This window comes from Elaeis guineensis, chromosome 5 (assembly GCF_000442705.2).
Source record: "Elaeis guineensis isolate ETL-2024a chromosome 5, EG11, whole genome shotgun sequence".
NCBI classification, from domain to species: domain Eukaryota; kingdom Viridiplantae; phylum Streptophyta; class Magnoliopsida; order Arecales; family Arecaceae; genus Elaeis; species Elaeis guineensis.
In genome coordinates, this window is record NC_025997.2 from 2,687,515 (window position 1) to 2,759,603 (window position 72,089).

General features: G+C 40.8%; 3 protein-coding genes and 1 pseudogene across 16 annotated transcripts; 1 reads left to right on the top strand and 3 right to left on the bottom strand.

Moving 5' to 3' along the window:
* LOC105044396 (factor of DNA methylation 5-like) overlaps positions 1–8,877 on the bottom strand; it is an 8,978-nt pseudogene extending 101 nt beyond the window's left edge.
* Positions 8,878–13,150: 4,273 nt separating this feature from the next.
* On the bottom strand, positions 13,151–20,357 carry LOC105044397 (factor of DNA methylation 1-like). Of its 3 annotated transcripts, XR_012141294.1 has the most exons (10): positions 20,114–20,357; positions 19,119–20,018; positions 16,956–17,137; positions 16,300–16,389; positions 15,910–16,188; positions 15,376–15,588; positions 14,685–14,922; positions 14,162–14,305; positions 13,938–13,961; positions 13,151–13,693 (listed from the first exon to the last, which is right to left on the bottom strand). XR_012141294.1 is itself a non-coding variant. In XM_073257133.1 (8 exons), exons 1-7 carry the CDS (start codon positions 20,340–20,342, stop codon positions 14,695–14,697), a joined length of 2,121 nt encoding a protein of 706 aa, XP_073113234.1. In that variant the 5' UTR covers positions 20,343–20,357; the 3' UTR covers positions 14,027–14,305; positions 14,685–14,694. The 3 variants fall into 3 exon arrangements, 1 of the variants encoding a protein (XP_073113234.1); XR_012141293.1 differs by lacking the exon at positions 13,151–13,693 and having other exon boundaries at positions 13,720–13,961; XM_073257133.1 differs by lacking the exons at positions 13,151–13,693; positions 13,938–13,961 and having other exon boundaries at positions 14,027–14,305.
* A 4,112-nt stretch (positions 20,358–24,469) lies between these two features.
* LOC140857878 (uncharacterized) lies at positions 24,470–44,607 on the top strand. 12 transcript variants are annotated; one of them, XM_073257134.1, is made up of 5 exons: positions 24,470–24,798; positions 24,928–25,004; positions 42,764–43,040; positions 43,661–43,768; positions 43,856–44,607. In XM_073257134.1, the coding sequence occupies exons 3-5, from the start codon at positions 42,828–42,830 to the stop codon at positions 44,018–44,020; spliced, it is 486 nt and encodes a 161-aa protein (XP_073113235.1). In that variant the 5' UTR covers positions 24,470–24,798; positions 24,928–25,004; positions 42,764–42,827; the 3' UTR covers positions 44,021–44,607. The 12 variants fall into 12 exon arrangements, 1 of the variants encoding a protein (XP_073113235.1); XR_012141303.1 differs by having other exon boundaries at positions 24,471–24,798; positions 42,764–42,993; positions 43,648–43,768; positions 43,878–44,602; XR_012141302.1 differs by lacking the exon at positions 42,764–43,040 and adding an exon at positions 37,666–37,826 and having other exon boundaries at positions 24,475–24,798; positions 43,648–43,768; positions 43,856–44,599.
* LOC105044548 (uncharacterized) lies at positions 37,166–42,911 on the bottom strand. Its single transcript, XM_010922481.3, has 7 exons — positions 42,747–42,911; positions 42,131–42,554; positions 41,518–41,617; positions 41,379–41,438; positions 38,645–38,728; positions 38,426–38,533; positions 37,166–37,909 (listed from the first exon to the last, which is right to left on the bottom strand). The coding sequence occupies exons 1-7, from the start codon at positions 42,814–42,816 to the stop codon at positions 37,601–37,603; spliced, it is 1,155 nt and encodes a 384-aa protein (XP_010920783.2). The 5' UTR covers positions 42,817–42,911; the 3' UTR covers positions 37,166–37,600.
* Positions 44,608–72,089: the final 27,482 nt, after the last annotated feature.

A 72,089-nucleotide genomic window follows, 5' to 3' on the forward strand; every position in this document is an offset into this window, starting at 1 on the left:
CAGTCACAGAAAAGGAAGGAAATCAGATGAAAATAATAATGATCTCCTGTAAATTTTTATGCCATTCCAACATCATTGATGACTACATAGTTAACCACCTGGTTACCTCTCTACAAGATACAATGAATCATCAAACTGGGTACAGAAGAAAAAGTAACGTCTCATTTGGAAATGATAGCAATTTTCTACCCCCAACGGTAATGCTGATAGCCACCTCCCAGTACGTACAACTAGAAAGAAAAGAAAAGAAGGTTAACAACTCATTGACTTTAATAAAATCTCCATACCGTATTCAAAAACTCCAAATGTACAATATAAAGGAAGATGGCTCCACTATGCTGAACAATTCTTCAGATCAAGAATTTAACATCCAACCAAAAGTATTTTGTAATTCATGCAAATTTTTCATTCTATCATCCATTTCTCGTAGGCCGTAGCAACATCAAGCAATCAAAATACATATGAAACAACTCTACCATGTAAATTATCAAAAAAAAAAAAAGAGAGAGAGAGAGACGTTCACATACATTTTCACATGGAGAAATTCTCTCTTGAGCACCATTTTTTTCACTTTGTTGACTTTCTATTCATTCCCAAGTTTGAGGTACCGAAGCCTGTACGTCATCGTGTACCCAACACAAAATGGCTCGGGCAGGTTAGCCCATCCCCAGTAATGGACTCGCTTCCAAGCTCGTGCCCACATATGTCTAACAAGAATGGGTGGGGGGAGTCACGTGCTTTTGTGTGTGTGTGTGTGTGTGTAAAAGTTTGATATTTTCTGAGATTTCAAAAAACAACTTGAGAAGTACAAACCAACAATTTTAATAATGCACCATAAATATACTCCTCACTACAAATAATACAACTATAATAACATCAGCCTACTGTTACTAAAATTCTAGTGGGTATTCTATAAATTTTGTTTTTATACAGAATACGTTGAACAGGCAAAAGATAAAGAAATAGTATCTTTATATTCTATATTTGTAAACATGGTTTAGCAGACTGGTTGTCTAGATTTTTTAGATAGTTGACCTTTCATCTTTATAATACGGGCAAATCATCTGTCCCTTAAAATTGGGTAATTTCTCACCAAATGAACAAAGGTATGCTTATTCAGATGTTCAGCAGACTCATGAAATGCTAAAATGAAGAGAAACTTAGCAAATGTTTTGGCTTTTAGCTCTTTATAGCGATGGATGACAAAAAGCAATTCTTAAGGCCATCCAAGTTAATTGGATATGACCTGTTAGTCATGAATCTCTACATATTAGGTACAAGGCATTCTTGATATGTGGATATAGTTCTCTAAGCATTAGAACCTTAGAAGTTAGAAAGTATTTGCTTCAGACCTCTTTTGTCCTTTCTTATGTTAACAACAAAAGTTTAAGGGACTTATTGTGGATGGCTTTTGCCTAAAATGGTGTCATATACAGGATAAATAAAGCACCAGCTTCTGTAGAAATATAATTATGAAATCAAATCAGTTGTCAACTTAATGACACAAGCCCATGCAAGTTTATGGCATGGAGAGTACCATGAAAGATGAACATGTACCTCTTCCTTGGGCTTTCACCACTTATGCTTTTGAGCCTTCCATTCATCCAATATGTGTCGCACAACCTCTTCCAGCGTTGCTTTTTGTCCCTCTTTATAATTCCAGAGCTCTTGAATGACATACCTACCATTGGGATTGTACTCATTTATTGCCAACAAGGCAGTTGTAACAGCCTCCTAAGCTTCATTTCCCAGCTGCTCCTTCAAGGCCAATGGTTTCTCATCAACCTCATTTATCACTTCCTACACCAAAACATTGATTTACAAATCAGATCTGATATAATATATCATAAAGGAACAATGGCAATTTTTTTCCCAATTACCAAGTTCAAAAACATGTATGTCAGTATGTAAGTCATAAAATAGGAAGTACAGAACTTCCTGCCGAGTGTTGAGCATGTTCCTAGGTTTGGGCTCATGTGGCTCAGGTTACACTCCCTTGTCCACAGGCTAACAGCTGAAACCAGAAGGTGTGAAAGAAAGGAAGATGCTCTTGCAAAACTGATGGAACACGAGCACCTAGTAAATTTATCATAAACACAGAATAAAGTCATCAAAATCAAATAATTGATGTTGCCTGTTCTATAAACCATCACCACCATCATGCTTAGATACGGTATTTGATGTTGTCCTTTCTATAAACCAGTTTTGGTGTCATCATCATTATTGATTATTATTTTTCCCAAACAACTGATGAATTGATTAAATATGACATAACACCATCTGATTACATCTCTTTGAAAACATCATCATCATCAACATCCTTTATTATTATTACTTTTCAGAAATAACTGATGAATTGATTAAATATGGTGTAAGACCACCTGAATACATCTCTCAGAAAACATCATCTGAAATAAGGTTAGTCATGATCAAAAACACCAGCAATATATGCAGTTTAACGATGAAATGGACAGGAAGAATTAGGAAAAGGGTGCAGATGCAAGAATAAAGTTTTGGGGCATGTTCAGCTTCTCATGAGCGGTCAACAACTGCTTAAACCGGTGTTGCTAAATCTTGCTGTTCCTTTTATCTATTTTGAGGAAGGTAAACCAACATTCACCCCTGAGGAATTACCTTTAGGAATTCCATTAATTTACATCAAACAAGCTTGGTTATATAGAACTACTTTGCTCTAAGTTCCTAACAAGGAAACAAAGCAGCAAAAACTAATGGCCAAGAATAAACTAGACACTCAAAGAGTTGTTTATATGAGTTGAAGCTGCAAAATTGTAGCCCTCACAGTTACATGCAAGTCTAAATAAGTGATGAATAAGAATAACTACTTTTGAAAAATTTTCACTTGTTTACATCAAACAAGCTTGGTTATATAGAATAACCCTGCACTAAGTAGCTAATAAGGAAACCGAGCAGCAAAACTGAAGACTGATAATAAACTAGACAGCCTATGCTAGTTCATATAAGCTGTAAGATTTTATAAGTCAAAAAGCTTCCTAGCATACTATGAAACAATTTTCAATCCTCTAATGAGCTTTAAAAGTCTACCAATTACTCTTTTTGAAACCATCTATGTCTCCATGCTTAAGGAAAAAATCATGCCCTAAGATTTGTCTGCTTGCATATTACCAAACATAAAGGTTAAACTGTCACTCTATGACATTAGGATATTGCATAGTAAAAGCACAATGGCATCATGGTCTTCGACAACTACATTAGCTGATGAGTCAAGCATGAATTCATAATACAACAAAAACATATAAATTAAAGATCTCATACTGCTTAAAAAGTAGTTTTCATCTAAATAAAAATCATCTGTGCAATTATCATATGATGGTTGCATAACGCCAGCATAGGCAGTTCTTGCAGTCTCTGTCTGAGACTTATTAATTGTACCTGAGACTTTGCAGCAATGCTAACAATTTTATAAGGATTTCATACTCGGTCATTCAAGTACTCTTGCCACGCAGAGCAAAACTCTGCAGCTTTTGTATCAGCATCATCTTTTGAAAATTTTTGCTTGCATGCACTTTGAAATGCCTTAACATCAAGTTCACCCATTCTCTTGATTCCAATAGTAGATTTCTTCCCCGATATGTCCCTTAAGCCCTGTATCATGCAAATGCTTTCAGTACATTGAGACAGTTTATGGTACATAAAATAGCTGGCAACTCCTGAGAATTCCACAGAATGGTTACTGATTCAAAAAGAGTCCTTTACACACCACAAATGAGAAAAGTCTATACTTTAATCAATTTGTTCCGAGCTTCCTGTAGCTCGTCATTGCTCATACGTTCTTTGACCACAGGAGTTTGATTAAGAGCTTCAGATCTTCCATTTCTTCGATTTTCTCTTTTAATTCTTCACTCATTTTCTCCATCTTTTTCTTGACTGCTGAGTCATCTTCACCTAACATGTGCTTCATCACCTGTAATTTACATTTCGATTGTTGTATTTCCAATTCCAGTTCTTGTTTTGCATCCAGCTGCTTTTCTAACTGAAGAATTTTCTTGAGAGCAGATCTTTTTCTCTCTGTCCATTTGTTTCATTGTCAGATGACAGATTTCACCAGATATAGACTTGGTAAATGATACCACATAAAGAAAGCATCAGGTTGAGGGCAACAAACCTTCTGTTCTTCAATAAGCCTTAGGACATTTTCATCAGCCTTTTTCTGCTCCATAGATGCCATTTGAAGTGAGCTGTTCTTTATTACATTCTAAAGGAAAAACAAGAAAATTACATTAAGCATCTTCACAAGCTAGTGCAAAGCACTTGCTGAGAGCCTGTGACTGCCATGTATTTAGTTGGTTAGGTGAACAGGAAAAGGAACCTGGCAACCAGTAGCACATATGATATATGTAATTTTTTTTCTTTTCCCTGGCCTCCATTTCAACATCCTTCAGAGTTGTAGGATTATATTCTAACCAATATCAGTCTACATGGCTGCGAAGTCATCTTTATCATGCTTTGACAGATTATCAAAGAAAGATTCTAAGATATACAACAGCTAAAACAAGAAACTATAAAATTGGTCAGGATCATCTAATTCATATAGTTTTGATGCAACAGAAAATCCAAGTTGAACATGATAATTACTATTTCTGCCATCTAGACATAACGTTGTCAAATTAATCTTCAATGTAATCGTGAGCTAACATGTGTGCAAAATTTTTTTAAGACAAGCCAATATTCTTTTCTATGTATGCTTTTTATATGGACACATGGAAATGTAAAATATCTGGACACATGCATGAGTTAATATGTAAGCAATGTGCTTTTATGTGATGATATGGACATTTTTTTGAGAATAGTGGCAGGCAGGGCACCATCTTGTTTGGACTCATGACCTCTCCATTGAAGTGAGGTACCAATCTGCTGAGTTAAGCCCACTATATGAATATATTACCCAACATGAAACGCATGTAAGCTTGCCCTTCATCACTGGGTACTACAGACAACCTGTTCATCAGTTTATGCTAAAAAATAGAACCACTGATCAGTAATACTGCAGCTCTTAAAGAGAAATCAGCCACAAAATTGGAGCATTTCCATGCATCCAGTAAAAGACTTTGACTTTCTTCTAGAAGAGTACAAAATAACAATCAGGAGGATATCCAAATAAGTTCACTCATTTTGCAATGCTAGCCGCAAAGCATCAAGAGAGAGAACCTATTTCTTGAATTTGGCAGAATCAGACTCTGATTTTATTAAGATTTAATACTTGAATGTCACTTGCTACACAAAGCTTATTACAAAGCACAGCGGCGCACTATTTTGCCCAAGTTTGTCATGTAAATACTTAATAACATAAAGTAGAAATCTATCGAAGAAAAATATTATTATATAGCAGCCTTCTAATTCAAATCCATGATATTCATTGAAGGTATGTCTGGCAAACAAGATCAAGTCTCACTAACTTTTGTTTCTCATCATTCTGTTTCATCCTCTCAATGTCATTTTGAGCAACCAGTTTATCTAGTTGACTAGATCTCAAATCAAGCTCTCTTTGTTTAGCACCCAGTAGTGCCTTTAGCGTTGCGTGCTCCTTAAACATCCTGTATGAATGTTCCTGAGCAAGACACTGCATCTTACATATTTCTGATGAAAGGACAAAAAAATTACAAAACCTGTGAGAGCTCCTCATCGATGGATGTTAGGAAATAATAAAAGGATAACACCGGATGAAAGTTTCATCAAGATCACAAGCATCATTATTTTTAAAAGTGCCGCTCCAAACAATGCATCAAAATTTGAAGGGCAAGAGACCCATTCCAGGCTTAAAATTCAGACTTGATTCTAATATTATTTACAACCATCAACCATGCTTAGCCAATATCTTACATAAAAAGTGAGAAAAGAATTTTAGGCAATGTCAGAACCAATTGGGGGCATGGTGCATTTCAGTCTAAAGTTCAAAAAACAACAATTAACTTCTTGCATAAATTGGAAGTTTATATGGCTAAATCTTTTTCTTTTTTCTGGTGGTTTTTTTTATCGGGGGGAGGGGGGGGGTGCATTACAGGGGACGGGCAGAAGCATGCCTAAATCTTCTAATAACAAGATGTTCCGCTAAAGGAAGCAATGTACAGAGGATGCATCTTTACACTAGGATTATATTAGGAACAATTGTAGACACGACCCTATCTGAGTGTAAAACCAAAAGTTCTTTGGCTAATATGATTTCTAAAGCCTAATAAACACAGCAATTTCATAAACAATCAGGAAAGGAATTTACGGAAATGAATGAAAACCTAACCATCATATGTACCTTCATGATAAGATTGAAGTAATCGATCTCTCTCTTTCTTTTATCATCTTAACAAGGAAGCTAGTGCTCTCGTTGTACTTGCATTCCAGTTCTTGTAAATGTTTGTTCTTGACCTCAATCTGGTTTGCCAGATTTGCCACAAGTTTATCTGTTTTGCAAGACTCTTCCTTTGAAAGATGAGTTAGATCTCCATTTTTGCACAAATACTCTCCAACTGGACCCTTTGAACTATGATCATCAGCCCATGCATTGCATCCATAAATATTGCACCTGGGATCCTCCCTTTCATTCCAATCATTTTTACCAAAATGTTTAGCATCCAGATAATTCTCCAATGACATAGCATCCTTCAACCCAGTCAAGTCCTTGCAGAAATTCACAATTGCATTTCCTGTATGACCTCTGTACCATAAAGGAATGACTTTTAATGGATTAAATCTAGATAACTGCTCTTTTAACCTGTCTCCACTCTCACAAACTTGTCTGCCATTTTTCCATTCGGTAGAAACATTGACAAGGATACCCATGCAAGGCCACACAACCTGATCCTCTTCATTGGTCTTCAAAGAAGGGTCCTACTATATTAAAATTAGTTGCTTCGATGGGCCTGCTGTATCAGCATGGTCAGCCTTCAAGAGTTTTGCTAATGCTCAATAATTGGCCTTCACTTTTGCTTCTCAATTAGACACACCCAATCCCGTTGCATGTTGAAGCAGTCCATTGTGACAGCCTTCTTGTTTCTTTCTTCCCACATGGAAAGGAGTCAAAGGACACTTGAAAGTGTTGTCTTCATCTTTTACTTTAAGTTTCCCTGACTTCAGAAGTTGGTATGATTTGGCCTCATGGTCATCTATCTCAGAATCGCTTATCTCAGAAGCCTCATCAGAGCTGTAATACATTGAAATGGAAGCATCTAAAGCCCCGAAAAAAGAAACAAACAAAATAATTTAGTACGATGATGAAACTTTCAGTTGCAGAAGCATAACTATAATACAACATGTATGACAACAAGATATATTTATATCCGAGGCAGGTATTGATGGAAACATGTTATGAGGCAAATTTGCAGAACCTCAGTAACTATAAAGATTAGTTTGTATTTTACATGCCATGTTCCAAGACAGAAGTTATAAGCTGTATAAATGAAATCAACAATCAAATTTCAATCCGTCACTATGAGGAGTGCAAGATACAAAGCAACACAGTCAGGATAATCATTTGGTTCTACATGTTGCAGGTTATTGGTAATTCACAGCAAAAAAAAAGGGGGATTCTTATTAGCAATAGTCAACTCTGTTCACCAATAATTAACCTAGAGTAATTTTTGGACTCATGGACTTGCAAGGATGTAGTGGTAAACCTAAATTTGCACTTGATAAGCTACCAAAACAAAAAGCACAATGATGTGATAGAATCCTGGGGGATCATCAGAGCACTTACAGTAGAATATTAGGACTTTTGTTCATGATATTACCACATAAAGAAGCACATATAAGCGATAATTATACCTACCCATGATGATGATTCTGAAGTTGATCTTTGCATTCCCAGGATACACTCAGGCTGCAAAAGCATATGACTCTCTTAGAATCACTATCTACAGCTATTTCAGTCTACATGCTTATCTTCCACAGCTCTGCTAGGCTCTGAATCTCCAAGAACCACAGGCTAAGGGGTTGCACTGCTGAAAATTCTTGTCCAACAAGCTTTTCTCCTCTCTCTCCCTCTTTCTGATGGAGAAGAAACACCCAATGCCCCTCTTCTGCTCTCTCCTTGTGTGCGTGGTGTCCCCTGGGTTGGATTCTTGGATGCCTAAGAGGAGGGGCATGCCCCCCTATATAGAAGAGGGTGCTGTCCCCTCTTCTCCAGAACCCTATTTGGACTTTAATTAGGATGAGACAAGGATGGAGAGTGTGACATCCTTGGCCGCCTCTCTCCTAAGTCCTCGTAGGACTCAATGTCCAAAGAGAGAAAGGTAAGGATAGTGACCTGATAAGGGTGGCCACCTCCTCCCTTTGAAAATGGTGCCCCTAGACCAGGCAAGGATGCTAGCAAAGCTTGGCCAACTCCTACTTGGGTCTAGTGCGGGTGATCCTGATCAACCTAGTTCAGGTCTTGCTTGACCTAACATAGCCTGATCCTTTTATCCGGACCAATTCTCTAGTCTAATCTCTTATCCAATCAAATCCATACCTTTTTTGATCCAATTAATAAGAGAATCCTTCATTGGAATTCAATTTCAATTGAACTTAGATAGATAGCACATGCTAGATGTGTTATTAGGATAGATCAACTCAGATTCCCACTCATGAAAGATCCACATTTTCAAACTGACCTAGTCATACATCGGCCACATGGTTCAGCATGGGATTTGGAGTCTATTTGGTATTACTAAACCTTTTGATGGATAAGATGAACTGAGTTGGTCTCCCTATTCCTACATAAGCTATATCCTACAATTCAATCTTCCATCATTTCAGTGTCCTCATGCAATCATTGAGCATAGCATTGTCGGACCTTTAGTCATATGATGTTATGGTCCATTAGACCACGGATCATCTTAGACATCCTTATATGAAAACAATTTGCAGGAATCATTTTAAAAATAATTAATTATTTTTCACAAGTAATTTGTAAAATAATTATTTTCAAAATCCTTTCAAATTATTACTTGGTCCATAATTTATATGTTAGACCATGTCTCTATTCTAATATAGACACCACACCATTATAACAGTTTCCATGTTGGACAACCCGACGCTTAGTCATATCTAAATCCAGTAAACATTGCACTCCCTAACAAAGACATAATCCAAAATATCATGGTCGATACACATGTTTGGCAACACATTTACTAATCTCCAGAATTCAATGAGGCATCCTTCTCTTCAAGTCAAGAGATCACTTGCAAGCTTGTGTATTAGGTTCATACCTCTACCCCATACAATGCTTTATGAGTGAATTGCCAATGTCTACACGAGGTCTGACCTCAGTAAAGGAAGAACTCCATGCAGCCACTATCTATCTCGATAGCCTTATAGGTATGATGCCCAACCTCATCTATAGCTATAACTAAATATTGACTACATAGATCTATCCAATCCTCCGAATGAAAAACACCTCATCCACTTGGATAAACTCCCTGACGTACTTATGGACTCTTTTCTGGCCATCTGGCCGATGAATGACATGCATCCTGCACTTTATATGATCATAGAAAGGAAAAAATCATTTATTAATCTAATAAATATTTACAATTACATGCAAATGACTTTAGGGCATACACTATAACATGATGATGGGCTAGTGAATAAGAAAAGACAACTCACTCATTCTTAGCATATTTGTTTGACCATATCAAGTAGCATTTCATGCTCGAACCTGATTTTATGTTTTTAAAGATAAAACAAGCATCTAATACTAATACATCTGCAGATGCAAAATAAGTTAATCTTGGCATGCTGAAGAATTATATGTTGATCCATTACAAATTTCAAGCCTTGGAACCATCTTGCTACGATGTGAACCCTTGGCCGAGACTTGCGAATGACTCGATCCTCACTAATTAGACAATGAGACAAAAACAATAAACTTGAATGAATGATATATCAAATTTTATTATAGTTTGTTTGTGGGGGGATAAAGATTGACTGAAAACATGGTTGTCAAAAACATGTGATGCACATGCAACAACTATGCCAGAGCACACTGCCTGCTGGACAAGGCACAGTCATCAAACATCCAGTCCAGCAATAGTATAAACATGGCTACCAAAATCAGAAACTGCTCCTTCAAAAGGACTATGAGATGTCCTCACAAGAGATGCTGCTTTACGATCATTTTTTTTTTAAAATCAATATATCACAACCAAGTTTAAAACCCCCAGTCACATTGTAAATATGCATCCTATCCATGGTTTGACACTCCAATCCATCAAGCACATGTAGAATTATTAAACTTCTCCTCAACACATGTCAACATTTAATCATCATAAGACCCACTCACGTCGTCATCCATCATTCGTTCAGCAAGAAAGTAGAAATTTCCCCATCACTTGCAACAACTTACATCTTCCATTGAAGAGGACAGAAAGAGGAGTGCTAAGTCTACGTGCATGTAAAAATGAATAGCCTCAGACAAGTGAAGTCATGAACCATATTGCCCCACTCGTTGTGCAACGCACCAGCATTTGATGCAGGGTCTACACAACAAATACTGGCTGTGGTGCGGTTTCATGCAACATGCATAGTTACAGCATTCCTCTTGTAAAATAATCACTTCACAATCTATTAAATTTCTACTCGATGGGAGCTTATTCTATCATCATACTTCCACGAAACTTAAATTCCATGTACTCCTGTTTTTATCCATCAAATCTTTAGATTTAATTATTCCTTTTTTTTGGTTGAGATCTTCTAAAGCAAGTGGTATATATAGCATCTCAAATCAGAGTAGATCTAAAATGCAGAACTAAAACACCATTAAACCACCTCCAAATAAAAGCTAAACATTCTGCAAAACATCTGAAAACCAGAACAGCTCAGAAAGCAACAGGAAATAGAAAGAACGAGGTCAAAACTAAAACCCTAATGTGAAAATTTTGGAGAAAAAAACAATGACCGGTGTAACCACCAATCACTACAAAAGAATCAGAAAGATAGAACAGCCATCGATCAAGCAGAAAAGAGAAAGATTTACAAATTCGACTCTATCATCTTCGATCAAGAGATTTTTGAGGGAAAATTTTGGGAATTTCTTTTCCTTTTACCTGCTACGAATGGTAGCTGGAAACGATAAGCCCACGAAAAGAAGGCACGGACAAGAATGCCGAAAACGGGGAACGAGAAAGCCGGCCAAGTGCTAACCGCCTTTTACAAGAAGAAGGCGGATGAGACGTGCTTCGAATTTTTGGTGGGTCCACACCAGGGCCCGCTAAATATACGCCTTCTAAAACCCGCTCCTCCTCTGGTGAGAACATTGTCATCTAGAGGGGATCCCTCATCTCAAGAGAGAGAGAGAGAGAGCGAGAGAGAGGGCATCGCGGTTTGCCGCAACTCTCTTATTTTTCTAACTTTACAGCTGATGATATTTAATGATTAGGATGGAGGCAGATGTTATTACCCAGATACGTAAAAGGCGATTATAATGGTTGAAAATTGGAAAAGGCAACGATTTGGGGATACGTCGTTAGTGACAACGATTTGACGTGGATACCGTATCAGCATTCATCGTCGGAGAAACAATCATTCGATATCTTTTATATGTCATACATTCATGCTTAATCTGCTATGGTCAATCAAGGAAGAAAATAATGTTTTCTAATTTACCTTAGACCACTGTTTGATTAGATAAGACTCCCAAAGCGTAAGTTGTTACGTATGAGCAGTTCATCTAAAATTTTTTTTAAAAAAAAAAAACAAATAAGAAAGATCCAAACATGAGAAATTTAATGGAAAGCAGATAAATGGCCCATTGTTTTTACTCCACTAGAGATAATGAATTATTTGCTAAATAGATTTTTCATTTGCAAGTGCAAGGATATGGGCTAGCTAGCTTGTTGAGATATTGCATGAGCTTTAGTTGGGCATTAAAACCATAAACTGTTTCCAGTTTCCACCAAGTCCATATCCTGTATGATAAATGATGTGAGTGTTCGAGTTATACGCCATGTGAGGCAATAAACACATATTCGGTGTTGTAACTTCCACTAGTTCGTAATTACAATAAAAAAATATATATAAATATTATATAACACAAACTTATCTCAAATTTTGAATTTTAGAATACATCAATGAATCCCCTCAAAAAGAATACATCAATGAACTAGGATCGCATGCATATTTTGCACTCATCATAAAACACACATCAAGACGCATTTCTTGCAAGAATTTAAGTTGCCACCACTTCATCGACATACACCCAAACATGCCCCAAGTATCAATAACCAAGTACTTCATCAACCAATGGTGCTTAATTCCAATCGGACTATCGTACACAAGACTCAATGATTGTTTACACCAAATTGGCTATATTATAGATGTCAACACGAGTCTTATTCCTGATACATGCAATTATTTTATAGTTGCTTATTCCAATAAATGAGAATCTACAAGCATATTTATTGATATTTTACAGATATTTAGAGTCCTTTTGTATAATCCAACAGGATTATGTTGAATTTCTGACTAGATTTGTAGATTAGATAGCGTATTTAAGCATGACTGATATCAACCCAATGCCTTTTGGTCCAAATTCTATGAGCGAATAAAATAAAAAACGTTATACATTCTCTTGTTTTCTTTCTACAGGTCCATAGAACACAAACTAGAATTTAGGCTGAGATTTAGATCAAATCCGTAAAACATCCGAGCTGAATGGGCTACCAGTTCCGGTTCTTGCAGAATATTTCTATAAACACATGTTTTAGTTTGAAATAAAATATTATGCCTTGATGGTAAAACACTATAGCGCCTGACATGGCAGTGAAAGCCATGCTGGGCTCCCTGTTTGGATGGTAGCCCCTTGCTGGGAAAATATCAGAAGTTCTGGGAGCTTTTCCGGCCACGACAAATTAATGGTCGAACAACCAAGCCTCGAAGTTGGTAGTTCGGACGCATGCTGCACAACCGAGAAGCAGGTGGCAGCCTTCTCAACCGTCAAAGCATGGTCCAAGGCTCCCTTCATCAAGCATTCGTGGCAGCGAAGTGCGACTCTTCCCACACCCTCCGCACAGAGACTTGTCACCTCATATAGAAAGAGACATCTTATAATAGTATGTTTAAGGACGGCTCAGCTGATCATAATATATATATTATAATATATATAGTGGTTTTTCTATTATTTGGCCATCACAATATTTATAAATGCACAAGAAAGGAGGTGGTGTCTGGATTCTAAAACTGGTAATTGAAAATCCTGGTCTGACCGACACCACTACAACACATGAACAACCAAAAATGTATCCCAGAAAGAACTATTTTGCTGCAAGAACGGACCTATGTTAAAACAATACTATGAAGTTATTAAAACCTTACTAGGATTGCTCACATAAGAAAAAAGGTCCTACACAACTGCCCTCACAAGATGATGAGTACTGTTGTCACACTCCTTCGTATAAATATAGCATGCCAACCGGGAGAAATTATTGCATGCACCAGATGCAAGTGAACCAGGGCAAATCGCCAAGCATATGCACGGTGTATGGCGTGCAATCAGGAATTGGTGACATACAAAGGGTAGCGTGACGTGTTATCCTCCGTGGGATTTGACGCAGTCCAATTGCACCTGGTGCATGCCACACGGAGGCGCCTACCGGTGTTTCTCTAGCACCTGGCACCTGAATTCAAGGACTTTGTTCAATTGTTCTACATCTCACCAACCATTTGGAACTTGTCATACCCTCGAAACCTGTTGTGCATAAAACACTGAATGAATGCTCAGTCCAAGAAAAAACCTTTTCCTTTCAAAAACTTAGGTATTGAGTCTCAAAACTATAATTAGACCACATTGGAGACCAATGGAAGCTGCAACTCAGAAACCAGGCGGATCGAAAAAGGATTATTAAGCCCCGCATGTATCACAGAGCCAAATAACAGGACAAGTGAGTCCTGATGAAATTGGGTAACAGCATACATTGGAACATGAATAAAACCTGGAATGCTGCAAAAGTTGATCCCTGTAAAACAAATTTAAGTCCATTAAAGAAGTCACAATCATATGCAGGTATGGTGAAAGTAATCATAGAGAGAATCTATAATATATAATGCATATAAACTATTAGCAATAATCCTGGTACATCTAATAGCATCCACCAAATTGATGTCTTTATGTTTCTCTAGCTTAGCATTACAAAACCATGGAACAAAAAAGGTCCACCTGAATAACTTCCCCAGATATCGTGTCCTATCTAGGAAGTTGGAACAGCTTCCAAAACCTCACCCTTGTTCTGTCTCTGGCACTGCTGCAATACCTGGTTCAGTTAATAAACAAAATCTTTTCCCACTTCACATCCTCGGTCTCCTGCACCAACCAGAGCTTCATCATTGATATATGTTATCAATTAAAGGAAGAATGCTTGCAGAAATGCTCATCTTATAGAAACAGTCTATGAGAACAAAACTGACTGGCAATCACAAAAGCTCCACGCCTCCATGTCTTTGACCGGACAAGAAGCAGTATTTACAGATACTTCCAGTACCTTCATGGTCATGGCAACCACTACTTTGCCAATAGTTTTTAGTACAATACGTTTCAGACAAAAAGCCTAGTGCAATATTCACATCAAATGTAACAATGGCTTGCTAACAAGTGTCTTTCATTCCCACTACAACTTTAGCAAGATATTTGCTATCACAGACACTGTTCTTTAAAATGGAAATCAAAACAAGTAGGAGCTAACCTTTTATATCTCATCTTTTGCGCTTATTATTCTTCCACTGCTTAAATATGTACTGGATGACCTCCTTCATTGTAGCTTTGCGCCCTTCCTTAAAATTCCAGAGCTCTGGTATTACATACCTTCCACTGGGATTGTACTCATTTATCTCAATTAAAGCTGTTTTCACAGCATTGCACACATCATCCCCTAGCTCAATCCACAGATTTTTCAACTTTTCATCATCCTCATCTATAATTTCCTGTACAATCAAAAGTTCAAGTTGTTATAATATGTAAATTAGCATACATGATTGCAAAGAAATTAAGGTTGAATCACAAAGAACATTTGTGTGTGTGTGTGTGTGTGTGTGTGTGTGAGAGAGAGAGAGAGAGAGAGAGAGAGAGAGCATTGATTTGCTCAAGACATGCAAAATCAGCATTCAATATTTATAAGCACCAACCGGGATATTTGAAAGACAAAAGCAGAGATCAAGATCAACACACACACATATGCATACATATAGTATAGGATCTAAAACCTCCCCTTGACTGCAAACAATTCTCATAACATGCAAACACACACAATACATGCATCCAGCATAGCATTTAAAACCTCCCCTTGCCTGCAAGCATTTCACATATGCATAACTAATGCTTCATCATGTAAAGAGATTCATCTTAATATGGGTAACATTTGAATTCAAATTTTGTACCCGAGCCCCTTCATCATCATGAACAATCTTATACGGATGCCATGATGGTTGCTTTAGCTCCTCTTGCCAGCTAGTGCACAATTCTGCAGCTTTGGTATCAGCATCATCAGCCTTATATCTTTTCCTGCAAGCATTGTGGAAGGGCTTTTCATCAAGTTCACCCATTCTTTTGATTCCAATCAGTGTACGGCCGTTCAATAAATCATCCAAACCCTATCACATAAACAACTTCTTAAAGAAGAATTTTAAAAGGAATGTAGTTATTGTGAAAAAGATAAACTAAAGTGTATAACTATCTAAAAAACAGGTTGTTCCAATGCACAAGGCTCTCCCCACTGCAGCGTAATATGGGATTTTTAGGGTGGGTGAGTCAACTGTAAGTAGCCTACCCTCACATGTGGAGAGGCTATTTCCATATTTCAAACCCTTGACACCTAGGTCACAGTTGAGCAACCTTATCATTGTGCCAAAGCCCATCCTCTAAGGAAAAAGAATTTTTGTTTTGGATAACTATAATAGGAAAGAGATCCTCACCACAATCAACTCTTTACGTGCTTCTTGCAACTCATCATTGCTCTTGCGCTCTTTGCTTATAAGAGTTGCATTTAAGGATTCTAGAATATTCTTTTCTTCTTCCAATTTTTCTGTCAACTCTTCCATCTTCTTCTCCATATCTGTATCATCCTCTCCTTTCAAATGTTCCATCACACGTAAGGTCCCTTTCAGCTGTTCTATTTCCAGCTGCAGTTTTTGCTTTTGGTCTAGTTGCTTCTCTAACTGAAGTATTTTAGCAAGAGCAGCCTCCTTTTCCCTCTGAACAAATTTCCATACCCATCAAAAAGATAAGCATGTGCAATCAATCAACAGATGTTAGTAGGTCTGGCAACATAATTAATGACAAACACTATAAATATTGCTACCAACCTTCTGATCTTCGACCAGTCTCAGAACATCCTCATCAGCTTTCTTTTGCTCAATGGATGCCAATTCTAGCGAACTATTTTCCAGTGCAGTCTGAGCAAATTGCAATAGCATCAATAAAGTATAAAGCATTCTACAGACAAAGTTTCCATGTAACTTAAAAGGCTGTGATAAGCAAGATGATATCATCATACAACCAGTTAGTTTGCTAGTTGTTAACCATAAAAACAAGTTATTTACTTATTTATATGCAGCAATTTTCCGCCAATGGCCCTCCGTGCCTTTCAATCCAAAAGTTATTTGATAATTTATCATCGACATGCCTCATTAACATGCTTGACAGCTCATGGAGGATGACTTTATGGCTTTGATTGCAAAAGAGGAGAGGACCAAGCAATAGTTATACCTTATCTGTGATGACAATCTTGCAAAACAGGAATTCTTTATTCGACACTTCAGTACCCATGAAAAGGTGGCACTGGTTGTTTTTAAAAAAAGAGCAATCACAGAATAACCTGATGGTTTTTTTAATAAAACAAACAATGCAGTATAGTAAGCAAATCACTTGATAAAGCAATTAATATTTCATTCTTTAAAAGATAGACACTATCTCACACAATTTACATTGAGTACAGAAAAGATGTATCAGAATAAGATACCTTTTGCTTCTCGTTATCAAGTTTCCTTTTCTCGCTGTCATTCTGGACCTCCAACTTATCAAGTTCTTTGCATCGCAAATCAAGTTCTTTTCTCTTCATGTCCAATTCTGATCTCAATTTTTGATTCTCCTCAAAAATCCTGTGAGCATTTTCACGTGCCATACGCTGCATATTCCTCATTTCTGACAAAAATGTATCATGAGGGAAGGTTGCATCCTTGGAACATTGATACATAGAAAAGGAAAGGGCAATTATATAATTGCACATTAGGTTGAGCACAGCTAGGCTTTCAATACACAGAAATCTACACAAATATTTAAAAAAAAAGGGAAGGAAATTTTGGTGTGCTTTTTTTTGTTTTGGGGGAGGGGGGGGGGGGGAGACCACAGGGCACGGGGGAAGGAATCACATTGTCATCCTTGTATGCCGGCAGGACATTTGCTGCTTGGAGAAGCTGATTAAAAAGTCATTAGCAACTGAAAAATGCTGTTTAGTATTGCATATGTGGATGTTACTCAAACATAGGACAGAAATTCTATATACATGACAACAAGCTTGAAATTACAAATGCCCTCTTAGGTTATGTTAGTTACATGCACGAGGTGTTCTTACAAATGAGTTGGCTTCTGCCATCATAGAGCCACCTATCCACAAAAAATTCATATATGCACTTTATGTATATCATAATAAGCTAAGTTCATGAATTAGCAAAAGAAATCCACACCGGGTGTCAATTAATACAGAGAACCACAAAGATATGGGTAAATCATGTGCTTTAAAGTTCATGGATGGTGCCAAATGTTACTGCAATGAAGGCAGTCTAAAAGCTTTACTTCAAGGGAGGGAAAAATGGTTCAGGATCAGCTCCTTCCTCAAAAGAAAAATAAGGAAGAAACACACAGCCTAGTTATTGATGTCATGCTTAAGCTAGAAAGAGAACTGGAAAAATTGGTTGCATAAACTGACCAGAGATGTCTTTCCAGCAGAAGCCATTAACTGAAGATGCTTCCCTAGAAAATAAAATTAAAACCAGTTTGCCAACAAAAAACCAGTGGAACCATCCACATCAGGTTTTTCTATGCATTTGTTTTTAGCTGAAGTTGAGAAACAAAAGGAGAACAATGGTGAGAACCCGAAAGTTGGGCTCAATCAACAGGACGGAATGGTTGTCTATAAATGAAGACAGAAAATCACAAACAGTAATAGTTCATTTCACAATAGTTGTCATCGTTGAACTTGCACATACCTTGAACCATGAGCTCACAAACCACTGACAGTTAATTACTTATAAGAGTACTAAAATATCCACCATGTACCATTAATTAAGCATAAATATTATCACCCCATGGTCATTATGGCACTTAGCAAACAAAGGCTGCTTAGATACACATGATTCCAGAATGCTAGCACCTTCTTGAAGTTAAAATCCTATGCCTGTTTAATTAATGTTTCAAGGAAAAAAAAATGAACCGTTCGATATGACCAGTATTCCCCTTGTTGCAATCATATAGGGGCCAAGACTTGATGTTTCTCTGCCGAAGTATTTTCTCTATGCTCTTATACATATGGAAGATATCCCTGCCAAAGTTGGCTTCGTAGAGAGTTATAAGGGAGGAAATAGGCATTAACACTTGCAGGTCTCTAAGATCTACAAGTTTAGGCTTGCTATAGTAAATATACAACTTGGAAAGAAAATTTATCTAACCAAACTTGCTATTTTGTTATGTGAAGAATGACAGGGCCCATGGGAAGATGGAATGACAACTTCCCAAGCAGAAGCCAGTTCTAATCTTCAAGTAGCAGATTCATAAAACTACTGGTCAAACACACAGCTACCATCTTAACCCTAATAAGCATTTCTGACGCATATATATATATATATATATATATATATATATATATATATAAGACATGTACAATGAAACACCAACCCAACATTCAAACAGTCAACAGAAGTCTTCTTCAATCTAATAGTGGGTCCCAATTAAATCGTTAATTCTATCGAATTCTTAAACTAATAGAAGCTTCAAATGCAAGCAAATTGGAGCACCGTACAATGTGAGATATTTTTAGAATATCTAACAAGATACCGACAAAGTATAAATTACACCCGTTATCCTTGTTATGAAATTAAGAATAGATAATGGAGCTTGGTAGATATACCTTCATTGTAGGCCTGATGAAGCTTATCTTTCTCCTCCATTATTCGATTTAGTGACAGAGCAGTCACATTGTACCGAAACTCCAAGTCCTGCAAGTATTTGTTCTTGACCTCAATTTGATTGGCAAGAATTGCCACGATCTTGCCAGTCTCCTTGGACTCCTCCTTAGCAACATCTGAAATTGTCCTCAGTTCCCCATGCTTCTGAAGATGATGCCCGACAATGTCCTTGGAGTTATAGTCATCATCCCGGGCAATCCACCCATAAAACATCCCAGAGCCATCTCCGACGCTCTCATTCCAATCCTTTTTTCCGCGATGACTTGCTTTGAAGTGGTTCTCGAAATCCATGGCATCCTTGAACCCACCCCAATCCTTGTTAAACCTCACAACCGCAGCTCCCCTCTCACTCTGACAGATCCCCTCCCCTAAAGGAATGACATCAATGGGATTAAAATCGGAGATCTTTTCTCCGAGCTTAAACCCACCTTCTTCCGCGGGGACATTGATGAGAACCCCCATCCAAGGCCAGACGAACAATTCATCATCGCTCGGCTTGGGAGCTTGCTGTTCTTGTTCGACGGGCGCGAACTGGGAGCAACCCGCGGCGTCGGCGAGGTCGGTCTTGAGGAACCTAGCGAAGGCCCGGTGGGTGGCCTTCTCCTTTGCTCGCCGGCTGTTAGAGGCGCCAACTCCGGTGGCGTGCTGGAGGAGGTCCTTGTAGAGGTACTCCTGCTTCTTCTTCCCGGCACAGAAGGGGCACCGGAAGGTGCCATCCGGGTTCCTTACCCTCTGCTTGCCGGTCTTCAATACTCTGTAATAATCCTCCTCGTACTCATCGAGCTCGGAATCACTGATCTCCGATGCTTCTTCCGACGATGCATCCATAGCATCCACAAAGCCTACCATTAAAGGAAACATAGATTGATCTAAATCGAATAAAGGGAAAAGCAGAACAGAAAGAACACGATAGTGACAATGAAAGAGACGTGGCTACCTTCCTGCTTGATCTGGGGTGGGATTCTTCGAATTTCTCGGGAGAAAGCAGCAAACAAAAGAGGGAAGGAAGAGAGGAGGAGGGGAGGGTTCGAGGACAAGCTGGATCGCACAAGCCGGGGTCGGAGAGTGGGGATGGGCTCCTGGGGGTTTTGGAAGTGGTGAATGGAAAAAATAATAAAAAAAAGGGAAGTTTGGCTATGGTCACCGGTGGTGAGGCTGAATGACATCTCACCCGTTGAAAAGCAAATTTTTCAGATTCCAATATGGGCGCCGGGCGGGCAGTGGGGAGCGGTGAGGGGCATCGACGGTCGGCTCTTGCCTCTTGGTGCGGGTAAAACATGGGACTGGGACGGCAGTTTTTGGTTCAACGGCGAGCTGGCATTTACGATGCTGCACGGGAGTTACCATCTGCAAATTATGTGGGCCCCTTGAAACGGTAACCCCATCCGGTATCTTCCAAGCTGCCAGTGCCAGCTCATCTAGCGTACGCTAAGAGATACGCGAAGCGGTACTCAGGCACGCTTGTCTTCAAAGCAATCTACGGCGTTGAACGGCTGCTGTTTCAAACTTGATACCGAGCAACGCCAGCATTTCCCTGGATCCTGTCACTACCGTGTCATATAATTTCGTACCATATAAAAATATAATTATTTTAATAGTACAATGCATAATAAAATATAGAAAACAAATATTACCATTTATAATATAATATGGTTGAATTATAATAATAACTATGTTAAGGTAATGATTTAATAAGTAAATTTGTCGAATATAACTATATGAGTAGATAGTTTATTGTTTATAAAGTTGGTAATCTTACTGAATTAGTTACAGCATATCCATATTTCTTCAAAGACCCATCAATCAAATATAAATACCATGCTTACATGTTACGGTTATCAATTGTAGGCAATTAAACAAAAATTAATATTCATACAACTACAGTTATGGACGCACCAAATAAAATAACTGTATTGCAGTCTTTTAGTTGCAATTACAACTAAAATATTGTATGATAAAGCGGTCCTTTGGATGATACATGTGAATGATCGAAAATACAAAACTGTGCCAATACATATATTGCAAACTATTAGTTTGAGGGTTATGTGATATGTAACATACTTTGCTGATTTGAATGAAAAGAGAACTATACTGATAACTATTATGAATTAATTAATTAGGAAATAAGAGTTTTTTATTTACATGTTGCAACATGAGGGATTTGGAGTTTGATCTTCTTTCTTCAAAATTTTTATTGCATGAATTGGTAAGTCTATTTTTCTATGGCTTCCTAAAATATTTTCATCAATATCAATTTCATGTCATGCAAGCTATTGTTGTGAAATAGCTTCTCTAGACCCTGGTTATTGTCCTACATGTGTTGTCTATTTCTTCCACCTCTTGTCTTGCTAAATTTAGTTTTCTCAACAACTTCTTTAGTAGATTCGAGTGGCAGAGGATATTTAGTTTTATATTATGTTCTTCATTGGTGAGAATAAATTATTCTCCTGAAGCTGCTGGAAAATGTATTTATGTACTAACTTATGCCAAAATGAAAAACTTTAGAAATAAGGTTATACATAGATGGCTTGCATGTACCTAGGAACAACTTGGTAGTGGATTGCATACTTGTATTAAGATTTTCATGAATATTTCTACAACATAGTGCATCCATCCATGAAAATAAAATTAAAAATAAAAACTTGCACGTGCACAACTTTGATGCCTTCAAGATTGGTGTAAGGACTTAAAACATGAATAGAGATTGCTCGAAGTTTTAATTTGAAGCTTGAGCATGATTGAAAGTCAAGGGATAAACTTAGCATAAAAAAGCAAACCTTATCCCTTTTTATACCAAAAAGGCAAGAGGAGATCATGTTACATCCCCAAATTGATTGAGAGCGTGGTCAACTGCTAATGCCTTGTCGCTTTTCTTCTTCGTATGATCCAGCCCAATGGTTGATCCAAATTCATTCAAGTCCATTTTGCTCTCTTGGAATTTATTGTGAAATAAAGTTTCACACTTCAAATTCAAGTAGAATTTCAAGATAAAATATATACTATCTTCAAGGCATATGCATGAAAATTTCTTTGCAGTTTGCGTCATGATTCTACAGTACACGAGAGAACATAGAGAATAGGTTATTTTGCTAAATAACAAGGTGGATGGTTCCACACCAGCATCAAGTTAATAACGATGGACATACGCATAGCTTTTATAAAGAAATCGAGAATAACTGGAAATTTGGCTTACGTAGAAGTGATTCAAGCCAATAAATATGTCCCACCCCGTCGAGGATTTCACCCCAAATATTAATGGCCATATAGAGCCTATTTTTTCTGAATAAATATTATGAAAAAATTAATCAATTTTTTCATTGATCAACTTATCCATATTTTCATACTTTTCAAAATAGATTATTTTACTTAAATAATACTAATTTTAAAAAATATATATATATAAATAATATTTTTTTAAAATATTTATTAAAATACTGTCTAAAACAAAATCGTCCTAAGATGACTTTATATGCTGACTCACCATAATTTACACCATAAAAAAAATAGAGTCAGCAACTAGTAAATCGTTTTAAAGTAGAACGACTCTATAAGTCGTCCCATCGTAGAGCGATTTATAAAGTCATTTTATGATAGAGCGATTTTGTAGATGGAAAAAATCTGTGCTAGTTGGATCGTGGAAACTTGTGGGTGGAAAAAACACAAAGTTGCTCTATGATAGGATAATTTATAAAGCCGTTTTATTTTAAGACGACTTACTAGTTGCTGACTCCACCTTCCATATAGCATGAATGGTAGTAGGACGATTATGTTTTGAGCAGTATTTTGATAAATATTTTGAAAAGAACATTATTTTTATAATTTTTTTAAAATTAATAGTATTTAAATAAAATTATCTACCAGATGGATAAATTATTTTTTCATGGATAGCATTTATCTATAAAATAAAGAAAAATCTTACCTACCTAGGAGATGGCTAAATCCTTATTCCATCAATCGAAAAAGTAACCCTTTTAATTAATTCTTAATATGCCCTTAACTATATAATAATATAATATAATATATAATATAATACTATAATAATATAATATATTATTATATATAATATTATATATTAATATAATATACTATATTATAATATTCTATAATATATTATAATAATATAATAATATATGGTAATATAATAGATTATATATTAACATTTATAATATATTATACTATATTATTATATAAAATACTATATTATTATATTATTATTATAGTATTATATATAATATAATACTATAATAATAATATAATAATATAGTATTATATATTATAATATACTATAATATATTATAGTAATATAATAATATATAATAATATAATAATATAATATATTAAATGTTAATATTATATAATATAATATAATATATATTATAATAATAATAATAATAAAATAAAATAAAATAAAATATTAATATTTTATACTATAATATGATAATTAATAATATAACAATATAATATTATATTATAATATATGATAATATATGATAATATATTATAATGATATAATATATAATAATAAAATATAATATTTATATAATATATTATAATTATATTATATTATAATAATATAATATACTATATATTAATATTATATTATATTATATTATATTACATTATACATATTTATATAATATCATAATAATAATATAATATTTTTTATATATAATAGTATATATTAATATGATATACTATATTATTATATATAATAATATTATATAATATATATTATATTATAATAATATAAGATATTAATATAATAAGATAATATATAATAATATTTATATAATAAAAAATATTATAAAAAATATAGATAAATCATAATAACTTATTCAGAAAAATAGTAATACAAAATAACATGAATAACGAATTCTCAATCATTTTTCAATACATAAAAGAATATAAATAAATTATTTTTTTATTTAAATATTATTTAAAAAATATTTATCTAAAAAAATATAATTTTTAAAATAAATTTTTTACCTCGAAAGAGTAGGCCCAACCCTTAGGTTCGGGTTGTATCTTTCACAAAAAAGAATGATTAGGCTTCTCTTGTGATGTGAACCGTTGGACGGAGATCTACACAGCTCGTAAAGCATTCTTATTTTTTCAGTCATCCGTATGCACAGATCTCGAATTAACGTTGCTCAATCCAATGGTAGAGGCGCGCGAAAAAGGTGCATCATTTTTTCACACGGAAGATGCAACCACAGTCCGTGATCCTTACCTCACGTCGCACCAGATGTCACATTAGTTGGTCCCCTTGGAGTGGACCCGGCCGGCGAGAGTCTATAAAAGGAGTGACCCGGCGACGATCTCCAAGAACACGATCTCTCTCTTCATCCACCTCGCCGGAGACCGAGAGGCCGGTCGGGCGCGGTGAGGTCCTAACCCTTGGGCGGTATTGTTCTCCCAAATCGGCGCGACAGCGAGAGCCAGGGCAAGGCGTCATCGCTGGTGCTCTGGATCGGCACCGGTGCCCACCTCTACGATGGTCCTGTCGACGTTAATATCGCCCTTCTCCTCGGTAGCCGGTTCGACTCCGAGAAGTCCGAGGCCCTGAAGCGCCTCCTTGCCCTCATCGTCTTGGACGTCGTCGTCTCCCACTTCTTCCCCCAGGTTTCCGCTCATGCGGCAGGATTTGAGCTCTTCTTGGAGCGTTGTTGGATCTCTTTCCCTTTTCGATTGATTCGCATACCCACAGCTATCTGATCTCGTTTCTTTCTTTCTTTTCTTATGGGCCTTCAGGTCGTGAAGAATGTAGCGTCGCAGTCGCTGGAAGTCAAGAAACTCGTATTACTCTACCTGCTTCATTATGCTGAAAAGTATGATTTTTATAACCCTCTACCTACTACATCATGCCAAAGACTATGATCTTCATATATTGCTTCGAGTTTGAACCTTGGACGCTTGATGTGAATTTACCTTTATCTGTTCCAGCTGATTTTTACCTGTGCTTGTTTTCTTGTGTTATGATTTATGAATGGTTTTAATGTTCTTTTTAAATAAGCATGAACAGGAATTATGTGTGGAACTGGCTTATTAGATCGATGGTAAAAGAGTCCACCGTTCGTTATTTTCCCGGGCTTTAGTTGATTAGAACCAGAAAAGTATTGTCTTAATATTTTTCTTGGCTATTCGTTGTGTGTTTCTTCTTGCACTTTGCCCCTGTCATGGTTGGCAGTGTATGAAAAAAACCACAAAATGCAATTCAAGAGTCAAAAAAAAGGGATAGATAATCTATTAGTGATTGAGACGGAGCCTCACATAGCTTGGTAACTACAATACTTGGATGATTGGGAGAACAAATCTTTAGCTGGCTGGTCTGAATTGATATTCTTAGATATTGGATATAATAGATGGTGGATTTTTCTCCTTAGGCATTGTAAGACTATGAATCTTGATATTTCAGTGATTTTTCTTCCATCATTCCCATAGATGTATTTTTGCCCTGTTCAATCAGTAGACTGGTTTTATTGCCACCCCTGCTGCCCTCCCTGTTGCTTCATATCTTGTGGAGCATTGGGCATGGTTCCTTTGTTTGGTAGTAACAAAGAGAGTGCAAGGTGATAGAAAGAGGATGAAGCAGGGCTTCTGCTTGGAATGTTCGATCTGATCATTTGGTTCTGGGTCTGTGGGAGTGGGACACGTGATGGGAGACGCAGCTTGTCTAATGAGGAGGATATGTAAGACCCACATGTCATGTCGTGTCCAGTCGAGGGGTGACACTGCAGAATTTCTTAAATTTACCGTGTCCAGGTATCACTGGTTCCTAATTCTTCCTCTTGAATTGCTCCTTAGATATTATAATGTTATGTTTAACTCCTGTTTTAGTTTGTATCATGGTCACAACTTATCACTTGATCAAATTCTAGACTAATATTTGTCCCTCCCCAATCTCTGAATTCCAAGCTATTAGCGGTGGTTTAGCATCTCGTAATTTCTTGAATATGATGGTGTTGTCATGATTAATCTTCTTTAGTATTCAAAAATGGTTTTTGTTACATGGGAGCAGCTGATGAGTGAATATTCATGAGTATTGTTGCGGCCAACTCCCCATCGCCTGTTGCCGGAAATGAGCACCTGCAAGACAGCGTCTACACAGATCGGATTGGTGTCCGGCGGAGACCCTCCGATGTTTAAGTCAGAGAAGGAAGTTGGTGAACGGTAGTTTTTGAATGTAGAAAGTAGCAGAGTTCTGACTCCGAGATGGTTTATTCGTACTGCTCACTTATCCTCTTTTTATAGATGATTCTGATGTAACCATCGAGCACGCGGTCCCGCTTTTTATGGCACTAAATTATCGGGTCATAAATATGGAATTAGTGGGGCGTTAATTCTCTTTAATAGCCGTGACACATAGTTGATAACCGTTTGTGACAGTTATGGTATGTTGAGCAGATTAGCCAGCTATATATCGGTAGAACTGACTATATATTGATAGAATCTGTGAGCGACCGTCGGCTAGTAGTTTTGTTATGCCGACGGTCTAAGTCATTCGCTGTCGATCGGTAGTAGTCGAATCATTAGTCGGTCAGCCGACAATAAGTCGGTGTGATTCGCTCAGTTTGTCGATGAAGAGTCAAAACCACATGATTAGCCGATGCACAGTCGGAGTCGTGGTGACCAAAGTCGGGGATCGGTCGGTTTACCCCAACAGTTGCCTCCCACTCTCAAGTCCAAGGTGAACCGACGTGTATATTGTCACATGATTCGTCACATTGGACAAAGAGAGTTATTTCTGTCACATCGAACCTCGATTTTGATGTCGTTTTCTCCGAGATATGGGCGATCGGCTGCTTTGTCGTTTTGGCAGGTACGGTCATATTTAAACTATCGCACTTACCGATCAATTCGGTATCGGTTGTCAGTGTCAGACGTCATTTCGGAAAGTCAATTTCGTGTCGGATGATATGATTCTGACAAATAGATTTATGCCACGTATCCGAATGTTATTGGATCGGATCTGCTCACACTGATTAAGGTGACGTGGCTCAATCTGGGCAGATGCGTCGAACCGTCAGATCAATGGTCAATCCAGATGTTGCCACGTGTCATCATCTGGTAAATCTTCGATTCGATCGCTTTCATCTCGATCGTTGAGGGATCCTATATATATAGGGTTGCTCTCAACCAAACTCTACTTTTCATTTTATCTTTCTTGGTGCTGAAACTCTACCGGACGGTCGCCCCAGCATCTGAGGTTGTCATTCCCATCTTTTTCAGGTCAAGTTCTTGTCTTGAGTCCCTTTTTCTTTAGAATCTCCGCCTTCTTTAGAGTCTTGTCTCTTATGGCTAGGACTTCTCCTTCTCGGGACAGTCGGTCGGGAATCCAACTGACGAATCCTAGTTGGATCTGGAGGTGGAGATTTTTTCACTTTCGGAGTCGAATGTCGAGCGGCTCCGAGAACAGTATTGTATCTCGGAGCAGTTTTCGCTTTTTGCCTCTGAAACCGATGGTCGGATGAATACCCCTCCTTCGGGCCAGGCGGCCTTTTATGTCGAAGATCTTCAGATGGGTCTTCGATTTTCGATTCAGAAATTTGTCCAGAATATTTTGGATTACTACGGACTCAGTCCGGCTCAGCTAGCACCGAACTCGGTCTGGCTGATAATTAATTTTGTTTTGTTGTGTCGGTTGCTACCGACTGCACCTCGTCCTTCTCTTTTTCGAGCTTTCTTCATCCTCCGACCTCATTCGAAGGCCCGAGGGTGGTAGTTCTTCAATCCCCGAAAAGGCCTTTTCTTTATTATCAATCTTCCATTGTTCATTCATGGATGGAAGAATCAATTCTTCTTCGCTTCTTCTATCCTTCCTTGAGATTTTCTTTTTCGTTGGGGCAATCCACGATCCGGTCCTAACGACAACAGTCGAGTAGAGGTTGGCGATCGGGAGGACTTCCATTGACTGAAAGACGTGGCGGTCCCGGCACAGAAGGAGCTTGTGATCGAACAGGCTCTTTATGATGTCAGTCTTATTCGATCGTCTGTCTTGGTATAGTGTAGTCGGTCGGTTATTTCGGACTTCACTTTTCTTTTACTTGTTGAGTTGTATTGACTTCTGTTGTAATTGTAGCCATGCAGCCATGAATGCGAGTGTCGAACGTCAACATTCGTTAGCACGCTGCCAGGAAGAGGACAACGTCTGAGGCTGGACCTTCTCGATCGTCGAAGAGGCATCAACCTTTGGCGCAAGTTCAAGCGGCACCAGCTCCAGTCGTCGCTTCAACGCGGACTGAGGAATCCGATGCTCCGTCTGCATCGGTTATTGAGTCGGTCCTGGCACTGTCGGCTCCGACAGTGCTCCCTGCTGCATAGTTCGAAGAAAGGGCAGCAAGGAAAACTGCCGAAGCACCATCAGTAGTTCCATCAACTGAGGAGGTTCGGGTTGAGGCAGGAGAATCCAAACAATCTGCGACTGCGCCAGTTGCTCCTTCAGTTGGGACGCAGTCGAGTTCAAGCTTCCCTTCACTTTCGAACATGGGGCCGCCGATAAGGGACCGGGAGAAAGCTTCGGTGACTTTGGCGGAAGATGCAGCGTCGGAGGGCCAGATGGTTCACTTCGACCTTCAAGTACCTGATGATGGATCGGCCCTGGCTAATCCGACATTGGCCAAGCAACCGTGCCAAGCCGCTTTTCTTCTAGTTGATTGGGAGCACCGGAAGAAACGGACGGTGGCCAAGATATTTTCGTCCTTTTACCCGATGATAATTGGGATAAGTTTCTTTTTTTTTTCTTTTTTTTTTAACCGACTTATCTTCTGTCTGCAGTTGATCCATGACATGTTCGATCTGGAAATCGGCTACGCGAAGGTCGGTGATTTTCATAGGTCGTGGATGAATAAGGTGGCAGCTGTCGATGCTGAGAAAGCGGCCGCACTCGAACAATTTAAGTCGACAGCGGAGCAGGAAGCCAAGCTTCAAGAGAAGATTTTCCGATTAACTGACGACTTAACATCTTCGAGGGCTGAACTTAAGTCAGCTCGCGAGGCTATTTCGGCTCTTGAGTTGTAGGTCAAGAGCAAAAAGCACTCTATCCATCGGCTTCGATGGGAGCGAGACGGATGTATCGAAGTACTTGAAGCCGAACGTGGACGTCATCGGACCAGCCTGAAAAGATTGGCACTGGCCGAAGAAGAGTCATCCTCTGCTCGAGCTGATGCTGATTTGGCGAAGGTGGAAGCAGAGACGGCAAGAGAGGCATTGAGTCGGGCAATCGAGGATTTTCAGATTTTGGAAGAATTCAAAGAAGAGATTCTCGAAGGTGGCTTCGCCTCGTACTACATCGGGTATAAAGACGGTCGAGATGCGGTTGAAAAATTATATCCAAATTTCGACTTGAGCAGCATCGTCCCTCCAAGATCGGAAGATGGGATTGCTGAAGAAGCCGCGCTGACTCAAGATGAAACATCGACCGCGTCTGAAGTTGTTCAACTCGCCGACACTACACCAGAGCAAAGGAATAGGAATGACGACGAAGTTTAGTCGGTATATTTTGCTTTCTTTTTTGTGTAACCAGATATCTGTAATCGGACTTCGGTCTAATTTTGTAACTTCTTTTTGACAATGAATGAAAGCATTTTCTTCTAAGTTTGAATTGTTTGTCTGGAATATTAAGTCTGCAATGTCTGCAATATAAAGTAGCCACCGAACATTAATCGGTGATCCGATCATTTGGTAGAACTTGTAGAATTCCGTTAGTCGCTTAGTCTTTGACGTATTTAATAAAAGTTATGATAACGATGGTAAGTCGAATATCCTGTACCCGATATTTGGTTGGGTTTGTATATCAGATTGTTTAATAATCGGTGGTAAGTTGAATATCCTTCGACTGGCCGTAGCCATGTCAGTATAATTCCAATCCGACCTTGATCGTTTTGATATTTCATTCCGCTTAGTTATGACTAAGTTGGCATATTAGTCTTTCGACTGTAGTCAGCTTTTATAGTGGAAAGCCGATATTGAAAATTGAGATATAATCGGCACTATGGCTTTTGCGGTAAAAGCCTGTATATTTGATGTCGGTTTGAGATTACAGTCAGTATGTCGGTTTTTGCAAGAGAATCGAAATATAGTCAACACCGAAGCAGTTGATTCTTTGGCTTTTACAGTAAAAGCTGAAATAAACTTTATGTCAAAGTACAGTCGATAGTTTGGCTTTTACAATGAAATCCGACATATAGTCGATCGCTGATAGAACCTGACCAAGATTGGTGATTCTGGAATTTCTGTATTGTATTCCAAATAATGTATATATCAACAATTTTATGGATGATACATCTTCAGATTGTCGGCATTCCATGGTCGGAGAATTGCCGACCCTTCAAGGATTTCTAGTCGATATGCGTCCGGTCTAAGAGTTTCGAATATTCTGTAAGGTCCTTCCCAATTTGAGGATAATTTTTTTTGATCTAAAGGTTTTGAGATTTTTGCTTTTCTTAAGATCAAATCTCTTGATCGGAAGACCTTCGGCTTGACTCTTGCATTATAATATCGGGCTATTCTTTGCCGATATGCAGCCATCCGAACTTGAGTTTGCTGTCGGAGTTCTGGAAGGAGATCTAAGTCGGCTCTCCGATATTCGAAATTACTCGGCTTACTGTATTGTTCTACCCTTGTTGATGGCAGTCCGATCTCGAGAGAGATCATTGCCTCTGTTGCATAAGCCAAATTAAAAAAAGATTCTTCAGTCGGTATGCGGAGAGTTGTTCGGTATGCCCATAAGATCGGATATAATTCTTCCACCTAGAGATCTTTGGCTTCATTCAGTCAAATCTTGAGCCCGTGTAAGATTGTTTGGTTGGTTACCTCCACCTCTTCATTGACTGTGGATGGCCGACTGACGTGAGTTTGTGTGTGATATGAAATTTCGCACAGGACTCTCTGAAATTTTGATTGTCAAATTATCGACCATTGTCGGTGATGATGGTGTGTAGTAAATCGAATCTGTAAATGATGGATTTCTGAATGAAGTCTTCCATTTTGTTTTCAGTGATTTGGGCCAGTGGTTTGGCTTCTATCCATTTGGTGAAGTAGTCAATAGCAATCACTATAAATTTTTTCTGACTCGATGCTGAGAGAAAAGGATCAAGTATGTCGATTTTTCGTTGTACGAAGGGCCATGGTGCTACAATCGATGTCAACTGATTAGCCGGTTGATGTTGTATATTTGCATACCTTTGACATGGTTCACACCTCCGGATAAGTTCAGCTGCATCTTTTTTCATGGTGGACCAATAGTATCCTTATCGCAGGACTTTATAAGCTAGAGATTTGCCCCTTAGTGATTTTCACAAATCCCTTCGTGTACTTCTCTAAGTGTATAATCGGCATCTGTAGGTCCCAAACACTTTAGCAAGGAAAGTGAGAACGACCTTTTGTAGAGATGACCATTCATTATTACATATTGAGAGGCCGTCCATCGGAGTCGTTTGGCTTCTGAAAGATCTGTAGGAAGAATCTCATCGAACAAGTATTGGACGATCGAATCCATCCAGCTTGGTTCGATAGTGAGCTGCAATATTCTTTCGACTTTGTCGTTACTCGACTGTTCGAGGTATTCAACGAATGTCCGATCCAGCAAGTTGAAAGCGGTAGTAGCCAATTGTGAAAGTATATCAGCCCGCGCATTTTCGGTTCTGAGAATGTGAAAGATCTCGAAATATTTCAAGCTCACTGTAATATCTTTCACCTTCTGAAAGTACTTCATCATAGTGGAGTCTCGGGCTTCAAATTCACCTTTGACCTGTCCAGCAATCAGTTGTGAGTCAATGAAGACCTTCAAACTATCGATCTCAAGTTCTTTGGCTATCTTCAAGTCGGCTAAGAGTGCTTCATATTCGGCTTGATTATTTGAGGCTTTAAAATTGAACCGAAGGGCGTATTCAACCGAAGGGCGTATTCAGTGACTACTCCTTCAAAATTTGTAAGTATAAGGCCGGCTCCACTCCTTGTGCATTAGATGCTCCATCGATGTGCAGCATCCAGATCGACCTTAGGTCGGGTTCGAGAGTCGTAATCTGCTTTATTGTATTATCATCTATGTCTTCTGGCTTATTATCGGATATTGTACATTCTACGATGAAGTCAGTCAGAACTTGTGCCTTCATAGACGATCGTGGGCGATATTGTATGTCAAACTCGTCAAGCTTTACTGCCCACTTCGCCATCCGACATGACGTATCAGGTCGATGTAAGATCGCCTTCAATGGCTGATCTGTCAAGACCACAATTGGATGTGCTTGGAAGTACGGACAAAGTCGTTGTACCGATATGATTAGAGCGTAGATCATTTTTTCCGTTCTTGAGTATCGGATTTCGATATTGTGAAGTATTTTACTGATGTAGTAGATCGATCGATGGATTCGGTTTTCATCCTCCTGGACGAGCATCGAACTAACCGCTTCTGTTGAAGTCGTCAAGTAGAGATACAATGTCTCTCCGACTTTCGATTTTGTAAGCAAAGGTGGAGAAGCCAAGTATTTTTTCAAGTCTTCGAAGGACTGTCAGCATTCATCCGACCATAAGAAGTCCTTTGTCTGCCGCAAAATTTTGAAAAATGACAAGCATCTCTCGGCCGACCTAGAAATGAATCGGCTGAGTGCGGCGATCCTTCCGTTGAGTTGCTGTATCTCTTTCTTTGAACTCGGATGCTTAATGTTGATGATGGCCTTTATCTTTTCAGGATTAGCCTCAATTCTTCGCTGTGAAATAAAAAATCCGAAGAATTTTCTGGAGGTCACCCCAAATGCACACTAAGTCGGGTTTAACTTTATCTGATGTTGTCGAAGTGTGCCAAAAGCTTCTTTCAGGTCTTAAATATGATCTGAAGTTTGGAGACTTTTCACTAGCATGTCGTCCACGTACACCTCCATATTTCATCCAATCTGGGCATTGAAGATCTTATTGATGAGCCGTTGATAAGTAGCTCCGGTGTTTTTCAAACCGAAAGGCATTACTTTGTGGCAGAATATGTCTTTATCCGTTACCAAAGCTGTGTGCTCCTCATCTTCTGGTGACATCCGAATTTGATTATACCCAGCGAAAGCATCCATGAAACTCAGAAGTTGATGACCTAAAGTCGCATCAACCAGTTGATCAATATTCGGCAATGGGAAGCTGTCTTTCGGACAAGCTTCATTCAAATTCGTATAGTCGATGTAGATTCTTCATTTTCTATTAGTTTTTCTCACCATTACCACATTGGCGAGCCAATCGAGATATGTAGCTTCTCTGATGAAGTTTGCTGCGAGGAGCTTGTCGACTTTTTCATCAATGATCTTTTGTCTTTCAGGGGCAAAAGGTCGCTTCTTTTGTCTCATTGGCTTAACGTTCGGGTTGATGTTAAGTCGGTGAGTTATTACTTCTGAAGGAATCCTGGGCATGTCGGTGGCCGATCAAGCAAAAATATCGGTATTGGCTCTGAGTAATTTTATTAATTGTTACCGCTCTGAGTTGGGCAGTTGCAATCCAATTTGAACTATTTTCTCGAGATCTTCTTTCAATGGGATAGAAATCAGTTGTTCAGCTAGTTGATCTCTTTCTTGATTTTCTCTTTGGTCTAATTTATCGACAGACAGAGAGTCTTCAGGCTTATTATTTTGGGTGGAGACAAGGAAACAGCGTCGGGCAAGTTGCTGATCTCCACGTATCTCTCTGACTCCATTTCTTATTGGAAATCGGACTAATAAATGATATGTCGAAACCACTACTTTCATAGCGTTGAGTCCAGATCGTCCAAATATGACGTTATAAGCCGAAGGTACTCGAACTACCATGAACATTATGAAGACGGTGCTCTGTTGTGCTTCGATTCCAGTGAGTAAGGGGAGGGAGATTTCTCCTTCCACTGTGACAGCATCTCCTGTGAAGCCGACTAATGGCGTCGAGACTCTCCTGAGTTGGTCAGTCGGTAGTCGCATTCGAAAGAAAGTCGAATAAAACAGAACATCAATTGAACTTCCATTATCTACAAGAATTCTTTTTACATCATAATTTGTTATTGTTGCCGAGACAACAACAGCATCATCATGGGGAGTCTGAATTTTTCGAACATCTTCCGAAAAAGTTATTACATTGTTGAGTCATCGATGTTTCACCAACTCTTCTTCGGAAGTTGCCCCCTAGTCCAGTCGTCCGGAGATCATGTTGATTACCCTTACAGTCGGCTGATTATTTACAACTTCTTCAATCAGCTGAGATCATCGATCGACAGGAGATTGAGTTGGCAGATCTCTCCGGTATTTTTCGAGATAGCCTCATTGAATCAGGGCTTCTATCTCGTCCCTGAGTTGGATGCATTGTTTGGTATCGTGACCATGATCACGATGGAACCGATAATACTTCCTCCGATCGCAGTTCTTTGACGACGCTTTCATCGGTGGAGGGTGTCGTAGGTATTCTGCTCCTTCGATCTTTATAAGGATCTGCGCACGGAGAACAGAAAGAGGAGTGTAGGAGTCATACCTGCCGTAATTCGGCCTTGGACTCCGTCGTTGGGGCGAAGCTCGTTTATTGGATGGCGGCCGACTTGATTTGGCCGGAGCTCCTCTCTTCTTCTATTTCTTCTTCTTCTGATCTTTGCCATCTATCTGACGTCGGTCAGAAGCTCCTTCGTCTGCACGCATATACTTGTATGCACGCTCCAGAAGTTCAGCATAAGTCCGGAGAAGAATTTTGTCCAAAGAATATGTGAATCGAGATCCCTTCAGACCTTTTTTCATGACTGATATGGCCATATCTTCATTGAGGTTTTTGACCTCAAGCGTGACCGCATTAAAACGGGCCACAAAATCTCGAAGTATCTCAGTCTCTCCTTGTTTGATCGAGAAGAGACTGTTGGAGGTTCGTGGTGGCCTTCGACTGGTGCTGAAGTGAGCCACGAAAGAGTGTTCGAGCTGTCCGAAGGAGTATATACTTTCCGACTGAAGTCCGGAGTACCGGGCTCGAGCAGCTTTCCGAAGAGTCGTCGGGAAGCCGATGCACAAGAGGACATCGGTTGCCCTCTGAATTATCATGAGAGCCTTGTAGCTCTCAAGGTAGTCGATTGGGTCGGTGGAGCTGTTATATGGCTCCACTTGCGACATCTTGAACCGAGATGGGATCGGCTTATTTAAGATGTGCCGAGAGAGAGGTTGGGCGGTGTGAAAGTCGTAGTCGTTGGAGGACTTCCGACCTTCCACCTGAAGCTAGACGAGTCGGCGGTTGATTTTCTGAAACTTACGTTCGTAGTCGTTGAACCGCCATTGCTGGGAAACTCCGAGGGTAGAACCCCCCGACGAGTTTGAAGGAGAAGCAGAAGGTGTCTGCAGTTCTCCTTTCTAATGCAGTCAAGATGGGAAGGAGAGAGGAAACGCCGCGAGTGATGGGTGGCACGGTGAGAGTGCCAAGAATACTACTGTTCATCTCAGCAGGAGAGCCAAGACGGTCGCTCCGGAGAAGAAGAAGGTGATCACTGCGGATGACGGCGGCTGTGCCTGGACGGCACCGACTGTATCACTGGTTGCTCCGTCGATGGCTGCTGCTGGGTTTGCTGTTGTTGGAAGCTTTTGATTGCCTCCGTGAGAACATTCATTTGCTGCACAAGTGCAGCGATCTGAACGTCCGTGGTGATCACGGAACGTGAAGAACTAAGCTCTGCTACTGGAGGAGGGGGAAAAATCTCTTCCCGACGGGAAGAGTGCCTCGTCGATCCGATTGCGGTCGAGTGTTGGGCTCTGATTTTCATTATGGTGAATATGATCCCCCCTACCTGGCATGCCAATCTATTGCGGCCAACTCCCCATCGCCTGTTGTCGGGAACGAGCACCTGCAAGACAACATCCACACAGATCGGATTGGTGTCCGACGGGGACCCTCCGATGCTTCTAAGTCAGAGAAGGAAGTTGGTGAATAGTAGTTTTTAAATGTAAAAAGTAGCAGAGTTCTGATCCTGAGATGGCTTACCCGTACTGCTCACCCTCTTTTTATATATGATTCTGGTGTAACCATCGAGCACGCAGTCCTGCTTTTTATGACGCTAAATTATCGGGCTATAAATATGGAATTAGTGGGATGTTAATTCTCCTTAATAGCCATGACACGTAGTTGATAATCGTTTGTGACAGTTATGGTATGTTGAACAGATTAACCGGCCATATATCGGTAGAACCGACTATATGTTGGTAGAATCTATGAGTGACCGTTGGCTAGTAGTTCTATTATGCCGACGGTCTAAGTCGTTCACTGTTGATCGGTAGTAGTCGAATCATTAGTTGGTCAGCAGACATTAGTCGGTCAGCCGATAGTAAGTCGGTGCGGTTCGCTAAGTTGGTCGATGAAGAGTCGGAACCGCATGATCAGCCGATGCACAGTCGGAGTCGTGGTGACCAAAGTCGGGGGTCGGTCGGTTTACCCTAACAAGTATAATCCGAGCTTTTATTTACATTACTGAGTATTTCTGAAATTTTAATGCATAAAGAATGAGGATATAGGTATAAACTTTACATGTAACACAACACTGAAATCATTTGCAACAGATGTATCTTCAAGGACCACATCAAAGAGATGCACAGTGATAAATTTTTTTAGTCTCATGGAGTCTAGCATCATTAGTGCTCAGCAATTAAACAGCTCGAAACCATGTCTGATTTCTATTTACTTCTAAAGGTACACTTTCTGAACTGTTAAACATTACTGTGAAAATCAATTGTAAAGATACCGTATTTGGCCTTGATTTGTTAAATAGAGCAGTTGCAATTCTACTCTGAACGTTCCAATCTTTTTCCTTTTGTGATTCAAGGATCCAACTAGTTGTGTGTTAAAAGGTGCAGGGTGCTGTATTTAGCTACCGTGGTCATGAAAACACTTTATTTATGAGAGGGATATCAGCCTTGGCTTGTAAATGTTAAAGAATTACTAATAATTTGGTTGGCCTTCAAGAATTACCTTTTAACTTCGAGGGTATTTTGATCAAGTCTTATAGTTGGAATCTTGCTGCAATTCAGATGGTTTGTCATTTCATGATTCAACTTTGTATTGCCCGTAGGATACTGCTTTACTCAGATAAAGGAGCCAATTCTTGCAGTACTAACAGGTAGATTTTGTTAGGCTAGTTTTCTGAAATGCAATCATACACCCTCCATGCAGTCAATTAAAGATTAATAGTGTGAATTTTACTTTAAAATTATGTATCTTCTCCAAAAATTACTAGAAAAAATTATCATTCCTCAGATTATTATGGGCATTTTCAGATGCTGTTCTTCCTTTGTACAGCATCTGTTTACTTTTGAATGAAAAGGGCTTCTTGTACAATGCTATTTTGTTGAGGACAAATGTCTGAATTGTGTCAAATTCGTGTTCCATATTCTAGCTTTTCAAACAATGATATGAGATTGCACATCAAATACTAAACAACAACATGAGATTATAAAAAAAAAGATTCTTAAAAAGGCAGCAAATAATGGAATTCTGCTTCATAAGGCTCGATTTCCACCATTTTTATTACAGGTAACTTGGTGTCTCCATTAAAGCATTCCTTTATCATTCTCTTTAGTGGTCTGGACCTTGGCAGTTGGCTGTAGATCCACTCTAGGAGAGATTCAACATCATCTGCAAAATCTCGCATGTGCCAGAACAGAAGTCTGGGCAAGATTATTTTCTTCTTGCTGGTAATATTCACTGATGCCTCCAGATACTCTACTTTTGCTCTTTCCAGTTCATTCACCACATTCTCTGCAGTGTAGACTCTCAACTGCAAGCATTCACCATGTAATTGGATAGAAATTTAGTATGTCCGACACCTGTAGAACTTAACTAAGAAAACTTGTAGCCCAACTGCCTTGAGGAAGTGATTGGGACTTTGGTGGCTTAGTTTTTTCTTTTTCCTTTTTTTTTTTTCACATTTTTCATTCAAATTGGAAGTGAGAAACCCTTTCTTATGTATGATAAAACATAATCAAATCTGCAGTGAATTCTCAAGCTTTTAGAGAGAGCATTTTGCTGTACAAACAATCAGAACATGATGAACAACAAAATACCACTTGAAAGGACTGCAAGATCTAACAGAATTACTAAACTACACTTTGACTTTCAAAATAAACCAGAAATCCTGTAATTTAAAATTCTGAATGTCCAGCAAAATATTTTAGTTTCCACATAAAGGCATTATATGTGCTGGCAGTTTAGTACATTTGAGAAAAGCCAATTAAATAAATATGTAGACAATAATTTGAGATGGATCTGGATAGCATATGAGAGATCTACTTACTGCTGGTGAAGACATGGTACCTCTGCAAAGTGCAAACGTGACATTTGGTTCTGGGTACCCGAGGCCATAAGCATGTCGCAGAAGTGCTTCTTTCTCATCCATGACTCCCTTATAGATTGACAAAGCAATTTATTTATAAGGAAGAGTTATTGAATGTGGAGGATTAGCGCATGATAAATATCAAAAATTAACACATTGGCCTCTACATGATTCACTTACACTTTTGGTGTCTGGAGAGTGCCTGAGAATGAAATGTTCAATAGCTAGAGCATTTAGTACGATACCACCAACATTCACTGCAGCCTAAATCACAATTTAGTTCCTTAGTGTACTATTAGACATCCTAATTCTAGAAATAAAAGAAGGATATGGAATTTTTGATTGATGTAAGTCAATTCCCAAATCATTTTATTAGATTGGATCTTAAGCATAGAAACTTGCTGGATCAGATAAATATTAAAGTCATGCCACTTGTCGTAAATTTTCACTAAAAGCCCTTGATAGCTGATCAAATATCAAACATCCAAAAAACTGTTCAGGAAATAGGGTGCTTCTGAGTTGATTATAAAGTCTCACATTAATGTTGTTATGGTGGATCAATGCATGACAAAAATGCATAGCCATGAACATGGCATGGTTCCACTTGAGTAAATTGGGTCTAAGGTAAGTATTGTATAATTATAATATGATACACAAGAATGCATATAGAAAGTAATATCATATCATGAAAGTAAGTTATGCAGATTTAATTCCACGTAATCTGTGAACGCTATATAATTGATTGGCAAATTGCATTCTTTCATGGATAACTATATACACGAATATGCATGGGTATGCATGCTTGCTCGTGCATGCATGCATGTGATGTAATTTTGATGTCTAAATGTAGAACTTTGTTGTATTTTTTGCTTGATTAGTGCTTTATGGTTCAAGTTATGTTTAGGAAATATTCGGATTTTAACAAGTTGGCCTATATGGGATCCTTGTCAGTTTAGATTGTTGATGGTTGTCATGATGTTCTTCAAAAATGACCACTGTATGATGATAATGACGTTTTCAGTGAACTCCTAATTTGTTTTTTTGCTCTACTTTACCATCTTTTCTTTCTTGTATGTTTTGTCTTGTAATTTTCTTGAAAAGCTAGCTAAGCTTTTGTGACCCATATTTGTCCAACTGACTCGAACCAATTTGAGGCAGCTCGGGCCTCTTTACCCTTTTCCCCCATTTTCCTTATTCTTTCTTTCCCCTTTTCCTTCTTTCCTTCCTTCCTCCCTTCCTTCCTTCTCTTCTCCCTTCCTTTCGTCTTTCTTCTTCTTCTATTCTTCCTTCTTTCCTTTCTTTCTTCATTGTCTTCTTTCCTTCATTTATTACATTCTTTTTTTCTTCTTCCTTCCCTATGAGGACGGGTACTTCATATACGAAATAAAATGCCACAATATTATTCAAAAAGACTGCATTATCAAACATTACTTATACATGGAATCACTACATGTTATACTCTTTCAAAAATATTTGTGGTAGCAGCAACAACTTCTAGCTTGACATCTTCATCTACTCTTAATTCCAAATTTACATATATTTGTTTGTGTCTAAATGTTATCAAAACCTTATAGGTGTTGACAGAGGGGCAAGTAGGGATAGGCACTGGAGCCCATTATCAAGACCTTATGGGTGTTGACAGAGGGGCAAGTAGGGACAACAAGTGTTCTGATTACAAGATTCAGTTCCCATGGAGCCCATTATATATGAAGACATCTAAACCACTGTTAAATGTAATCAAAACAAATCTACGACCTCTTAGTCCAAGCATTCACAGATGCATCTTAAAACTATTTCTGTTCAAATTAGGATTCTAGAGAATAGCTGAAACAATGATGAGATGCTTCAAATATCAGCGTGTCACAACATTCGTTTGGATAAACTACAGTTCAACTTGAACTCCAATGACAACCTTTAAGGTGTGCTTGTTTCTCTAGAGAGAGGAAAAATCACAGACAAGCCAGTGGTAATTGGATCACTTATTGAACTAAATAGAGACGCCTGTTTAACTTAAAAATCTGATCAAAATCTTCCAAAATTGAAAGAAAGATTCTAGATATGCCTTAGTCTGAACATATCCTAGTTTTAACTTTTTGACCAAAAGTCAAATCACTGTGCTATATTAAATGCATCTAGTGGGGCCATACAAGTCATACACAGCATCTAACCCTTTATTTGGTAAAAGATGATAAATCGGTTTTTATTTAGAAGTCCAAAGGCCTTCTTATTGATGTGGAAGTCTTGTAGAACTAAGAAGCTTTATTCTTTGCGTGTTAATATACCTCTGTTTTGGGTCTGCCATGCAGTTCTCTGAGTTAAGAGTGAACTTATATTAAAGTTTACCACTTTAGCTGTGGATTCCACTCTTTGTTTCTTCCAATAGTTGTCTTATGTTTTTTCCCATTTCTGCTCTTCTTTGACCCAGCTATTTAGCCAAGGAACAAGTAGCAAAATTCCTTTGAGATTTGGTTTTATCAATCTAGATGAGGTAAAATAAATGAGACCTTTATGGGAAAAGGGCGAGGAACATCTATAGGTAACTGGATTTATGTGGTTCAATGCAGTTCCAAAGTAATTGCAAATTGCCAACTGGATGTCCCAGTTTCAATAAAATAATGCCTTCAGACTAATGCAGCTATAGATAAATGACTTGTTCGCAACAAAGAGCAATTTAAAGATGTATCTTTTGCCCTGGCATGACCTTATGTCAGAATAAACAGTCAAAGATACTTCTGGCATGGTGGAGATACATATGCATTAACATTTTCATGTTTAGATCTAATTTTTCGCTGGTAAGCATGCTTTGTAAATATCTGTGTGAATTTTCCTAGATGTTTCAAATCAAGTCCCTAGGATCACGAAATACAATGATCAATTTAGTATACATACGGTGCACCACAAAATAAATTTTTACCTTGTTCAGTAGTGCAAGCAGTTTATCTGGAGAGGGTGGCAGACCATGCTGTAGAAATGCCTGAAATCATTGTGAATTTTTTCAAGTGAATTTTCTGTACTAAGTTTTTATTTGTGGCATTGAGAGGCTTCTTACATACATGCATTATGCAGGCATTGTAGATGTTGATCCAGAAAGCTAGCTTCTGCTTGTAAGTCAGAGAACTTAGTTTCGCATTGCAAAGCTTATGCATCAGGACCCTGAAACAAATCAGATGTTGTCAGGGTCAATAAGGCTATGTAGGGAACTGATTCTAGCTGTGAAAAAGAATTGATCAGGACATTTAATGGACAATATGTTGCATCTAATTCTCTAGATTTTTTTGGAAAGTATGACTGCAAAGATAATGATGCATCCATCAGGGTACAAGGTTGGCCATCTTGAATGTTGCCTTCAAAATATTTTCAGGCCTGGTGCATGTCCATTTGCTTTCTATAGACATTGTTGATTCCCTAGATAGCGCCAATTAAAAGTTGTGTCTAAAATAAAAGAATATATGCATTTAAATGGTGCACCGATTGCACATGCATTAGTTAGCAATATTGCAGGAATGTATGCATGAGAAGTTTTTCAATATTGGTACCTTCTTCAAGCTGTAATGGGATCAGTCACTTAACCATTTTATATTTTCAGGACATCTTTTAAGTTATTTGGTGTCAGCCCTTGCAATATGTAAATATTGTATGTAACTTGCCTCGGCATTCGAGACTTACCTCAGTCTTCCAATGGCTGAGAGGCACAAGCTGATACGGCTCATATCAAATGAACTTTGTGTGAAGTGTATAAATTTCTTGTACAATCTGATGTCCCGCGCTGTTCCATTAGCATCTGGCAATACACCATAAGGATCTAACATATTTGCTGTGTCCTTTAAAGAGTGCATAGGTGTCTTACAGTTGGATGAAGATTTGGAAACAAAGCTTCTTGAGCTCATGCAAGAGATATTAAGCTTTGGAACAGCGGTCAATTCCCAATTGAGCTGAGTTGATGTCTGGTTCAGTTTATGGAATATGCTGATCAAAATTTTGATTAGTTCTTCTGAGAGTTTGTTTGGTGATTCATTCCTAGTTTCTGTATCGAGAAAGCTCAAGTTGTGGTTTGGTCCATTGCATCTTATTAGTCTCTCAGCTTCCACATCTGTTCAAATTCAAATGCAAACATAAGACTTTTCTGGTCAGGAGGAAAGAGCACATCTTTCCATACCCCTTGTATAGTGTGGGATCCTGTTAGCTGATTCCGTAATCCAAATAAAAATTCATTGAATGATCAGGTTAACTAGGTTGTAGCAAATTTATTGAAGTTCCTTGAGTAGTTAAGTTGCTATCTTACCAATTGTCTTTGTGCAGGACATGCTTCTAATATCCGAGACTAATTCCACAGGACTTTGACTTATTTCCATATCTGGCAAACATGTTGACTGTTCGACCTCTTGGATTCCTTTCTGGCCGCCTAACCCGCATAGAAAGTGCCTCTGTTGTCTTTGCCACTGCTGCTGCTGTTGCTGAAAGTTCCATTCTTTCTTTTGATTCCGCTCTAGATGTAGACACAATTTCAGGTCTTCCACTTTTCTTTCTAGGTAGATTATCTCCTCTTCTACCATTGCTAATTCTGCAACAAGTACCCGTACCTGCAGCAATTCAAGGATATTCTTACAGTACAGGTTTTTGTCCTATATAACGGATCAATATGTCTTATTTTTGACTATTGGGATTGCATTATCTAGAGTAAACTGTGCCCGAGCTGTTGCAGGCAACAACCTTGTACAACAGCTATTTAGATTGTTTACAAAATGCAGATGTACAGTCATGCTAATGGCAGCAGTCGCCATGTCAAAATGGTGGTATAAATATGACCGTTTTACTGCCATAGTTATGTTGTAGTGTTTTATCATGACAAAAATCGCGACCTGATGCATGATTATTTTTGAATAGTTGTTATGAGAATAAATTTTTGCTGCAAATACGATTTCATGAAAAAGAAAATAAAGTTCCTGGCCAAAAGTTTTAATTCTGACTACCCATCTATGTTACATGGAAATGGTGAAAACCTAGTGGTGAGAAAACATAGTAATGGACTCCAAAAGGCAAACATAGAAACTGATTTAATGTTGCCTGTAAGTTAATCCAATATTTTTTTTCAGTCAATAGAAGGTGTTACAATAATTGAAATCAATAGTTCCTGAATTGTTTTTGCTAAAAAAAAAAAAGTTCTTATCTTGGTTTGTGCTCAGAGATCTTGAACAGGTACCTGAAAAGGAAGCGACGGAGAAAGACATGAACCACAAACAGGTGGCCACTGCAATGCACATCTCAAAATCTGATTCAGTCTCTGTTCCTGCTCAAGTACCGTTTGTAAGTCGGCCACCTGTGGTTAACAAGCCGAGATACCTTGTAAGGAAGCCATGCACTTTGATTCTGACACAACTACTTGTTGAATAGCTTGTTGTTTGTGCTATCTCAGAAAGAAGGAAACCCAAGACAAAATTATGGGCCATCTCCTACCTCTTTCTCAAGGTCAAGTCTCTTCTGATGCTTGCTGCATCTCTCCATCAAGAAGTCTTCAAATTTCATTACAATATGCTGGAACGTAGAGCTCAGGACTGATGCCTGGGCGTTCTAACCGGGAGAGGTGCCGGCAACACCCACAGCTGAGTTCATTCAAGGTCTTCGGTGCTGATATTAATGCTTTGGAGCTGGATGGTGTCCGAGACTCGGAATGAACGGATGAGGAAGGTTGCCATGGGGAGTTGCCTGCCCCGTGTTCTTCCCATGCAACATCTTTGCAGGTAGAGCTTCTAACATGGAATGCATGACCGGCTTTAAATCTAGAGCGGTTGCGGTTTGGCATAAAGCAATAGGGCATTAAAGTCTCTCTTTTCCCAGTCTCCTCTTTATATGGAGATGGCGGGTAGGTAATTTCTTATAAGTGTATTGAACTGATAGAAGATGGCAGCAATATTTGTCATTACTTGGACCTAGAATATAACAAATTCAAAAAATGGAGTGCAATTAAGATTTTGTTGTACTGAAAAAAGGGTAAATAGTTAATCTATGGACTTAGATTTCTTTTAGAATAGTTCTTTTTTCAAAAAAGTTCTCTCTTTATGGTTTTGTCCAAGGATGCGAATTCTTTGGCAAATTGCTGGCGAACGCCTTCAGAGCTATGTAACAATCGTAACCAGAAAAAGGCTATGAACAATGACATGGCCCAAAATATCCATTACTGATCATGATATTATAGTAAACCTTTGTATGTTTCACTCGTCACGGGAAGTCTCGATGGGTTTTTTGTGTCAAGTGAAGCAGATTCGAGGTATCAAAGTATGCAATAACCATAATTAAGTATGACAAGGAACTTCTTTCTTTGAGAATCTGTGATTATCGTGAGAGGAAGCTTGATGGTGTGATAGTGTTCTGTGGTTCTAAATATGTGATGCTTCTACCTTCCTTTATGTCATAATATATTTTTTTGGCTGTCAACCTCCGTGAAAAAGTTATTTTTTTTGGCTGCAGTTAGAAGCGGAATAATATTGCCAAAGTAAATGAATTAACGTAGTTCTATTATTTTTTCTATTTCAGAATAACTTGGATTATGTGGGATAAAGAGATTTAGAACGTAAAACCTATTTTTCAGAAAAAAACTATCTTACCTTTCTGAAAAAGTGCTTTGATCCGGGCACTCAAATGAATATTTGTTTCAAAAGGGATAAAAAATAGGTAAATGACTTTTATCTCCTTTTATTTAACTATTAAAGGCAGTCCACCACGTCAATTGTCATGAGTGTAGTTTTCCTTTTTTCTTTTTTTTTTTTAATTATAAGTTCAAGAAAAAGTTGGCCTCCGTTAATGCAGGATCTTGACGTGAAAGTAATTTTCTGCATATGCGCTGCAGATGGTTCATCGAATGATATGGATTCTATCTCAATCAAACAAATGTAGAGTCCTTGGAATGATGAGATGGTAAAAATTTTTTAGGTGGTTGTGGAAACAGATTGTTCATCTTTTTCATATTCTCCATATCTTTGGCGCCAAAGAAAGATTCACCATCCTTATCACGAATCCACCATTAGATCAGATCCGTCACTTTGAGATCTATGCAGCCTGATACATAACTTGCAGCAGGAGTTACAACTCTGAAGTTGGATGCTTGTTGATTTTGCTCAAGTCCGGGCATTTACTTATCCTATAAGTTTTTCCTCTTATTGCTTTCAGGATTGTGTTTTAGCTCCGTTTTAAATCAACCAGCTCTTAGGGATGTTTATCATATTCTGTACTCTGTAGCTGCGGTCTTCTATTTGTATGCTGGTTTCGCTTTCTATTCGACTAGTATCTTATTTTGCCTTACAGGGATGGCTATCATTTTTCTTGCAGTTAAGTGTGGTGTGAATGGTCTTTATACATTATCCTTCGTTTTCCATTGTAGCCAGCATGCTTAATAAAGCTTCTGCTTCCCTCCTACCAAAAAAAAAAAAAAGAAAGAAAAGAAAAGCTTCTGCTTCCCTAATCAATAGAAAAAAGCGTCTGCTTCCCCTATTTTTTTAAAAAATAATAATAAATGAAGGAATTCAATACGTTTTAAGGGCTGTGTGGAGCGCGATCACGTCGAGGTGGTGACCAGTGAAAGAAGAACGTTTTTTGTTTTCGCGCCAAAAATGCAAACCCAACCCGTTATATGAGGCCTCACGGTATTCTAATAACGGTTTGAGTCCTTGTGAAGACGCCCGTCCTTTTAAACGGTCATTGAAGCTCGTGCGAATCTTGAGGTGCCCAGGTGCCGTTCGGGCCCAGGAAAGCCTTCAGTCACTCGTCGAAGGGACCAAAGAAAGACACTCCTCAAATCCAGGTGTTTCCGTGACACCCTGTGGTTTTTTGAAGGCCGTCCATTCCGGCGGGCTTCCACTCTTTCGCCCGGCTGCCAACCGCTTGCTGTCCCAATTCCATTCTTGAGACCACCTCTTTCGTTCATGCCTTCCTTCCTTCCTTCCTTCCAGGTGCGACCTCTGATCGAACAGATATTGGGGACTCTTTTCGTGTTTCTAAATCTGCTATCTTCGTTCTTGTTCACGGATTCACTAGATCTTCATATCCAGCGCTCAATAGGGTTAGTTAATCATGAGATATTGTTTGTTGATCTATTTTTATGACAATCTTGATCATTCCTCTGTTCCTAAATGCTTAAATTGTTTCGTATTCGTTTGATTCGTGCTGCAAAGTTGGCTTTTGTCCGAGGGACCCTGATGTCCACTGGCCTGAGTCTATATTTGATCTGTTCTTGCTATCCGTGCTCTGTAAAAAAGTCGTCGTAATTATTTACTGTTTGCTTTATCTGATTCACAAAATCCCAACAGGTAGTTTCGACCATCTTCTCTATTGTTTCTTGACCCATAATCTTGCGAATGTTGATCATTAGTTCTTTTTTCTTGGAATGCTCGTTCTTTCCTCTGTTTCTTTCTTTTCTCGGTTTGTGGAACTGAATCTCATCTAGTTGCGAAATGTTGGCATTCATGTTAATGATTACTACTTTAAAGAACTAAAAGTAATCCATTTTCTTGATGGGATAGAGAAAAAATGGGATTAGACAATGAGCAGCCATATAGTTTTTCAGGAATGTGATCTTTATCCACCCCCTATGCTGTTATATTTGCGAAAGATTGGTGAGAACCATAATTGCTACGTCTTTTTGGGTCTGTTCTTGCTACCCATGTTCTGTGAATGGGTTTGGAGATTCATTTCCCACTCTTCGATTCCTAAAATATTTATGATTGGTTTCTTATTTCTTATGGCGTGAAACCTCCCTACATGAACAAGGAACCGTACAAGCAGGGATCTCATAATCAGCCGGTGATTATTGGCTGCTACATAATTTGGAAATTATTTTTTTTAATATGTATCTGCGTCAATGAAAGAACAATAGTAATATTCATAATATAATTTCTTGGCTCCTCCCGTTCTTTTTAGTAAATTCTAGTTGATTTATTTGGTTTGGATGCATGATACAAACCTTGGTAAATTCTAAATGCTGTATTTGGATTGGATGCATGATACGAGACTTAATCAGCTTTCTTGCTTGATGCAAACCTCCCGTTCTTTTTAATTCTGCCATTGATCATGTCAAGCAAAGTCCTAAAAGGTTGATGTTGATTCTGATTTCCATCTGTGTACCTAAATTAAGTGACCATTGGATTACTAAAGTTTATTTACGCTTCATCATAGCTTTACAATGAGGAGGTACAGATCACCTTACTGTAGTCCTCCAAGGTGTTATGGTGATAAAGGAAGAAGTCCAACTAGGAGGAGACGAGACAGAAGCCGCAAACAGAATAATCGGACTCTTTTGGTGCAAAACTTTCACGGTTGTTTAAGGTAAAAAGGAGGAAAAAAAAAAATCCCTTTCTGCTTTGTTTTGATGGTGCAAAAAAAATTTCCTTTCTGCTTTGTTTCGATGGTTACGGGGGTTGTCAGTTACATTTAAGAGAATCTGCTCTTATACTGTCATTAATTGTTTATGAAGGCAGTTTAATAGCATCGCAATTCTTTCTTTTTTCTCCCGTCCCATGCAGATCTAAAGATCTTAAAAGTTCCATTTGAAACTTTTGGGAAAGTACAGCGAGTCTCTTTGCCAAAACATTTCTACCAAGGGTGAGCTGTTCTGGCTTCATCTGTTCTTCTCGACAATGTTTAGATGTTTGTTTCTTTTTCTTTGCATTTGATCTTGTCACCTGACTGCATGTGCATGGTCTTTTCTCTTCGCCTTATAGTACAACCTGGTAGTAATTCTTGATGAATGACATATGCTTAAGAATAGGAAAAACAGTTTCTTTTATGCATTGTTGCTTCAGGTTATTAGATAATAAAATGTGAATAACACATAGCTAGTGTCATTGTTTTGAAAACCATATTTGAGGCTTGAGGCAAGGCACTCAAAAAATTGGCCTTGATCATCATCTGTGAGTAGTATGGAGCGAATCATTTCAATGGTGAGTAGAGATAATCATATGAGTTGTGCACGTTATTGTATTATATTTTGTCTATGAAGAGCGTCCGTTCTACACTTCCATTGAAACCCAATGAGTGAAAGGGAATGGAAGTCGTATGCATATTTGCATGCTGTTGTGTTTGAACTGATGTGTTGAACTTCTATATTGGACATTTTAGGCTTTACGAGGATGGTAGAAAAGCAGGGCTACTGAATCAAAGCAAGCCTCTTTAAATATATCTGCATCAATATTTGCTTTCCTTTCGAGTACAAAATGTCAAATTCCCACTTCAGTACATCTGAGTATGCATAATATGCTCATATTCCTCTGCGCTGCTTTTGTTTGTGACATTTTATATAAAGTACTTGTTATCAGCAAGAGCAATGAAAAAAAAAAGCTGACACCTCGTGTCTTTCTTGATTGGCAGTCAGGGGCACCTCACTTCTCACGTCTACCCTTTATTAATCTTGCCTGCTTTATAAGGTTGATTGCACAGCAATTGACACAATACTTAGTGTTCGTTATTGCATATTTTCTTGCTTTCCTTTTGTTTTTGTTGATATATAATGTTAGATTTGGAAATTCTTTCTTGATAGGGGGAATAGTTCATTTAATATCATATCATTTTACTTTTCCTTCTATAGTGAGTTATTTTTTAAACTTATTGAGGTAATTCAACTGACTCCTCGATTCCCACTTTCGATCAACTTGATAAACATGATCTGCCGACTGTCAGTTGGTCATTCGATTGGCCGACTGACAGTTGGCTAATCTCAACCATCAACGAACTTAACTACGATAACTCGGCTAATCTCAAACCAATGACCATCGGCATATCAGAGTTACCGATCGATATTCATTCGGACTTCCACGACTACCGATATATGATCGACATATTTTGATTACCGACATATAGTCAGCTTATCGAAAATTTATCAGCGCGGAAAGTGCATAATGGCCAGAATATGATCAGTGATGGGTATAACCACCCATCCCACATCACATAATGCCGGAACAAGCGGAACCCACGTGTCTAACCATTACAGACGGTTACCAACTACTTATCTATAAAAAGAGATAAATGAACAGTATTTGATAAGATAATTCTAGACTGATACTCTACCACTTTCAATACTTATCTGCTATTCATCACTTCTCACTGACTTAAGCATCGAAGGATCTCTGTCGGACATAATTCCGGTAAATGTAGACTTCATTTTGCAGGTGCTCTTCACCGGCAACAGGTGCAACAGGAGATTGGCCGCAACAGATTGGCGTGTCAGGTAGGAGGAGAATAGAATAATCATGGCTAAGACCAGAGCTTAATATTCAACAGGATCAGTGAGATAATCTTTCCGTCAGGAAGATCTTCCTCACCCTCCTCCAATGGCAAAGTCCAGCTCTTCGCGTCTTGTAATCACTACGGACGCACAAATTGCTGCTTTAATACAGCAAATGAAGATATTGACAGAGGTGATCCACAGCCTCTAACAACAACAGACACAGCAACAGCAGCCACCACCGACGGAGGAGCCGGTGGCTTATTCAGTGCTATCTAGGCACAGTCACCATCCTCCACGGTGCTCACCCCCCTCATCTTCAGAATGACGACCATCTCGATATTCTCATCAAGTCGAGCAACCGCGTTCTCAGTATTCTCATGGCACCGCTCATCCTTCGCAGCGATCTTCTTCTCCTTCCCATATACATAGTATTAAGAAGAGGAAAAGGCTGCATGTACCTTCTCCTTCTCCATCCTCAAATTTTTTAGGAGATTCTACCCTCGGATTATCTCAACAATGATGGCTCAACGACTACGAACATAAGTTCAAGAAGATCAACCGCCAACTTGCCCGACTTCAAGTGAAAAATTGAAAGTCCTCTAACGACTATGACTTCAATACTATCCAACCTCTTTCTCAATGTATCTTGGACGAACCAATCCCGTCTTGATTCAAGATGCCACAGATGGAGCCATATAACGGCTCCACTAACCCAATTGATCATTTAGAGAGTTATAAGGCTTTCATGATGATCCAGGGGGCAATCGACACCCTCTTATGTATTGGCTTCTCGATAACTATTTGGAAGGCTACTCAAGCCTGGTATTCTGGACTTCAGTTGAAGAGAACAAACTCTTTCGAGTAGCTCAAGCATTCTTTCGTGGTCCATTTCAACACTAGCCGAAAGATGCCACGGATATCAGACAGTCTCTTCTCTATCAAATAAGGCGAGATAGAGACATTGAGGGATTTCGTGGCTCACTTCAATATGGCCACACTTGATATCAGGGATCTCAATGAAGATATGGCCATATTGACCATGAAGAGAGGTCTGAAGAGATCCAAATTCTTTTATTCTCTGGATAAGATGCTCCACTAGACCTATGCAAAACTCTTAGAGCGCGTATATAAGTATATTCGTGCAGATGAAGGCACTTCTGACCGGCGTCAGACATAAAGAAAAAGTCAGAAAAAGAAGCAAAAGAAAACTGAAGCTCCGATCGAATCAAATCGGTCAACTATCAATAAGCGAGCTTCACCCTATCGATGGAGTTCAAGACCGAACAACTATGGCAACAAGTATGACTCTTATACTCTTCTTTCTACTCGTGCGCAAATCTTAATGGAGATCGAAGGAGAGGAGTATCTACGACATCCCTCACTAATGAAAGCATCACCGAAGAGTCGTGACATGAAGAAGTATTGTCGATTTCATCATGATCACAGTCACGATACCGAACAGTGCATTCAACTCAGGGATGAAATAGAGGCTATGATCTGACATGGCTACCTTAAAAAATTTTGACGAGATCATCCGACTTAACCTCCCACCGACCAACAGCCTCAGCCACAAGCTTAAAAAATGATCAATAATCGACCAACGGTGGGAGTGATCAATATAGTCTCTAGGCAACCGAAGGATTGGGGGGCAACTTTCGAAGAAGAATCGATAAAGAAACGATGACTTGACGATGTAATTTCTTTTTCGAAAGATGATGTTAGGGGAATACAAACTCTCTATGATGATGCTGTCGTCATTTCGATGATGATAGCAAACTATGATGTAAAAAAAAATTTAATGCATAATAGAAGCTCAACTGATATTCTCTTTTATTCGACTTTCTTTCGAATGCAACTATCGACTGGCCGTCTTAGAAGAGTCTCGACGTCATTAGTCGGTCTTACTAGAGATACAGTTATCATGGAAGAAAAAATTACTTTCCTACTAATCATGAGAACAGATCCACGATAAAGTACTGTTCTTCTGATATTCACAGTCATCCGAGTTTCGTCGGCCTACAATGCCATACTTGGATGACTTGGACTTAATATCCTGAAAACAGTAGTGTCAACATACCATTTATTGATTCGATTTCTAATAAGAAATGGAGTCGGAGAAATGTATGAAGATCAACAACTTGTTTGACGTTGCTTCCTGATCTTTACAAAAAATAATCAATCTGAAGACTTTTTGTCCGTTGATAAATTGGACCAAAAAAAAAAATGAAGAAAGGGGTGAACCAGCTGAGCAACTGATTTTTATCCCATTAAAAGAAGAAGATCCTGAGAAGATGGTCTAAATTGGATCATAATTGTTTGATCCGGAGCGACAACAACTGATGAATCTACTAAGAGCAAACGCCAACATTTTTACTTGATCGGCAACCGATATGTCAGGAATTTCTCTGAAAGTAATAATCCACCGGCTGAATATTGATCCTAAAATTAGGTCAATGAGACAAAAGAAAAGTCCTTTTGCTTCTGTAAGGCAGAAGGTCATTAACGAAGAGGTCGACAGCTCTTTGCAGCTGACTTCATCAGAGAAGTCAATTATCCTGATTAGCTCGTCAATATAGTGATGGTGAGAAAAGCTAATAAAAAATAGAGAATCTACATCGACTCACAAATCTAAATGAAACTTGTCCGAAAAATAATTTTTCTTTACTAAAGATCGACCAACTAGTTGATGCGACTTTAGGACACTGACTTTTAAGCTTCATCGATGCCTTTGCGGGCTATAATCAGATTCGGATGGTATCCGAAGATGAGAAGCACACTGCCTTCGTAACCGACAAAGGCATCTACTGTTATAAAGTAATGCCATTCGATTTAAAGAATACTGAAGCTACTTATCAATAGCTAGTCAACAAACTATTAAAGACACAAATCAGATGAAATATGAAAGTCTACGTTGATGATATGCTGGTGAAAAGCCCTCAAATTTTTTATCATATTCGAGATTTGAAAGAAGCCTTCGACATACTTCAACGACATCAGATGAAATTGAATCTGACTAACTGTGCATTCGGAGTAACTTTTAAAATTTTTTTTGAATTTTTTATCTCACAATGAGGAATTGAAGCTAATCCTAAGAACATAAAGACTATCATCAATATGAAGTATCCAAGTTCTAAGAAAAAGATACAACAACTCAATGGAAGGATCGCCGCACTTAGCCGATTCATCTCAAGATCGACAAACAGATATTTATCTTTCTTCAAGATCTTGAGACAAGCAAAAACTTCTCATGGTCAGATGAGCGCCGATAATCTTTCGAAGATCTAAAAAAATATCTGGTATCTCCACCATTATTTACAAAATCAAAGGTTGGAGAAACTTTGTATCTCTATCTGACAATTCGACAGAAGCAGTTAGTTCGGTATTCATCCAAGAAGATAAAAATTGAATTCAATGACTAATTTATTACACTAGCAAGGTGCTTCATAATGCTGAAATAAGATATTCAAGAGCGGAGAAGATGATCTACGCTCTAATCATATCATCACAGCGACTTCATCCGTATTTCCAAGCACATTCTATAGTCGTCTTGACAGATCAGCTGTTGAAGGTAATTTTATACTGACTTAATATTTTAAATCAAATGACAAAGTGGGCAATAAAATTCAGTGAGTTTGATATTCAATATCGTCCACGACCGTCAATGAAAGTACAAGTTTTGGCCGATTTCATCGTCGAGTGTACTATATCTGACAATAACTCTGAGGATGAACCCAATGATAAATTAAAGCAAGTTGAAACTCTCAAGGCTGACTTAACATTGATGTGGGTGCTACATATTGATGAAGCATCCAACGTACAAAGCAGTGAAGCCAGTCTCATTCTCACCAATTTTGAAGGGATTGTAACCGAATATGCCCTTCAGTTTAATTTTAAAGCTTCAAATAACTAAATCGAGTATGAAGCTCTCCTAGCCGGCTTGAAGATTATCAAAGAGCTTGATATTGACAACTTGAAGGTCTTGACCGACTCACAGTTAATTATCGGACAAGTTAAGGACGAGTTTGAAGTCCGAAATCTCATTATGATGAAGTATCTTCAGAAAGTGAAAGATTTTACGTCGACTCTAAAATATTTTAAGATCTCTCACATTCCAAAAATAAAAAATACTCGAACTGACGTATTTTTCTGACTTGCAACCACTTCATTCAACTCGTTGGATTGGATATTCATCGAATGTCTTGAACAACCGAAAATTGATAAAGTTGAAGAAGTGCTACAAATCAATGACGAGCCATGCTAGATGGACCCGATCATCCAATATTTGACTGATGGAATTCTATCTACAGATCTTTCAGAAGTCAAACGACTATGGTGGATGGCCTCACAGTATATTTTAATGAATGGACAACTTTATAAAAGATCATTCTTTCTTTCCTTACTAAAGTGTTTGAGACCAGTAGTTGCCGACTATGCACTCTGAGAAGTTTATAAAGAAATTTATGGAAATCACTTTGGGGGCAAATCTTTGGCTTATAAAGTCTTGCAACGAAGATATTATTGGCCCACCATTAAGAAAAATACAGTTGAACTTGTCCGAAGATATGAATCATGTCAGAAGTATGCTAACATACAACATCAACCAGCCAGCCAGCTGACATTAATTATTGCACCATGACCCTTTGCACAATGAAGAATCGACATACTTGATCATTTTCCTTCGACATCTGATCAAAAAAAATTTATAGTAGTTGTCATTGATTACTTCACCAAATGGATAGATGCTGAACCTTTGGCACAGATCACCGAAAGTAAGATAGAAAATTTTATTCAGAAATCAATCATATATAGATTCGGTCTACCGCACACCATCATCACCGACAATGATCGATAATTCGACAATCAAAACTTTAAAAAATTTTATATAAAATTTTATATTACGTACAAACTCACATCAGTCGGCCATCCACAATCCAACGATGAAGTGAAAATAATAAATCGAACAATCCTGCATGGTCTCAAGATCAAACTGAATGAAGTTAAAGATCTCTGGATGGTAGAATTATATCCAATCTCATGAGCATATCGGACAACTCCTTATATACCGATAAGAGAATCGTCATTCAATCTAACTTATGGTATGGAGGCGATGATTCCACTTGAGATCAGATTACTATCAATAAGAGCCGAGCAGTATGATGAGTCGAGCAATTCTAAATATCAAAGAGTCGATCTAGACTTACTTTCAAAAATCCGACAGTAAGTTTAAATTCGAATGGCAGCATATCGGCAAAGAATAATCCAGTATTACAATGCAAAAGTCAAACCAAAGATCTTTCATCCAGGAGATTTGGTTTTAAGAAAAGTTAAAGTTTCAAAGCTTCTAGAGTAGAAAAAATTATCTCCGAACTGAGAAGGACCCTTCAGAATAATCAAAATACTTTAACCAGGAGCATATCGATTAGAAGCCCTTGATGGGATGGCTATTCTTCATATTTGAAATGCTGATAATTTGAAGATGTACTATCAATAAAGCTATTCACATGTATGACATTCTAAATAAAATGTTGGGATTCAGAATCATAAAAGCTTTAGTCATCCATAAGTTATCTACAAAATAGCATTAGACTAACAAATAATCGATCAATTTGTATCGACTATATCTCAATTTTTCATTGTAAAAATTGACTTACCAACTATATCTCAATTTTTTATTGTAAAAATCGACTTTAGTCAAATACTGACTTAGTTTTAACTAAGCAAAATATTATACCGACTCGACTTCGATTGAATAGAAAATACACCGACTTGATTACGGTCAGTTGAAAGATATTCGACTTATCACTGTCTATCAGATACTTAAAAAGTATGTAAGCTAAATCAACTAACACGTGACTAGCGGACAAACTCTACTACGATTAGTAGATGACATTCAATTCATTGATGGATGATCGAAAATCCAACTATTATTCAACGACATTGAAAGTACAAGTGTAAAGAGAGATGCCATACTTGTAAAAATTTCTTTTCATTCATTAAAAAAAGATTACAAAATTGGATCCAAAGTTCGATTATAAAATTGGACTATCTGGTGACAAAAAAAAAATATACCAATCACCAGTCGGCTTCTTCATCACCCTGCTCCGGTACAACCTCGGTGGTTGGAGCTAGTTCGATGGTTAGAGCAGGTTCTAGTGCAGTTGGTGCATCTTTTTTAGTCAGTGTGGTGGTCTCCTCAACAATCTCTTCTCCCGAACTAGGAGGGACAATGCTGCTCAGGTCCAAGTCCAGATACAGTCTTCCGATTGTATCTCTGTCATTCTCGTATCTGATGCAGTAGGAGGCAAATCTGTCTTCGAGAATTTCATCCTTGAATTTTTGTGAATTTTTAAAATTCTAGATAGTCAGACTCAGAGCACCTCTCACCGACTCAACTTCTTCCTTCATGGAGGTCGACTCTGCATCGGCCAGTGCCAACCTCTCCATGGTGGCCTGATGCCTCCTACGCTCTGCTTCAAGCTCCTCGATGCATCCATCTCTCTCTCTCTCCGAAGCCGACTAATGGAATGCTTCTTGCTTTTGATCCGAAATTCGAGAGACGCAATGCTCTGATAAGCCGACTCAAGTTCGGCTTTAGAGTACTGTAAGTCGGCCGTCATACGGGAGATCTCTTCTTGGAGCATCTTCTTTCGTTCAGTTGCTGCCTGAAGTTATTCAACGGTAGCAATTTTTTTGGCATTAGCGGCCGCCATTTTGTCCATCCATGCCCAATGTAGATCGATGATTTTTCGATATCTGCTCTCTAAAGCGTACATATCGTGTGCCCACTGAAAGAAAACAACAAGTCAAGTCGGATCAAAAAAAGAAAAGAAAAGAAAAAAAAATTATTGACTCACCCGAAGCATTGTCGAGTAAAATGAAGAAAATATTTTGGACACTATCTGATTTCTCTTGTTCTCCTTATCAGTCGGGAGAAGTGCAGTTTCGATGAATCGTCTGGCCAATGATGGATTGGATAAGGTTGACTCACCGACAGAGATTTGGATGTCAAAAAGAATGGCGAGGCCCACAGATGACCCATTATCAGTAGAAGTAGCCAACGCCTTTCTCCGATTCCCAATTTGCAGTCGTTCACTTGAAACTGTTACAAAATTAGTGCTTGACTGTGTCCGAGACCGCTCCACTGGAAGAACAACTTGCGCAGCAGCTGAAAGTTTTGGTTCGATCGTGACTGCTGATTCGGTCGAACCCCCACTAATGGAGCCGCTGATGGTCCTGACATGGCATCTTCATCTCTCACCATTCCGACTCCAGCTGACAGCACGTCAATCGAAGGAAGTGTTGTCAGAGTCGATAATGCAATAATCGACTCGAGAGTCGATACCGACGGAACGTCGGACTCCCATATCGGTACCGACTGAGATTCGACCCGACTTCTTCTCGATGGTCGGGATGGTCCAGCATCGGTCGCTGCTCTCTTCTTAGCAGCATATTGGCGGATGTCGGCAACTGAAACTCGTGCTCTTGTCTGCATGGCTGCAATCAAAAGATAAAGTTCAGTACAAAATTCAAAAACAAACAAAAAAAATGATGAGACTGACTATGCTATATCTAAAGAAGTTATCGAACTAAATCCGACATCATAAAAAGTCTGCTCTGTCATCAGCTCTCATTGCAGTGGAACCTCCATATCTTTAAGTCGAAGAAAGTCTTCTCGATCGATGATGTCAACCCGACTATGTTCGTTGGGGCCGATTCTCGGATCACCCCAGCATGAAAGAAAGTCCCAAGGAGATGAAGAAGAAATGAAAAAAAATAGTTCTTCCATCCATGAATGGACGATGGAAGATCGGAGATGGAAAAAGATCTTTCCTCGAGTTAAAAAACTACCATCTCTTGGCTTTGGGATGAGAATGAAGAACAAAGAAAGCTCAAAAAAGAGAAGAGCGAAGGTTGGTCGGGGTAAGACGACACAACAACGTAAAACTGATAACTAGTCGAATGGAATTCAGAGCTAACTGAGTGGGACAAAGTTGATAATAATCAAGAAGATTTCAGACAAACTCCGAAATCGAAAATCGAAGATCAATCCGAAGATCCTCGACATAGAATGCAATCTGATCTGGAGGAGAAGAGTTCATCCGACCATCCGGACTAGGCGTAAAAAGTTGAAATTACTCCGAGATACGATACTGTTCCCAGAGCTAATCGACATTTGATCCGGACAAGGAGGAAACCTCCATCTCCAGACCCAAAGAAGAGTTATCAGTCAGATTCTCCGACCGACTATCCCGAGAAGATGAAGCCTTCATTTTCCTACTTACCATTGGAAATAAAAGAACCTAGAAAAAAAAGAAGAAAAACCTAAGAGGAAGGAATGGAAACTCGACCTGAAGCTAAATATAACGCAAAGAATAGAAACTTCGAAAGCTCTCAACATTGGGGCAAAACCTTCTATTGCAGAGGAGAACAACGAATGCAAAAGCAGAAAGTCCAAATGAAAGTGACTTTATATATATAGGACCCCTCAACGATCTGGATGAAATTATTCAAATCAAGATTTTTTCAGATGTCGACATATGGCTACATCAAAATCGATCATTGATCGAATGGTTCGACATACCTACTCTCAAATCACGCTACCTCACCACTATCCACGTGAATGGTGCAGAGCCAATAACATTTGGACATGTGGCCGAAATCGACTAGCCAAAATTAAATTATCCGAATTTTTCGGATGACGGACTATCTTCTCGAAGCAACACTCCAATGATAATCTCACAATTATCAAAGCGATAAAACGACAAGAGATCCTTCGTATTTCAAAAAATCATTAATGTCCGCAGTCGAATCGGGGCTCGAGATAACACGTGACAACTTTCTTTGTCCAACGTGACAGAACACGTGACAACACACATGTCAAACTACTTTGACTTGAGAGTGGGGGGCAACTGTTAGGGCAATTCAACCGAATCTCCAATTCTGACTTTCGATCGGTCTGATAAGCACGACCTGCCGACTGTCAATCAATTGGCCGACTGACAGTCGGCCAACCTCAACCATCAACAAACTCAACCACGATAATTCAGCTGATCTTAAACCAATAACCATCGGTATATCAAAGTTACCGACCGATGCTCATTCGGACTTCCACGACTACCGACATACGATCGACATACTTTGATTACCGACATATAGTCGGTTTACCGAAAATTACCCGTGCAGAAAGTACATAATAGTCAAAATATAATCAATGAGGGGTATAACCACCCATCCTACAATCACATAATGCCAGAACGAGTGGGACTAATGTGTCTAACCGTTACAGATAGTTACCAACTACTCGTCTATAAAAGGAGGTAAATGAATAGCATTTGATAAGACAATTCTGAACTGATACTCTGCTACTTTCAATAGTTATCTGCTGTTTACCACTCCCCACTGATTTAAGCATCGAAGGGTCCCCATCGGACACAATTCTGGTCAGTGTGGACTTCATTTTGCAGGTGCTCTTTACCGGCGACAGGCGCAATAGGGGATTGGCCGCAACAAAACTAGTTCTCAGGGATGATGATTTGACATACATACAGGTCTGACTTTTATGAAAACTACTGTTTACAATTGCAAAATTAATTATTTGGATGAGGACTTAGAATCACTTGTGAATAAGGAAGTTTGTCTTTGAAGAGTTTGAAACCCACTTCAATATAAGTTTGTTGACGAGAACATAGAATGCTGGCCAACTGCATATTTGCATTAAATTGCATGAGATGTCGGGACAATGTTGATTTGAAGTGCTACACATACAAAAGAGTCGAGAATCTGAAGTCATATGAAATTATGAAGTTCCCTGTGGAATGTGGATGGTTATTGTAGTAGAAGTGCCGATCAGACACTAGAAACTGGGCTACAAAGTACTTCTAAATACTCCAGGACCTTTATGATGCAAGTGCAGTTTGTGTTCTCAATGTGACAGTAAAATAGCATATAGTTGCATTTCCCCCTCTCGAGTTTGACTTACCAGTGTTGTCATTGTTTTCTAAGAATGAAGTCTGGCACATCTGATGCAGGAAAAGAACAGCATTCGTGCAGTTTGCAGACCCTCATGATGCTTCAAAGGCCCAGTCGTACATGGATGGCATGACTTATAGTGGCAGGAAGATAACTGTGAAAATCACTTCTGACTGGAGAATAGGGCTAAAGAAATTCAAGAGAGATAGACACAGGTAATTCAATATCTTTTTCTTCATTTCTTAGTCTCTCATATTTAGATCCTGATGTTTAATACTAGAATCTGCTCTCACAGATCACCTTCTCCTGATGGCAGTTGTGGTTCTTCCTTCGATGGTAAACACTAACACCACCTGTGTTATTTCTTCTGCACTATTCTTGAATCTTGATGGTGCATTTGTTAAATCCATGAACAATTGGCATCAGAGCTTTTGCAATTACTTGTTAAAGGACCGGACAGCCAAACTTGATGGGTTACAGTCCATTTTTGTGGGTTAAAACTTGTATAGGCACCAAGTTTTCTTCCCTCAAATGTTTCTTGATATTTCTGCTGTTGTCATGCAGTTATTATGTGATAAATCATGGTTTTTATTTTTTTTCTAGTTGCATTAACATATAACCATCTCATCGTTAATCATTTGTTCGTTGGAATTTGTATACAAAATGACATTTTGAAGCATGTGTGGTTTACTATTTATCAACACTTCTGTCCAGGTCATTTCCATTTAGTAAAATGTTTGAGATTCTTAAAGGGAGAATTAGGAATTTGAGATATAAGGTAGAAACGTTGAAGATATATTTTTTGGCCCTCTCTTATTCGACCTCAGGTGGTGCTCTTCTTAATGTTTGCCATGTTCACCACTTAGTAATCAGATATGTTTTTCTAAGTTCCTGCCACCAACATTCTGTAAGTGCAACCAAAAAAAAAGAAAAGAACAAGAAAAATGGAAACAATCACCCAAGCAAGTAATTTTATACTTTTATCTAGCAAGGTTGACAGATAGCTCAGCTGTAGGAAGGATCAAACAGTTGAGTTTCTCTAGCTGTGGTAATGGGTGCTTCATTATCTTAAGCTCTACTATAAGAGAAGATGGGGAGCTGCAGAAACACGAACATTTGTGGGGCTCAAAATTCTGTTTCATATCAGACAACCTACTGCCAATATTTGACACTAGAAACCTGTTTTCATTTTTATGCTGCTTGCTTTGATGATTGTCGATATTGATTTTTTAAAATTTCTGCATATGTTCTAGCAAAGTTTCATGTCTGCACTTGTGCATTATAGTTCATGTTTGGCTTCCTATATCATTATCTAATGGCTACTGAGTAAGAAAACAAGGTAAACAACTTTGCTTTTCTGTTTTTTGTGCTTAGAAATATTGAAAATGCATGATGGATGTGTTAGGACAGGAGGAGCTGCCTATGACAACTCATTCAAGCTCTCATCGTGACCCATCTACCGGCCGAACTCACAAGTGATCAAGGTTAGTTGGGAACATTTTATGCTGATATTGGTATCAAAAGTTGAACCGAAATGCTTTGTGGATAACAATCTAACAAGTCAAAAATGATGCAAATCTTTTTATTGACAATGGAAGACATGCATATGAGACTCTTAAGTTATTTTCAGTTCTCGTGCTGAAATGCAAAGACTGCGGAATAACAGACATACAAGATCTTTAAATGTTTATCCACAAAGACATCATGAAGACTTCCTCCTTAGTCAAGTTTGTGTCGCTTATGACAGGTATATTCAGTTATTTGTATTCTAGAACCTCTATTCAAGCGCTTCCTACGAGCTATCAGTTAGACATCTTTTAACATTTAGGTATCTTTAACATCTGAGAAATGCCTTTAAGGTTCCTTCTATGTTCTTCAACTTCAAAATGAGCCTGTCTTTACATTGATAGTGTCAAAAAATCAAGTGTATTTTGTAAGGGTAACAATTTGGCATATAATGGAAGCAGTAGAATTAGTTTAAACGTTGCCATGGATACTTAAAAGTATTATTTCTTGGCTATCTTGATGTTGACTTCTTCCACTAGCGAAATTAAGTGTAACTAGATATAGTAAACCGGTAAAATTTATTTCAATTTCTTTGTAATTAGATCCTCTAAATGTAATGAGATCTAGATTAAAATATATCTAGTAAGAAACCTCAACTCTCCTTTGCCTTTTATTGTTTCACTACTAAGTCTAGAGGTTTGAGCCAAGATCAGGAATACAAAGGCTTTCTAATTTATTTAAAATCTCTAATCTTCTGGTGTTGCTTGTAATTTTACCATGTTGGTGCAGATCTCTAGTTCTGGACCAGATATTATAGAGTTGTTTTTCATTAATCAAGTAGCATAATAAAATATATTTTCCCTACCATATGTGTGAATCATTAATATTTATTGATAAATGCATGTAATCTATAATACAATAGGCAAGCATTTGCAGTTTCACTTGGAATCAAGTGCAGGGAACACAGTCAAGCCTGAAATCTGAGGTCTTCCTTCCACATCAAGTTCAAGATCTGTCGACTTCTGTGACGGCAGATAATGAAGTTAAGAGAAAATGCTGATTCCATCATCACATTTAAGTGATCTGAGCTGCACTTCCACGTGCTGCTCATGCACCTTATACCTGTGTATCATGTTCCATCCTGGTGTTGGATGCAGAGTGCCATGTAGACCTTGTTTAGATGAGGCTTCTCTCAGCATCCTAAATTCCTTGGATTTACGTGGCAATTGTGCAGAAACTTGCATGTGTTCGAGTATTATTTGTTCATATGAGGGAAGCGGCTTATTATAAAGAAATCAGCAGCACTACAAGGTCAACGGGCTCGAGCCTTAACATCAATAAATTAAATTCATGGGTATATACTCTAATTCAGTCTTGATAATTTAGCTTTTCTGTATAAAAACAGAAAAGTGCACTAAATTTAACAAAAGCTTATGCTTTGATGAAACCAGGTTGATTGTTTTGGGAAACAAAAATGTAAGACTACTGTTGCGGCCAATCGCCTCGTCGCCCGATCGCCGGGAAGCGTGCACCTGCAAAAGGAAGTCCGCACTGACCGGAGGCGGCTCCGGCGGGGACCCTTCGACGGTCAAGTCAGAGAGGTGACTGGGCAACAGTGAAATATAGACGGAGAGCTCGAGAGAGAGAGAGAGAGGGAGGAGCGAGTCTGCATTTTTGGGAGAGACGGAGCGGATCGATCCCCCTTTGCACTGTTGCCCTTCCCGGTATATATAGTGGAGCTAGGTATGGCGCCGTCATTAATGGCGCGGACAAGTGAGGAACTGTCAACTCACTGTAGGCTGTCAGAGCCGCCGTGAAAAATGTCATGTCGCCGTATGGCCGTCTAATCACCAGGGTTGACCCGGCTCTCGGCGGGACAATGCCCCTAGGTAACTGTGCCGCATGTCCGTGTCAGAGCTGACGACGTCTGGCGGCTGTACGGTGGTTGGAGGAGCCGACCGACCTAAAGTCGGTAGCCAGCCGAGTGGTGTCGGGCCCCTCCATCGGTCGGCGAGCTTCATGTAAGTCGGCCATATAACCTCGAGGTTCAGTCGGTCGGGATGGATACGCCCGACATACCCCCAATCGGCGATGGGCCGTTGGACGGCCGATGGTCACCCACTGATGGCATCCATCAGTCGGTCGCCCCGACCGACGATCGGTCGGTCTGTCGGCCAGTCGGAGTCGTCCAACGGAGGCGGTCAGGCCGTCAGCCGGTCGGGCGGTCGGGCCCTCCGACAGTCGGTCGGGCCCTCCGGTCGGTCGGTCGGCGGGCCCTCCGGTCGGTCGGGCCCTCCGGTCGGTCGGGCCCTCCGGCAGTCGGTCGGCGGGTATCCCCCAACAGTTGCCCCCCTCCACTCCTAAGTCGAGTGGTGAGCTGGCCGAGGCTTCCATTCGGGCAGCAATCCCGGACGACTGAGAGTGGATTTGTCGCACATGTAGATCCGACCGTACTGCCGGCCGGCTTCATCGCCGAATGCCCGACGACCGACCTAGGGTCGGGAGCTGAAGGCCCGGGACGAGATTCGGTCTCTGAGCCAGACCCGATCTCCACCTGGGTACTCCACATCGACGGAGCCTCCAACGCTCAGGGAAGCGGGGTCGGGCTCCTGCTCACGAATTCGGATGGGGTAGTCGCCGAATATGCCCTCCGGTTCGACTTCAAGGCCTCCAACAATCAAGCCGAATACGAGGCACTCCTCGCGGGCTTGAGGATGGCGAAGGAGCTGGGCATCGACAGCCTCCGGGCATTCTCCGACTCTCAGCTGATCGTGGGGCAGGTCAAGGGCGACTTCGAGGCGCGAGATCCGACCATGGTCAAGTATCTTCAGAAGGTGAAGGACCTCGTGGCACGCCTCGAGTATTTCGAGATCTCCCACATCCCCAGGACGGAGAATGCCCGCGCCGATGCTCTCTCCAGATTGGCAACGTCGGCCTATGACTCTTTGGGCCGGACGTTCGTCGAAAATCTCCAGCAGCCGAGCATCGATCGGGTCGAAGAGGTGCAGCAGCTAACGTCCGAACCAAGTTGGATGTACCCGATCGTCCGGTACCTGACCGACGGGACCAGTCCCGAAGATCCCGCGGAGGCCAAGCGACTCCGGTGGTCGGCGTCGCAATATGTGATCATGGACGGCCGACTCTACAAAAGGTCATTCTCCCTCCCTCTGCTCAGGTGCTTGGGGCCAACCGACGCCGACTACGCTCTCCGAGAGGTTCACGAAGGAATTTGTGGGAATCACTTGGGGGGCAAATCCTTAGCCTTCAAGGTCTTGCGACAAGGCTACTACTGGCCGACCATGAAGAAGGATGCGGCAGAGTTGGTCCGAAGGTGCGAGCCATGCCAAAAGTATGCCAATATTCAGCACCAATCGGCCAGCCAAATCGCTCCCATTATCGCTCCGTGGCCCTTCGCTCAGTGGGGAGTCGATATTCTCGGCCCATTCCCACCGACGTCGGGCCAGAGGAAGTTCATCGTTGTCGCCATCGACTACTTCACGAAGTGGGTCGAAGCCGAACCCTTGGCGCAGATCACCGAGCGGAAGATGGAGGACTTCATCCAAAAGTCCGTCATCTTCAGGTTCGGATTGCCACACACCATCATCACCGATAACGGACGGCAATTCGACAACCAAGACTTCAGAGACTTCTGCGCCAGGTTCCACATCCGCCACCGACTAACTTCAGTCGGGCACCCACAGTCCAACGGTGAGGTTGAGGTGACCAACCGAACCTTTCTCCACGGACTCAAGACCCGACTGAACGAAGCCAAAGGTCTCTGGGTCGACGAGCTGGGCTCCGTTCTGTGGGCTTACCGAACGACCCCCCACGTCCCGACCGGGGAGTCGCCGTTCAGCTTGGCCTACGGGACGGAGGCGATGATCCCGCTCGAGATCGGCCTACCCTCTTCAAGGGTCGAGCGGTACCAAGAGCCAGACAACTCCGAGAGTCGGAGGGCCAACCTAGACCTCCTCCCCGAGCTGCGAGACGAGGCTCAAATTCGAATGGCCTCGTACCGACGGAGGGTCGCCCGGTACTACAACGCCAAGGTCAGACCAAAGCTCTTCAGGCCTGGCGACCTAGTCTTGAGGAAGGCAGAAGTGTCGAAGCCCTTGGACCAAGGGAAGCTGGCTCCCAACTGGGAAGGACCCTACAAGGTTGCGGACACCTTCGGGCCGAGAGCCTATCGGCTGGAGACCCTTGAGGGGAAACCCATTCCCCGAACTTGGAACGCCGACAATTTGAAGCTGTATTATCAGTGAATTTTGTAACTCCATTGTCGGAATACAAGTTCAGTTTGAAAAATCGGAGTTCTAACTCTTCGATTAGCAATCGACGCTCAGCCCCGACGTATCGACGTGGACCGGGCACCGACGATACACCGGGCCCTTACACGGACCGATGCATCTACAATGACGGGAGTCAACACTCCTTCGACGATTCGTCGGACCTTCACAAGGGCCGACGGACTCTTATGAACGGGAGTTACACTCCTTCGACTTTCGGCAACACATCCGCCCAAAGGCCGATGCAACTGTTGCGACGGGAGTTCATACTCCTTCTACGGTCGAATTTTCGGGCAGAATCCATCGGCCGACAGGCCGATCGGGCCCCGACCGAAGAAAGGCTAAAAGCCCACGCGACTATTGTCGCGACTTTCGACCAGGCTACGGCCGGTCGAGGGATATTCGGCTTACCACCGTCTATCACACGACGCGACCTTAGTCGCACCCACTACTTGCCGATCGATTTTCGGTCGGCTGAACGACATTCGGCTTGCTACCGTCTGTCGGAGAATACACGACCCGACGCAGGAGAGTGGGGACCCGACTTACTATCGTTCCCCGACATTGCGACGCAAATGACCGACTAAACGCATCTACGGAACTCCGACTCCCTAACCTTTACCAGGTTCGGTCGGCTCCCGACTCAACAGATGGACCCGACTGACAACTTCGACTACCCGAAGCCGACCTAAAGTCGGGACGCATTCTACCTTCGGGGCTGCGCAAATTGTCGAAGTCCTATCGACTTACGTAAGTCGGCGACTTGCTTAAGTTAGTGACTAAGGTTCCGCATCGCAGCAATGGTCGGCATTACGAACAAGAAGGAAAAGAAGAAAATTTTATTCATTGATGAAAGAAAATTACAAAGTCGGGTCGAAGCCCGATTACATGTATTTTCAAAAAGAAACAAAAAGGAAGGACGGTCGGCTGGGCCGATCATTCGTCCTAGTCGATCTCTTCAACCAACGGAGGATCGGGAATGATCGGCGTCTCGACCGTGAGCAGCGCTGGGTCAACGGCAGAAGGATGTCCTTCAGTCGGCAAAGAGTGGGCTTCAGTCGGCAAAGGAGCTTCGGTCGGCACCTGCTCCGGGACAGCTTCCTCCGCTAGGATGACGCCTCCCGATGACTGGTCGGCTTCTTCTTCGGCTCCTTCCTCTTCGGCTCCTTCCTCGGCGAACGGCGGGACGACGCGGCTGACGTCCACCTCCGGGTACAAGGCATGGACGGCGTCCCGACCGTCCTCGAACCCGACCCGATATGAGGCGAAGCCCGACTCGAGCATCTCCTCCCGGTATCGGTCGGAGGCCCGGAAGTCCTCCACCGCCCGATCGGCCGACTCCCTCGCCGACCTTGCCTCCTCCTCAGCACGGGCAAGCTCCTGCCTCGCCGACTCCGCCTCGGCCTTAGCCATTTCGGCATCGACCTGGGCGATGGACAACTCCTCTTCGGCTTCCGCAAGTTTCTCCAGGCCAGCCCGAAGTTGCTCGCGTTCACCTTGGAGTTCGGCGGTGGCACCATCCCGTTCACGGCGAAGGCGACGTACGGCCCGACCTTTGTGCTTGGCCTCCTTTTTGGCCGACCGGAGTTCGGACCCAAGCCGGGAGACCTCGTCGACCAACTTGGCCTCCCGGTCGGTCGATTGCTGAAGTTGGTCGGCCAGCATTGCCCTCTCAGCCTCGACCGCCGCCGACTTTTCCTTGAAGGCTGCCCGAGCGTTGCCGAACCTTCGGTATCCGGCCTCCAGTTCGGACATTGTGAAGATCAGCTACCGGCGGAAGGAAGCTTCGTCAGAATCGCATGATAAACAAAAATTCCTAAGGAAAATTTCTGAGGAAGAGAGGACCCGAAGCTTACCTCGACCATCGTCGGGTAGAATCGAGACAACATCTCGATCACCTGCCGAGTTCGCAGCAACCCCACGTCGGTTGGGAGGAGGATTCCTTGGCACAACCTCCTCGCAAGATCGTGGTCGGCCAACGCCGACGCACCCTCGGGGTAGTAGGCGCTTGGAGGCATCGACCGGCCCCCCGACCTATCCTCTTCCGTGGGCTCCATCGGGGACTTCCCCCGATCAGCTGCCCCGACCGACGGGACTGGCAGCGACGGGATGCTGGAGTTTGACCCGGCGCCTCCCGTTGCGCCAACGGACGCCGCCGGACGATGTTCGGTTTTTCGAACGTCATCCGGCTCCACCCGCATAGGCGAAGACACCGATACTCCTTCGGCCGCCTCCTCAGTCGGCCTCTCCTCGACTTGGACCGTCGGAGCCGCAAGAGCTATGACCGGCTCCGACTGGTCGGTTGCCGACGACTCGACGATCGGCGGGACTGGGGTTGGCTTCTTTGCAGGACGCGAAGGGCCGGCCCCCGATGCTGGCCTCTTCCTCTTGGCGAACTGTCGAATCTCGGCATCCGTCGGCCTCATCCTCGGTGGTGTCCCTGCAATACCGACAAGAGAGTTAAAGGCTGGACCAAAAGCCGACCAAAAGATGAACAAAAAGAAAAGCCGGAGGATCGGGCGATACCTGTTCGGGGGACCAGACTTAAGCCGGCGTCATAGAGAGCTTGTTCGGTAACAAGCTCCCTCTGCTTCGATACCGACATGTCCTTCAGTCGGTGGAAGTCCTCCCGGTCGTCCGCATCCACCCGACTGTTGTCGTTGGCCTCGGTTCGGGGTATACCCCAACGAGAAGGAAAGCCCCAAGAAGAAGAGGAGGAAACAAAGAAAAACTGGTTCTTCCATCCATGAATGGACGACGGAAGATCAGTTATGAAAGCGAGACCCTTCCGGAGGTTGAAGAGCCACCACCCTCGGGCTTTAGGGTGGGGTCGGAGCACAAAGAAGGCCCGGAAGAGCGAAACACGGGGGTTGGTCGGCAAGAGCTGACACAACAGCGCGAAAGAAATGATTAAACGAACAGAGTTCGGCGCCAGTTGCGCCGGACAGAGTCCGTAATAATCAAGTAGATTCCGGACGAACTCCGGAATCGAAAGTCGAAGACCCGCGCGAAGGTCTTCAACGTACAGCGCCAGATCGCCAGGCGGAGGGTTGTTGACCCGACCGCCGGCCCCTGGAGCGGAGAGCCGAAACTGCTCCGGGATGCGATAGTGCTCCCGAAGCTAATCGACGTTCGGCCCCGAAAGCGAGGAGGCCTCATCTTCCGGAGCCGATCGGGAGTCGTCGGTCGGGTTCCCCGACCGAGCTCCCTGAGTCGGTTTCCTGGTCATTATGCAGGGACCGAAAGAGAAGAAAGAGAAGAAAGGAAGGAAGAAGGAGAAGGAGGGACCACGAACCGGATGGACCCTCCGCAAGCGAAGAAGAGCTCTGCCCGAGACGACTGAAAAATCGCCCGGACAGAGTTTCCCCAGCGAAATGTTGCAAATGTGGGTCAGGGTCCGGGGGGTCCTATATATATAGGGCCGACCGACGGCCGAGATCCTTCCGCGCCGACCGAAGACCTGCAGATGCGCGACGCATGGCGCCCACCGATTGGTGGAGGATTCGGCGCGCCCCGCCCCGGGACGGTCGCACCGCCCGCATTAAATGCCGAAGGGGGCGCCGGCCAACCACCTTGACACGCGGCATGCGGGGCGCAGTCCTGCATTCACGCGCCCGCGCCGGTTCGCGTTCCCGATGGGAGCCTGACAGCGGCCTTCTCTCCCGCGATCGGCGCCGAATATCCGATCGACTGACGCCGTATCGTCCGGCGCCCGATCTCCTGACACCGACGTAACGACTGACGACGACAAGACGTGGCGTCTGACACCTGACGCCGACGTGACTTCTGAAATCAACTGGACGTCCGGATCGCTAGGCATTCATGAGGCGTCTGACATCGGATCATCCGGCAGTACGGTCGGATCTACATGTGCGACAAATCCACTCCCAGTCGTCCAGGATTGCTGCCCGAATGGAAGCCTCGGCCAGCTCACCACTCGACTTAGGAGTGGAGGGGGGCAACTGTTGGGGGATACCCGCCGACCGACTGCCAGAGGGTCCGACCGACCGGAGGGCCCGACCGACCGGAGGGCCCGCCGACCGACCGACCGGAGGGCCCGACCGACTGTCGGAGGGCCCGACCGCCCGACCGGCTGACGGCCTGACCGCCTCCGTTGGACGACTCCGACTGGCCGACAGACCGACCGATCGTCGGTCGGGGCGACCGACTGACGGATGCCATCAGCGGCTGACCATCGGCCGTCCAACGGCCCATCGCCGACTGGGGGTATGTCGGGCGTATCCATCCCGACCGACTGAACCTCGAGGTTATATGGCCGACTTACATGAAGCTCGCCGACCGATGGAGGGGCCCGACACCACTCGGCTGGCTACCGACTTTAGGTCGGTCGGCTCCTCCAACCACCGTACAGCCGCCAGACGTCGTCAGCTCTGACACGGACATGCGGCACAGTTACCTAGGGGCATTGTCCCGCCGAGAGCCGGGTCAACCCTGGTGATTAGACGGCCACACGGCGACATGACGTTTTTCACGGCGGCTCTGACAGCCTACAGTGAGTTGACAGTTCCTCACTTGTTCGCGCCATTAATGACGGCGCCATACCTAGCTCCACTATATATACCGGGAAGGGCAACAGTGCAAAGGGGGATCGATCCGCTCCGTCTCTCCCAAAAACGCAGGCTCGCTCCTCCCTCTCTCTCTCTCGAGCTCTCCGTCTATATTTCACTGTTGCCCAGTCACCTCTCTGACTTGACCGTCGGAGGGTCCCCGCTGGAGCCGCCTCCGGTCAGTGCGGACTTCCTTTTGCAGGTGCACGCTTCCCGGCGATCGGGCGACGAGGCGATTGGCCGCAACAACTACAATTCTGAATATTGGGAGTCTTTTGGATTTATAGTGTTCAAGTCACACAAGAACGTAGAAATAACGACGAGAGTAAGAAAACTACAATTACAAACCAATGTGCATCAAGAATTTCAAGAGTCTCCTTAATCTTTGCTTCATTTCCACCAAGTTGAATGATATCCTCTCATTAGACAAACCAATATTCATTCTTTGGCTTGATTAGATGGGCAATGGTCGAGGTTCTGCTGCAGTGGACTTCTATGGAAGTTGTTCCCGAGCTGCTGCAGAAGTTAAAACCTGCCAATTTTGCAAAGCAAACTGAAGAAGTCATTCTTATGTTCTGGTTCTTACCATTTTCCAACATGTTAAATGTGGATTGCACAGAGATCTTTTTGCTTGGTACAGAATATGTCAGCATCCTCAAAACGGTTTCTTCTAATGTAAATTGACACCACCAACTAGCTGTTTCTTGAGGACTTCGTTGCTTGGGATCTGCAATAGTGTGGCATAAGCTCTTCTTCTTCATCTCAAAATCTTTCCTCAATTCCTTAATAGGAGACCTTCTTGCTATAAAGTCATATAGGTTTTCCAAATCCTTTGTTCTTTTGTAGAGAATCCTTGTTAGTTGTTGCAATCATTATTCTATTACCTTCCCCTGTAGCTCAATTATATGATTTATGGATTTTAAAAAACTAATTTCAGGACCAATTTCTATCCGTACGTATCTGCTAAACATGTAATGGTTATTCCTAAAGGCTTATTGCTAATGGTAATCAAGAACACAGTGTTTACCTTTTGAGGAGCGGAGCTCTGCTAAGACGTGATAAGCATCTTGTACAAGTGAAATTTTTTGTGGACCACGGGCAGTGCACAACCGCACGCACCGCCCGTGTTGATTGGTTCACATACGAGACCAAAAAAAAAAAATTTTTTTTCACATGCCGCACTGTGGCCCTATACATGATCCAATCATCACGGGTGGTAACTACGTTCTTCACCACCTACGATACATAAAGAATTTCTCTTTGTACAAAATCGAGAGCACCCAATGGGATCAGCCTCACGATTTTAAATGGGCTCAACCCATCAAGGGGTGCCCAATATAGTACCATGGGTGCATGACATGGATTGCTTCTATGACTCCACATGATAAGCCTTATTAAAGCAATGGCCTTCACCATGATCGCTTCTACAGTTCTATGGCTCAACATGATAAGCGCCTTCTTAAAGCTTTACATATAGTTGTAACCGTGAATCCCACTTCAAACTTGTTGGAGGAATCGGTGCCTTATTTACCAAGACAGAAGTTTAGAACAAAAATCTATGGTGTTTTTGTTATCACATTCAAAAATAAATATCCAAAGAATGGTAAGCCAATTGATCGTATGTTTTGATATAAAAGTAACATTTTTTTTTATCAAGATAATGGTAGTACTAAATTGTGAAGTTAGGATTAGTGGTTGAAATGTTAAGAAGCCGATGCACCAGGCTATTCAAATCGCCTCGAAGATTCTGATTGTTTATAATGAAACCAATGCTAATTCACAATAAATATTCTTCGGGCTAAATTTAGTGATTCCCACTTTTTCACCTTTATTATTAGGCCGCTAAAAATGTTGGTTAAGACCAAACACAGAGACGTACACAAAAACCGCGTCACAAAACCAGTCGGAGAGCCAAACCTCCCCGAGACGCAAGCTAAATGCTTCCGGCCCCAACATGGTAAACCACATGTCAAGAAGGGGTTGGCGATTTATGATACGGTCCGGCAATTGGATTGGTTGCATGGTTGGGCCCAGATAAAGCTGATATTAAAAAGACGAAGATAAACCCATTTTCATGGAATGGA

Bases quoted from the DNA above. Each gene is read 5' to 3' on its own strand.
- LOC140857878 (XM_073257134.1), top strand. From the start codon at position 42,828: ATGTTGACTGTTCGACCTCTTGGATTCCTTTCTGGCCGCCTAACCCGC. The intron at 43,041-43,660 runs GTACCTGCAGCA...GATCTTGAACAG, and splicing joins TAATTCTGCAACAAGTACCC to GTACCTGAAAAGGAAGCGAC. The intron at 43,769-43,855 runs GTAAGTCGGCCA...CTTGTTGAATAG, and splicing joins TTCCTGCTCAAGTACCGTTT to CTTGTTGTTTGTGCTATCTC.
- LOC105044548 (XM_010922481.3), bottom strand. From the start codon at position 42,816: ATGGAAATAAGTCAAAGTCCTGTGGAATTAGTCTCGGATATTAGAAGC. The intron at 41,618-42,130 runs GTAAGTCTCGAA...GATTTGTTTCAG, and splicing joins TCAGCCATTGGAAGACTGAG to GGTCCTGATGCATAAGCTTT. The intron at 38,729-41,378 runs GTAAAAATTTAT...ATTGTGATTTAG, and splicing joins TGCTTGCACTACTGAACAAG to GCTGCAGTGAATGTTGGTGG.
- LOC105044397 (XM_073257133.1), bottom strand. From the start codon at position 20,342: ATGTCATTCAGCCTCACCACCGGTGACCATAGCCAAACTTCCCTTTTT. The intron at 20,019-20,113 runs GTAGCCACGTCT...CTTTAATGGTAG, and splicing joins ACCCCAGATCAAGCAGGAAG to GCTTTGTGGATGCTATGGAT. The intron at 16,189-16,299 runs GTTGGTAGCAAT...AAATTTGTTCAG, and splicing joins GACTGGTCGAAGATCAGAAG to AGGGAAAAGGAGGCTGCTCT.